This window comes from Lissotriton vulgaris, chromosome 2_1, assembly GCF_964263255.1.
Source record: "Lissotriton vulgaris chromosome 2_1, aLisVul1.2, whole genome shotgun sequence".
Lineage (NCBI taxonomy): Eukaryota > Metazoa > Chordata > Amphibia > Caudata > Salamandridae > Lissotriton > Lissotriton vulgaris.
The window spans coordinates 1,644,976,071-1,645,048,159 of NC_141687.1; positions in this window are offsets into that span (position 1 = coordinate 1,644,976,071).

Consider the following 72,089-nt stretch of genomic DNA (forward strand, 5'->3'; position numbering starts at 1 on the left):
GTTGAGATGCGGATGGATTTCTTATGGACGATAGCGATGCCTCCTCCTGTGTGGCCGGTACGGTCCTTGCGAATGATCTTATAGCCTTCCGGGATGGCAATGGTGATGTCTGGGGCTGAAGAGGCATTCATCCATGTTTCTGTTAGGAAGGCGACGTCCGGAGAGATGGTGTCGAGTAGATTCCAGAGGTCCATGGCGTGTCTGTGGACCGAGCGGGTGTTGAGCAGGAAGCATTGTAGGTGGTTGGGATCGGATATCTGTTGTGTGTTCGTAGATGAGGAGTTGTTCTTGGTGCCGTCGAACTTGCAGGAGTAGCAGGAAAAGGGTCCATGGGTGTGTCCAGGAGCGGCTTGGACGCAGATGGGGGAGCGGCCAGGGTTAAGGGGTAGGAGGGTGGTGGCATCGTAAGTAATGCGGGAGGGGTGGGCATTACGAGGACCAGGGGGTCTGGCGCTGGGCGCGGTCCAGGCGCGGACGGGCGTAGACGGGCTTACCTTTGGCGCACCTTCGGCACGAATGGGGCGCGATCGCTGCGCGATCGCTGCGCGTGAACGCTGCGCGCAAAAGCCACTGTCATAAGTGGATAGTTGAAGGGGAGGGGCGAGGCAGGCTCAGCTCGGAGGCGGGAGCGTGATTGGAGGGACGGGCTAGGACGTCACAGGAAGCAAATGGCTGCAACAACAACAAACACTTAACGCAGGGAGAGGTTGGGGCGAGCAGTGGGGCGCAATGATCAAAATATATATTTTATAAAAGAAATGGCTGACATAGAGTAGCGCTATGAGCACAGCACCTTAAGAGTGACAGGCGGCGCTATGAAATTGGGCACAGAGCAAACACAGAGCAGCCATCACAAAGCAGCAAAGCAGCGCTGAGGACAGAGCGAGTCAAATGCACAATGCGGCGCTATGGTAGTCCAGCTGAAGAATGCAGATATTACAAGCAGCGTGGGAGAAGCGCTGCGATACCCAGCAGGAGTACAGAGGGGAGCAACCGGATCTGCACGAGTCAGGACGGCAAGTACAATGGGCAGACGAGATAGATGCCCCGAACACCCACAGCAAGCGAGGTCAATAACCATCACTCCAGGGAGTGAGGAAGACCTTGTTGTGAATCTCAGTTCACGTAATATTACACCCATCAAACACCAAGTGCTAAATAAAGGCCTTGGATTCGTACCAACGAAAACTGGCGATGGTTTTCAGCTTCGAAGTGAAGTCGAAAAATTCTTCCGCAAGGTTCGACTTCATTTCTTCTTTGCAGATAGTAGACAAGAACTTGATCAACCAAGCACGGAAACTAATACGGGTCTCAAGACTAAATCGACTTTTGTTCCTCTTCTGCAACAAATACCATCCAAAGTGGGCACGTTTGAAAAAGCAGTGACACATGAAATCAACTCTCTCAATCTGTCGAAAACAGGCACCTTTCAAAACCTATCCAAAGCAGAGAGAGCAGCATTGGTAACTCTATCTAACAATAAAAATATCACCATCAAGCCGGCCGACAAAGGTGGTGCGATAGTTATCCAAGACACCACCGTATAACGTGCCGAATGTCTAAGACAACTCAGTGACACCAACTTTTACACTTTGTTGTCCACTGACCCTACCACCAGCCTCGAGACTGAAATTAAGACTCTAGTGGAAGAGGCGAGTGCGGAGGGTTGGATAACATCATACGAGGCCAAGTTTTTGGTCACGTCACATCCAGTCACTCCATATTTCTACGCACTGCCAAAGATTCACAAAGCAGCCAGGCCCCCCCCCAGGACGACCTATCATCTCGGGATTGGTTCACTTCTCGAGCCCCTTTCTTCTTTTGTAGATGTCTTTTTAAGACCTCTTGTAAAAATTATGCCCACCTATCTACAAGACACGAAGGATGTTCTCCGTCTCCTACCAGAGGTGGAGTTCAACACCGAGACTGACATACTTGTCAGTTTCGATGTTGAAGCATTGTATACTTGCATACCGCAAGAAGATACTCTACAGGCTGTGAGAGAACTTTTAGAAAACACCACTCATGAAAGCATTACACCCATCCATTTCATTATGGATCTGGCGAGGCTCGTGATGACCAAATTTTTTTTTCAATTTGAAGACTCGATTTATCTCCAGATATCGGGGACTTCCATGGGCGGCAAGCTTGGCGAATCTCTATGTCCATCTTTTTGAAACTGAGTATGTCCTCAACCACAACAATCTGTTTTACCATCATACGGAGTTGTGGAAGAGATACATCGATGATGTCCTTGTGGTGTGGCGTGGAGACAGTCCGTCGATACTGGCTTTCCAAAAGTGGCTAAACAATCAAAACCGCTATTTAAGATTCATAGTGGAATTTAGCCGCACGGAACTTCCATTTCTAGATCTTCTGATCATTCCGCAGGAAGGCCACCTCACCAGCACTCTATATCGGAAGCCGATGTCGAGAAACTCTCTGCTCAGGTTTGATAGTTATCATCCGCACTCCCTGAGAGAGAATTTACCCTTTGGACAATTTCTCAGGGTCCGGAGAAATTGTTCTGAAAGACCTGACTTTCAGGAACAAGCCAGTGTACTCTCAGCCAGGTTGGAACAACGACTCTATCCAAGGGCATTGATTAAGAAATCATACAAAAGGGCCTCCAACAATCATCGGGATGCCCTCCTGACAAGCCCAGTGGAGAAACCACCTCTTGATAGATTCTCGTTTGTCACCACTTTTAGCACGGTTCCAACATCAGTCCAGAAAATCATCCGGCATAACTGGCGCATACTAAATACTGCAGGTGATAATATTCCTACACCACTGTTTTCCTTTAAGAGGAGTTCAAATCTGAGAGATAAATTGGTGCACACCAGACCACGCTGTATTTCAAACGATCCGACAACTACACTGTGGAACCCTCCCCCTGTACAAGGACATCATCCTTGTGGGAATTGTTCGGTATGCTCACAGACCAAAAAAGCGCTTGTTGTGGATATTGGTACATCTCGTCCATGGGTGTTAAAACAAAATACGAATTGCAATAGCGAGAGGGTTATTTACCAAATCACTTGCCCCTGTGCCCTCCGATACATAGGCATGGCGACCAGGAAGGTCAAACTAAGGATACAGGAACACAAAAGCACCATCAGGCGCAACAAACAAGTGACCAGGATGACAAACCATTTCCTCACAAAGAAACACTGCGGAAGAAATGGAGTGGTTAGTTCTTGAACAACCATTTATACCCCCACATTTCAGCAACATTTCCCATTTTTTGTTCGCTAGAGAACAGAAATGGATTTTCAAACTTAAATGTGACACTAAAGGTTTGAATGATGACATCTCCTGGATCCAGATTTAGATCTACCATTTTACGGACCTGGGGTACTTATGAATACACTGTTGCATATACCTGTCATAACATTTAGATTAAACTTAATTATCGATATATTATGATGTTGATCCAATGTTCCGATTTTGTACTACCTCCCTGCACCTGGGGATCGTGCTTATATATACTTGCCTATATGTAATCTGACATTTGTTGTCCAAATAATGCCCATGTATAGACACACCTTTCTATACCTTTAGACCACTCTTGATGTCTAACACATACCGCAAATATTCGATACTGTGCCAAGGATACACGGTGTTCTCAGATTTTTGCTAGTTCACACATCGAGCTGCGGTGATTATTTCAAACATGGTCACTTCCTCCGTTCTGCCCATTGACAGGTTCATTATCTCCCTCAGAGACCCTCTGGTGCCATGAATGGTTATACCAGCGTTATACTCATGGCCCTCTAATATGGCCGTACCCACCATCGGTTTAGCGCCATACCTTTTCACAACAGTCTCGCTAAGTGTCCTTTGCTTTACAACCCCATCCAAGAATCACGGCTTGTAATTTACTCCCTTTACTATAGCATAATGAAAAACACCAATACACTCGTGATTGATATTCTCCATTGAGATTAAGTCTGTTCCGATAAAACCCGATACCTACAACATATCGGGCTAGAGACATTCTGTTTCCGGTTTTCATGCAGATCGAATGAATAAAGTGACATCTCTGCATGTTTCCTTTCAAGTCCGCCACTTGTTTTTCATACACACGATATTGGGCCAGAGGATACCGGAAATACTTAATCTGTTTCCGGTTCCTGGCCTTTCTATCATCTCCCACTTTGGTCCGCTACCTGCCGCGAAATCTTCAACAAAGATGACTAGAATGACGCAGTACCGGAAACATTGTCGAGGTTTCCGCTTTCATTCTGCCATATCAATTTGGCACAACATTCTAATAGCGACGCAACACCGGAAACACTTGGTTTGTTTCAGTTTTTCATTCTGGACCAATAGTCCATGTATACCGGGTTACAAGGTTTCCAGGAGAGCCTCCACTCCCCAACCAATCATTTGGGAGTCTGTTGTGATATGTCACTGAACCAATCAGTGTTAACATATTCCTGGATAACGTTAGTGATGTGGTTCTGTAAAGTATAGTCTTTCTTTTATCTCTTGTATTTTACTTACATTCTGCTGCACGCTCCATAATCCAACCAGCTGTCACGCTCTATTGTCTCACCAGCTGATTCCTCGCAGAGGAGTGTATCTTCGAACATGTTTATGTTCGAAGGTGCATCCCTCGTGAGGCGTCTTCCAGTTAGAGCCACAGCTGCTATCAGTTTGATTAAGCTGTTGGACTTTCTGGAAGGCGGTAGCACTCCTGTGTTAATGCTGATATTTACTTGGAATAAAACTACCTTTGGATTTTATCCTGCTTCTGCATCTCATCATTTCTGGATAAATACTCCTCTTTACATTTGGCGACGGGATTTATTTCAAAAAGAGGAAGAATTTCAGCATTTTCACCAAATCTTTGGAATGTTACATTGGTCAAAAGGATCTTATTTCAAAGATTAAATTGTTCTACTGCGCGCTTGTTAAAGGGAAACTTGTGATTATCCCTTACCTCTTCAAACGGAAGAAAACTGAAGAAATTTCACCCGACAGCGCATTTTTGAGTGTTTCCTTCATTTTTCACGGAGCCTGTGAGTTGGCAAGTCACGCGAGATTTGAACGTGATGACATCATCACGCATTGCATGTAACCATTTCTGAAGCCGATTTTGTAGGGTAAACGTAACACGCAACACGCTCATTTTTGTTATTTCAATTGAAAATCGTTGCGCAAGTGCCCATTTGAGATCACATCTCATTACTCAGAACTTGGACTACGAAATGGTATGTAAAAGTTTGAATTTACGTTTTGACAAGGGTTCATAAAGATAGAAGGAAGCATACATTCATCTTCTGGGGCATTTTAACGACACTCAGCATTTCAAAGACATTTAACATTTTAAAGACTACACATTCAGCATTTTAAAGACATTTATCATTTTATTTAAAGACTATTCAAAGACATTTAACATTTTAAAGACTACACATTCAGCATTTTAAAGACATTTATCATTTTTATTTAAAGACTACAAAGCTTAGTTAAAAGCTAAAAGGAAAGAGTACAAGAGTTGCATATTTACAAGCTATATTATTTCAGTAGAATTTATTTATTTATTTTAAAAAAATGGCTAATAATCAACAGGTAATTATTCTGAACAAATTCTTACCTGTTAATGGAAAACCTGTGGAACCGTGGAAAACTTGGTTTAGAAGCTTCGAGAACTATTTAGTGGCTATTGATGCAGAGGATTATGCTCCTAAAAGGAAGCTTGCTATTCTTTATAGTCACTTGGGGAGAGCCGGTAGAGAAGTTTACGATAACTTACCCCTTTCAATTCCACCTTCAGGAAGAGGCGAAGGCTGGAATGTTTACAGAGATGCAATTCAAAGACTTAATAGAAAATTCTTGGAACTTCCGAATGTCATTCTGGAGCGTTTTAATTTTAGAAAGAGAAAGCAAAACCCGGAGGAAAGCGTAGAAGATTTCATTTCAATTTTGAGAAACATGTCAGCTGATTGCAACTTTGGGGCTGATTTAGACATTTACATCAGGGATCAATTTGTTTATGGTTGTTGCCATAAAAAAATTCAAGAAAGGATATTAAGTTGCAGAGATCCAACATTGGCTGAAGTGGTTGATATGGCTAAAAGTATCGAGAGGAGCATTGTTTCTTCAAAAAGTATTATGGTTGAAAATGTTCCTAACTTTGTACAGAATGATGTTTCTGTTAATGCAGTTTCATTTAAGAATAGTTTTAGTAAACCTCAGCAGAGAGGTAACAATACATTTTGTTTCAGGTGTGGATCAAGAACACATCTCAGTAACAGTCCTATGTGTAATGCTCTAGGGAAGAAATGTACGAACTGTCAGAAGTTTGGTCATTTTAATAATGTGTGCAGGGCCAGGCCTACCGTACATGTTAGATCTGTGTCAACACTTGAGAATTTTGATCAACATGATCAACATGATATTCTTTCAGGGTTTGATGTGGTTCCCTTAGAATCTGATATGCAACATGTCAATATTAACACCTTAGAATTTCCTTCAAGTTCTAATGAGTCTCTGCAGGGAGGAATTGTTCAACTATAGAAACTTTAACTTGTTTGGGGGCATTTGAGGTACATAGGGTTTTAGTTGGAGCACACACTTTGTCTTATTGGGTGTCCACAAAATTTATACAAAGGGTTGTCAAGAACTTTTCGTTATAAGTAATATTTTGATGTTTGGAGATTAAGGGATTTATATGTGCCTTTTCATCTCTATCCTGCACTTGTTACTCTTTTTCTGTTTTCAACCTACCTTTACTCTGGTGTGACATAGTTGTTGTAATTTCCTTATGCCTTACGTGCAGCTCAGATTTCACCCTTTCACCTTTCTATTCCTTACTTTCCTTCCGCACGGTATCTGTGGAATATGTGCATGAAATTTACTTGGGCTTTGGTAGGCTTTAGGTGCATTATTGTAGTTTATGAAGGATTATGAAGACTTCAAAATGTCCAGTTTGTTTTGAGAAGAAGGGATGGTGGTGTAAAAGGGTTTTTGTGAAGGTTTTCAGGATTTAAAGCACTTTTTATGGGTAAAGCAGTTTATGGTTACAGCTAAAAGATTTCTTTGTTTCAAACCTGATCCTCCCTATGGTGTATGTTCACATTGTTCTGATGTAATAACATTCTGTTTGTTTGTACGTTTCACTTCTTACATCCTCGAGGGGAGTGTAATTTTCAATGATCAATCTAAAGGAACTCCATTACACATATCTGATTCTGCTCTTCATGAATGTTCATATTTTCCTTTAGGAGCCCCTTCAGACAATGTTTCGTGCAATGTTTGAGGGTACTGATTTGCATTCTACTTCTGTTAATATTCAGTTCAGCTCTTCCACTAATGAAATGTTTAAACCTCCTAGGACTCATTGTAATTGTTCCGTCCCTTCAAGGTTTAAAGATTTTTGTTTATATGTCTTAAGTTAACTTCATACTTTTTCAAATTTTTGTTAATGTTATAGGAAGGGAGAAGATGTAAAGTATAGTCTTTCTTTTATCTCTTGTATTTTACTTACATTCTGCTGCACGCTCCATAATCCAACCAGCTGTCACGCTCTATTGTCTCACCAGCTGATTCCTCGCAGAGGAGTGTATCTTCGAACATGTTTATGTTCGAAGGTGCATCCCTCGTGAGGCGTCTTCCAGTTAGAGCCACAGCTGCTATCAGTTTGATTAAGCTGTTGGACTTTCTGGAAGGCGGTAGCACTCCTGTGTTAATGCTGATATTTACTTGGAATAAAACTACCTTTGGATTTTATCCTGCTTCTGCATCTCATCATTTCTGGATAAATACTCCTCTTTACAGGTTCTCCCTCTGGTCCGCGACTGGCTCTTTTATTCGATACACACGCGTTGTTTCACCACCTTCCCCTCGGCTCAGAAGATAGAACCGAGGCAACGACGGACAGGTGGGTGATAGAACCGTGGCTCGTTTTTTTCCATTTCCTGGCTGTGAGCTCTAAACTCCTGCACTGAAGTTGCTTCAGTAGAGCTCCATTCTGCTAATACTTGAGTCTTGCTCTTATTTTTTGCCAACTGTTAAGCATTCTTTCCAGTTTTGCAGGTGACACTTCATTAACAACTGCTAAAGGATTTAGTGTCTCTCTGTTCTCTAACTAACTGCATATAAGTGTATACTATTGCTAATAGAGGTACACACAACTTTTTTGACTTTGTTAAGCCAAAGTACCTGACTCTAAATTCAAATGTTGCAAAATCGATGCATACTAATATAAGACGTTTCCAGCCTTGAGTGCTTTTTCAGCTGTTTTTTTGCCGTCACTTTGCTGCCTACTCAGAGTATCACTTATAGTTTTTTATGACACACTTTCTGGCGACCAATTCACATTCGTGATAAGAAAATTTCTTTTTTCATTCCTTTAATCTCCATGTTTAGAGCGTGGCCTCCTTTTAACCTGAGCGAGTGCCAGGCGAGGTGGGGCCTTCTCCATAAAATATATGGGTGAGTTAAAACTTATTATACTGTGGTAAACAACATGTTAACAATTGGTAAATATGTGAAAATGTTTCTACCTTGTTTGCATTTCCTTTTTTCCCTCAGGAGAGTGTCTGTCACATAAGAATGAGACTACCATAAAGAAAAATTCTTTCCACCGGTAGGTCTACATTGTTCATTATAAAAATTATTTTCACTAGTGGTATCCTTTAACCCACTATTGCAGTAGTGTATTCTTGAGGTCCTGATGAAAGCCTGTTGAGGCTGAAACATGTTGACCAATTAACATCTCCAAATGATAGTAATTCCTTCCATACTATCATCACTCTGCTTTTAATCATGCCATTGTGATGGTCACCCTTAATAAAGCTGTTCTTTGGCATCACAACAGGTATTTTTAATTTCTTCACTTTCTGAGCACTGCAACCCTTCACTACTTTCTTCCCTCTAACACTCTCTGTTGGCTGTCCGTCTCACTGGTGGATCTTTGTACTAGTATCCCTTGAAGAAACATTCAAGCAAGGATCTAGTGCAGAGGTCTTCAATCTGTGGGGCGTGACCCCCAGGGGGGTCGTGGAGTCCTGGGAAGGGGGTCGCAGATTCTGCCAGAGTGCAGATCCTGGCGCCGGGCTGATCGAGGGTGCTCAAGGCGGAGGCCGCCTAATTCACACCGAGGTGTGAAAAACATCAAAGCCTCGTTAACAAGTAAAGGTCTTTTAAAGACCTGTGATAGTACTCTGGTGTGCCTTTGTGCGTGTCCAAGCTGTTTCAGCCAGGCTGACATACACGAGCTGGGGGGGGGGGAGGGGGGGAGGAGGCTGTAGCCCTTTGAGTTCAATGGACTTAGCTGTGGGTTTATTTTTACTTTTAACGTTTTATATAGCGCTAGTTTAACCCGTAGGTATCAGAGCGCTTTACAAATACACAGTAAACAGCAGAAGGACATTACAATCATATCATTGGTTCAAGTCCCACGAGCCCTCATACCTGGCGCCTGTGCAGGAGAAATGTGGCTGAGAGTCTGTTCTTCGTGGTGAGATGTTTTCACAGCCGGCTGGCACCCCCCCCCCCCCCCCCCCCCAAGCAGGGAGGCACAGAGATGCCCTCCCATGAGAGAGGAAGACGAAGCAGAGAGATACTGCCCCCCATGAAATAGGCACAGACAAGGTGGGTGAATGAATGATGGGTGGATGGATGGATGAAAGGGTGGACGGATGAAGGATGTATGGATGGATGGATGAAAGGGTGGATGGCTGTATGGATGGATGGATGGATGGAAGGATGAAAGGGTGGACGGATGTGTGAAAAGGTGGGTGGATGAATGATGAGTGGATGGATGTGAAGATGAAAGGGTGGATGGATGAAGGATGGATGGATGTGTGAAAAGGTGGGTGGATGGAGGATGGATGGATGGATGAAAGGGTGGATGGAAGGATGAAAGGGTAGATGGATGAGGGATGGATGTATGGATGGATAAAAGGTTGCATGGATGAATGATGGATGGATGGATGTGTGAAAAGGTGGGGGATGAATGATGGATGGGTGGACGGATAGATGAAAGGGTGGGTGGATGAAGGATGGATGTATGGATGAAAGGGTGGATGGATATATGGATGGAATAATGAAAGGGTGGATGGATGACGGATGGATGTATGGATGAAAGGGTGGATGGATGAAGGATGGAAATATGGATGGATGGATGGATGGATGGATGGATGGATAAAAGGTTGCATGGATGAATGATGGATGGATGGATGTGTGAGAAGGTGGGTGGAAGAATGATGGGTGGATGGATGGACGGGTGGATAGGTAAAGGATGGATGTATGGATGGAAGGATGAAAGGGTGGATGGATGTATGGATGGATAAAAGGTTGCATGGATGAATGATGGATGGATGGATGTGTGAAACAGTTGGGGATAAATGATAGATGGGATGGGTGGATGGATGGATGAAAGGGTGGATGGATGAAGGATGGATGTATGGATGGAAGGATGAAAGGGTGGATGGATGGATGAAGGATGGATGGATGTATGGGTGGATGGATAAAAGGTTGCATGGATGAATGATGGATGGATGTGTGAAAAGGTGGGTGGAAGAATGATGGATGGATGGACGGGTGGATAGGTAAAGGATGGATGTATGTATGGATGGAAGGATGAAAGGGTGGATGCATGATGGATGTATGGATGGATAAAAGGTTGCATGGATGAATGATGAATGATGGATGGATGGATGTGTGAAAAGGTGGGTGTGTGGATGGATGGGTGGATAGGTAAAGGATGGATGTATGGATGGAAGGATGAAAGGGTGGATGGATGAAGGATGGAAGGATGTGTGGAAGTGTGGGTGGATGAATGATGGATGGATGTGATGAGGTCTAACAGGCGCATTTATGGTTGTCGATAGTTGTTTATGATGAGGAGTACCAGTTTCTAGAATCTTTTGTCGGAAGGGGGTCCTTACGCCTAAAAAGGTTTTACAAGGGGGTCTCGGCATCAAAAAGTTTGAAGACCTCTGATCTAGTGGATGCCAGTTAACATCTTCAAAAACCCAGATGATGAAGTTCCGCCCACGGGTGGGCTGATGGGTATTCTTCCTTGTGCTTTCCCTCTCTCCTTTGGGTTTGTTTATTTACTTTTTGACTTTACAATACTTTCGAGTGTTTAGTTTTTTTCCACAGTATTGTTAGAGACCCTTAGCATCCCCTTTAGTGTTGTGTCATAAAGATGATTAGACAAATATATTCGTTGCTTCAATCACTAACTATATTATATTGAAATTAGAAATCGGCTCTTATGTGACCTTATTTCAAATTGCGCGTTTTTTTAATACTCCAATATGGCGCTTAAATCTAAATTCGGATCTAAACAGTAAAACCAATCCAAAATGGGGGGTCCAATCGCCGGACGAGTTCGCTTGCGTGTAAAGACGATTAGGCATATGTATTTACTGCTCTAAATTATGTGCAGACGAAAACTAACAATAATATCATGAGACATTGTAAGCGGACGATAAATGTCATAATATTGATTCATCCAAAAAATATACATTAGCTATTTGGGAAATGGAACTACGAACTGGTTTCAGTTTTCTGTTATTTTGATATTTCTTTAAATATAGGCTTCTGCGAATGAAGAAATTCAATTATAAACATAGAGGGATGAGATTTTTGAGGTATATAGATACATAGAAAGTAAACCGAGGACGGCCAAGATGGCGCTGTTAAAATGCAGGTATAGTCCAGTTAAAATGCTAGGATACACCCAATTACCCACAGGTGAATGTAATTATATAATTAACTATTATATAAAAGGCGGCCCGGTTCTCTGTTGATTCACGCTACAACGGAAGCTGCCACGCGATGGAGCAGGCTTAAATCCTTTCCCAAGTGAGTAATACGCTGCTAGATTAATTTCACGAACTAGATGGGGTAGATGCCTTTCCCTGGTCAGAACACTTCTTTGTCCTCCCAATTTGATTTTATTTAATGCAATATGGGCACCTTGCTAGCTGTAAAAAAGGAGAAGGCGTTCTCGCCTGTTGCTCATATATTCAAGGGGATTGTGACTTCTAAATATGGTGGCCAAAACTGAAAAATCATAGTCCTGTAATGTGGCAGACATAGCAAGAGGGATTATTGGGGAGGAACATGTGAGAAACAATAAATGAAAACGAACGGTTTTAAAATACTTTATTATCCAATATGGCAGATACAGCCAAAGGGATTACAATGGGGAGGAATATGAGAATAACATTGAGGAAATGAATCAGTTCTGAATAGTTCACAATATAATAAAAGGCATCACTTTACGAATAAGATTCAAATTAAAAAGCCTGGGAAAGTGATTTAAATATAAAATTCAGAACATGCAGTTCTAGCTTTAATTAGATTTCACATTTACTCTCTGTAGTATACAACAATGATTTGATTTGCTTATAGTGATAGGATTCTTTCGCGTCATTCTTTTATTTCCACTCAGATTCTCAACCACACTGGGCTATCTGACCCGAGTGATCTTGATTACGAAACCGCAGTGCCTTTCATTAAAAAAGAGAAGGTATGTTATTAGCTTAAACTAATGTTACTGTTATAATGTAACTGTCTTTGATAATATGTTGTACAAACTTGACATTAAGGATATTTTTCCTCTATTAGATACCCAGTACTTATTTGACTGGACGGAAGAATACTTACATATACTTACACTTAGCCTCTTCGAGGCTATTGACGGAACCGTTCCGTCACGGCTCGCGGGTGAGCTGTGTTCATGACGTAACAGTTCCGTCACGGCCCGGCCGCCGCGCCTTCGCGGCGCGTTTAATTGAGTGGGCGGGCCGTGACGGAACCGTTCCGTCATGAGCACAGCTCACCCGCGAGCCGTGACAAACGGTTCTGTCACCCGCGGAGCTCACCCGCACGCCCCCCCCCCCTGCGACTGTTAGCGCTGCGGCGGAATAGCCGCCGCAGCGAAAGAGTTAAGAAGAATTCTCTTTATTTGGTAAGCTAACTTCTCGGCTTCAATTAATAATCTTGGATTTGAATTATATAGGCCCACAATTGAACTCTTAATATCGTTATAATAAATAGACCCACCACAAACCGGTTTAGATAATCAGCTTTATAGGCCCATAACTGGCTACTTGCCATTGCTAAATAACCACCCTTCCATTTGAAATTGTCTTGTAAGACAAAGTAGCAGAATTCAGTAGAATAAGATACCAAAGGATTTTTTTCTGACAAAGGTGCTCTTTGAACATGGAAATTTCAAGACAAATGTATTATAATTTTAGAAATGGTTTGCAAAACATGTGTAAGAAAAAACAGTTTAAAGTCCAACATCTGGACTTTTTCTTTTAATATGTAGAAATGTAATAACATGTGTTCTTAAACGGTATAATAGTGTATATATTGTATATATAATAATTGTGTGTATATATATATGTATTATTTGTAGCCCTGAAGAAGTCCGTGGAGGACGAAACGCTTTGGCTACAGTGCGTTGTGAAGAACTAAATAAAGATTGAACTTCTAAAAAAACATCCCCGATTCTGCTACTGAACGTTTTTCTATTGTGATTTATGAACTCTGATTATCACTGTATATATTTATATAAAAGAGCATTGAGTGTTGGATCAGTATTGCCAAAAAAAGTCTTCCTTCTTCAGTTTCAGCTTTCTCTTTGGCAGAGGTTCCTTCTTGATTCCGGGATTATCTAATTTTCTGTAGTCTGGGGTTCTGTACTTATACCCCTAAAAGTCTTTGTTCACTTTGTGCAGGAGGGCTCTGAGCCCGGTCTGAACCAGTTCTGGGTGTTCCTTGAGCACTTTGTTTTCCTGGCCTCTCCTTTCCTTTCAGAGAGAGGGGCAGGGTCGTCAGACGCCCAGCAGGGGGTGGAGCCAGCTTTGTGGAAGGCAGGCACAGCCATATTCAGGCCCAGGTGCTACCATCTCCCACCGCTCTAGATGCAGAAGGAGCTATTCAGCCCAGGGGTGGCCCACTCAGCCTCTGGGAGCCACCCAGCCCATGCCACTCAAAAACCAGACCGTCAATTCACAAACAGGCCAAGGCACATAGAAAGGTCAGACAAGAGAACAGCAACTTTCTAAAAGTGCTGTTCTCGAACACATGATTTAAAAAAACACCTTTCCTAAAAGATGTGTTATTAAATTCTGAGTTCAGGGATACCAGACTTTTATGTCCTATCTTGCTCCTATGGGAAGTTATGCGAGTAACCACTGTAGCCAGCATTCCCCATGATAGCCTATGGGCAAGATATCCTTACAATAGTGAAAAAAGAAAATGGCTGTAATTCACTACCAGAGCATGTCACCTGCACCAGTACATGCTCTACCTTTCACATACACTGCACCCTGCCCAGGGGGTACCTTTGGCCTGCCATAGGGGTGTCCAATGTGTACAGAAAGGGAAGGGTTAGGCCTGGTCAGTGGAGACACTGGCCAGGTTGACATGGCAGTTCACAGACTGCACACAGGCACTGCGGTGGCAGGCCTGAGACACCATTTTAGGGCTACTCATGTGGGTGGCACAATCAGTGCTGCAGGCCCACTAGTAGCATTTGTTATCACCAGCCCTGGCACACTCAGTGCACTCTACTGGGGACTTTTTGGTGACACAAATATGCCAATCATGGATAACCAATCACAATAACAATTTACACAGGGAGCACTTGCACTTTTCCCAAAGCATCTATACCAGCAAAAACGAAATCCAGCACAGCATAATAAATACAGGAGGTAGAGGCAAAAAGACAGGGGAAACCACGCCAAAGATGCCAGGACGAACACGTGTCCCCTCCAGCTGAAAGTGGGGAGAACTGCCCACCCTCTTGTTATGTTATGTTATGTTATTCTGAACTTATTAAGCGCACGGGCACCCAGGGGTTTCATGGCGCTTGGGAGTTCTCATCACTAATGCGGAAGAATCTGAACAGACCATCAGCGTTGGCGTGTTCTGTACCAGGGCGGTGTGCCACCGTAAAGTCCATTCCCTATAGGGAGATGGGCCACCTCAACAGTTTTGGGTTCTCACCCCTCATCTGCATCAACCATCTGAGGGGCCTGTGGTCTGTCTGAACCCGGGAGTGAGTTCCAAACAAGTAGGCCTCAGCTTCTTCAGAGCGCAGACCACAGCAAAAGCTTCCCTTTCAATTGCACTCCACCCCTGTTCCCTGGGGATTAGCCTCCTACTAATGAAAGCTACAGGTTGGTCCCAGCCCTCTTCATTGATCTGTGAGAGTACTGCTCCCACAGCATGCTCTGAAGCGTCTGTCTGTACTATAAACTCACTGGAGAAGTCAGGTGCCTTGATCTCCGGTGCTGTACACATGGCAGTTTTCAGGGCATCAAAAGCGGTTCAACAGGCTTCGGTCCAATTCACTCTCTTGGGCTGCTTCTTCGAAGTCAGCTCTGTCAAGGGGGCAACAATGGTGCCATACCCCTTGACAAATTGTCTGTAATACCTGGTGTGACCTAAAAAGGCTCTCACTGCTGTCTGGGTCTTGGGGGGCTCCCAAGCCAGAATGGTATCAATGTTTGCCTGTAGGGGGGCCACCTGGCCACTCCCCACCTGGTGTCCCAAATACACCACAGATCCCTGCCCTATCTGGCACTTTCTGGCCTTGTTAGTGAGAACTGCCTTTTGCAGAGCCTTCAACACTTCAGAGGTGTTGCAAGTGTTCCTCCCACGTGGAGCTGAACACATCAATGTCATCCAGGTATCGAGCGCTGAATTCCTCTAGCCCGGTCAGTACCTGGTTAACCAGTCTCTGGAAGGTGGCAGGGGCATTCTTCAACCCAAAGGGCATGACTCAAAACTGGAAGTGCCCCTCTGGCGTTGAAAATGCAGACCTCTCTTTGGCCCCCTCAGATAAGGCAATCTGCCAGTAACCAGAAGTTAAATCAAACGTACTGAGGTACTGGGCAGCTCCCAACCGATCCACAAGCTCATCAGCTCTGGGGATGGGGTGTGCGTCAGTCTTCGTGACTGCATTGAGCCCACGGTAGTCCACACAAAACCAGAGTTCTGGAGTGGCACCAGGCGCAGCAGCTTTTGGCACTAAGACCACCGGGATAGCCCAGGGGCTGCTGGAGGGCTCAATCACTCCTAGCGCCAACATCTTGGAAACCTCTTACTTGATGCTGGCCCTGACCTTGCCAGCTACCTTGTAAAATGTCTGTTTCACAGGTAAACTATCTCCAGTGTCCACATCATGGACGCACCAATTGGTGACTCCTGGGGTCAGGGATTACAGGTAGGCAAACTGACCCAACACTTGGCGACAGTCACTCTGCTGCTCTGGGGTCAGGGTGAGCAAGAGGACCACACCATCCACTGACCAGTCATGCTCCTTGGCTGCCAGGAGGTCAGGAAGAGGGTCACTTTCCTCCTTCATTCCAGCATCTGTAGCCAGGAGCATAGTCACTTCAGACCTCTCAAAGTGGGGTTTGAGGCGGTTCACATACAAGACTCTCAGGGGCTGCCTGGGAGTCTTCAAGTTAACCAGGTAGGTTACTTCGCTCTTGCGCTCCACCGCCTCATATGGCCCAGTCCACTTGACTTGGAGCCCACAAGGCTCCACTGGCACCATCACTCACACTTTCTGCCCAGGTTGAAATTCGACCAGAGTGGTATTCTGGTCGTACCATCTTTTCATTTCCTCCTGGCTAGCTTCAAGGTTGTCCTGTGTGAGCTTCCTGAAGTGTTGTGTCTGGTTGCTGAAGGCCAGCATGTAGCTGAACACATCCTGGGGTGTCTTCCCACAGGATTTCTCCCACCCCTCCTTCACCAGTGTGAGAGGTCCTCTAACAGGGTGGCCATACAGGAGTTCAAAGGGGCTGAACCCTAAGGACTTCTGAGGCACCTCCCTGTAGGCAAACAACAGGCATGGTAAAAAGACGTCCCACTTCCATCTCATGGGCTCCGCTAGGCCCATAATCATACCTTTCAGGGTGCGGTTGAACCTTTCAACCAACCCATTTCCTTGAGGGTGGTAAGGAGGGGTGAACTTATAAGTTACCCCACACTCCTCCCACAGAGACTTCATGTACCTAGAGATAAAGTTGGTAACCCGGTCGGAGACCACCTCTCTGGGGAACCCCCCACGGGAAAAGATCCCCACCAATGCACGGCCCACCACGGGTACCGTGATTGTCCTGCGAGGGACTGCTTCCGGGTACCGGAAGGCATGGTCCACCAAGATCAGGATGAGCCTGTTGCCTAAGGCTGTGTTGGGGTCCAGAGGCCCCACGATGTCGATGCCCACCCACTCAAAAGGGGTGCTCACCACAGGAAAGGGTTGGAGGGGTGCCTTGCACTTTTCTCCGCTCTTGCCACTGGCCTGACATGTTTGGCAAGATCTACAAAAGGTACAAACGTGCTTCTTCATCTGGGGCCAGTAGAAGAGGGTGACAAGCCTTTGGAAGGTCTTGTCCCAGATGTCCTGCGAGAGGCACGTCATGAGCCAGACCCATTAGGAAGTTCCTGAAGCGCTCGGGTAAAACCAGCACACGGGCTGCACTGGGCTCAGCGAACTTAGGCTCATTATAAAGTAATTCACCTTCCCAGTAAATGAGATGATCCTTGGACGCTCCACCTGCTGCCTGGTCTGCAGCCTGTTGCCGCACACCAATGAGGGAAGGGCATTCTTTCTGCGCCTTGCAGAATTCCTCCCTGGAGGGGCCACCTTCTTGCTGCCAATGGGTCAGCTCAGGTATCTCCCCCAGTTCTGCCACCTGTTCCCCGGTAGGCTCCAGGGCATCCCCCTCAGGTTCTGCTCCTTCCTAGGCTGTGGAAACAGCTGGGGCGGGTTTCCCACGCCCCCTGCCTCTTCCTCCCCTGGCAGGTCCCTGGGCCACTGTTTCAGGCTCCAGTTCTGCTGATTCACCATTCCTGGCTGCCATAGCCTGCGTGGTCACGTAGATCCACGCAGGCAAACCCAACATCTCCAGATGGGCTTGGTGCTCCACATCCTTCCTTGGAGAACTCTCCAGGTCCTTACCTAGCAGACAGTCTACAGGCAAGGCTTCACTGACAACAACTTCCAAGAAACCAGAGACCTCCCTCCACTCAAAGAGAACCAGCGCCACTTTGCAGAGGCGCACTGAGCTGCCACTACAGGGCGGAGTACATTGGGAATGACCTGCTCTTCAGACACCCACTGACACCTCACGGATGTCACCCTGGCTCCTGTGTCTCTCATAGCCTCTATCTCCCTCCCATTGATGATCACCTTCTGCCCGTATTTCTTAGTGTTCTGGGGCAGGAAGGTTTCCTGAACCATTTCTTGGTCTCCTAAAGAGACATGGGTCATAACTGCTAGTCCCTCCCCCCCACTAGAAATCAAATCCCCTTCCAAAGCTACACTTGCTAACCCTGGGGCTGGAGCACCAGTCGGTGCTGGGGATTTCTTAGGGCACCTATTGATCACATGTCCCACCTCATTGCATTGATAGCAGGTGGGGGGACCTCTGTTATCCTTTTTGACCCAAGTGGGCCATGGCTGTTTGGGTTTGGGGGATTGGGACTTCTTTCCCTGGGAACTAATTTGGGGCCCTTGTGAGAACTCCTTGTGGTTACCCTTGTCCCCCCACTCTTCTGCTGGGGACACTGCCCACCTTTGGCTGTGATACCCACAATTCCTCTGTGGACCCTGGTACTGATCCAGCGGGCCGCCTCCTTAGCAAGCTCAGTGGGGTCTGTCAGCTTGCTATCTAAAAGATGCTGGTGCAGCTCTGGAACACAAAGACTACTCAAGTGCTCCCAACTAATTAAATGCAACAACCCCTTATAATCAGTTACTTTGCTGCCCTTCATCCAACCTTCCAGTGCACGCAAGTACAAATTCACACACTCCATCCAAGTCTCCGACTCTCCCTTTTTAGTTCCTAAACTGCAGTCTGTACTGCTCTGGAGTAAGTCCATACCTGAAACATAAGGCCTCCTTAATGTTGGGGTAGTCTTGGTACTTGCTAACACTAAGGGCTCTAGAGCACTCCTCCCAGAAGCCTCAAAATGTTTCCACAGGCCCGCCCCCAATGCTGTTCAGGTACATCATTCATTCTCAATGCAATCTCATAGGAAGTAAACCAGGAATAAATATCCTCACTCCTATTGTAGTTCTGGACTAAATCCTTGGGAATATATACTTTACACCCGGGCACTGGCTGTGCGCTGCCACCATTTGAGCTGGAATCCACCTGCTTGGCCTTGATATCCAGCTCTCTCATGCTCACTTCATGAGCCAAAAGCAATTTCTTTTCCTCCAGGGCACGGGCATTTTTGCTCTCTTCCGCTGCCCTTTCTCTCTCCTCCGCTGCTCTTTCTCTCTCCATTTCCAATTGCTTAATTTTTAACCTCATGATTTCCAAGTCATGGTCTCTTACTCTCTGATTCTCTTCTAACTTTTCTGGGGTAAAACCCCGGCTAGAGTGGTGACTGCCAGCCCTGGAGTTTGGTCTGCCCACTGGCAAATCCGGGGGTTGAACCCCCCCCCCCTTCCACTTGCATAATTTCCTTCTTGGGCCTCCCACCAGGCCTTCAAGATGCTCTGCAGCTCTTCCTTCCTGAGGCTGCTCTTTATGGGGCACTCAAACTTGTTGCAGAATTGTCTAAGCTGTGTAACTTTGTGGGAATACAAATCTTCAATGACAAACTCCACACTGGGTGCCTTTCCCTTCACAGACATGATGCTTTGAAGAGTTGCTCAAAAATAGTATCAACCAAAAAACCTGTAGAATGCGGTGGCGTAGTGGTGTACATCACTAGTGAGTGAGTGAGTGAGTGTATGTGGTGATGTGTCGCCAGTGTTTCAGGCAGTGTGCCAAAAATATCGGCTTTGTAAAGTTGGACTAAACTACACATTCACTGTGGGTCTAGTACAAATAAAAGTTCAAATCCCACCGCTGCCACCAATGTTAGAACTGGGAGTCTCTAGTTGGCAGAGGTAGGTTCCACTGTCCAAATAGGGACCCTTGCTTCTAGTCAGGGTAAGGAGGAACCACTCCTAGATAACCTCTGCTCACCCTCTGGGTAGCTTGGCACGAGCAGTCAAGGCTTATCGAAGGCCATCTGTAAAGTGTTTGTACCAACACTCACAGTAACACAGTGAAAACACCACAATCCGATTCCACAAATGTTTAGAAACATAAAGGTATTTAATCTAAACTACACAAGACCAAAACGACAAAAATCCAACATACACAGTTCAAGATTATGGTTTCAAAAGAGTTCTTAAGGTTGCGTTACAATAATCACCAGTTGCGTCATGTTTTAGCCAACAGTACCTTTAGATGCGCCAAAAGTTCCAAGTGAAAAGCTGTAGCAGTGAAAAGCAAGTGATGTGTCACTCCTGAGACCCTGGGGAGGCGATGAGACAACCCCGCTCGATGTAGCGGGTGTGTTGCGGTGACTCTGGTCTGTACGTGGATTCCGGTGCTCATGTTTTCGTTGAAGCGGCTCGCAAAAGGGACGATGCGACGATCTTTGGGGCAGCGACAATCTCCGGTGCGGCGACGATGCGTGGCTCAGCTAAGATCTTCTACTCTCGCAGCCCCTCGATGTGATGGCTCTGTGACGACTCGCAGTGACGTGATGCGGTCCGCAAGCAAGTGGTCATACGATCTCACCCAGTGACGACAGGCTCTGCGACGATATTCGCAGCAATGGTAATCTTCCCACACCGGTCTGGTGCGTCCCGCAAACGTAGTATGTGACACTCTGGCAGCGGCAACAGGCGCTGCAACTATCTCGGCCTTCGTAGCGGCGGGAATTTCCTCGCACTGACTGGGATGCGCTCCGCAAGCGAGCGATGTGATAAACTTTGCAGAAAGTTCCTTCAATATTGTTTTCCAGCTTCCCAACACAGGTACAACTTCCAGCGGCACCACACTTGGGTCAAGCACTCCAGGAAGGACAGAACTCTCTCAGCAGAGTTCAGGGAAGCTGGAGGGTGAAGTCCTTTTGTTCCTGGGACTTCTGAACAGGGAGCCAGCTCTTCTTCAGGCCCTTGGAGATTCCTTAAAGCAAGGGGACACAGCACAAAGCAAAATCCTTCCTTTCTCCTTGGCAGCAAAGCAACAGCAGGTCAGTCCAGCAGAGCAACAGTGGGACAGTCTTCCTTCTTCAGTTTCAGCTTTCTCCTTGGCAGAGATTCCTTCTTGATTCCAGGATGATCTAATTTTCTGTAGTCTGGGGTCCTGTACTTATACCCCTAAACGTCTTTGTTCCCTTTGTGCAGGAGGGCTCTGAGATCGGTCTGAACCCGTTCTTGGTGTTCCTTGAGCACTTTGTTTTCCTGGCCTCTCCTTTGCTTTCAGAGAGAGGGGCAGGGTCGTCAGACGCCCAGCAGGGGGTGGAGCGAGCATTGTGGAAGACAGACACAGCCCTATTCAGGCCTAGGTGCTACCCCCTCCCACCACTCTAGATGCAGAAGGAGCTATTCAGCCCAGGGATGGCCCACTCACCCTCTGGGAGCCACCCAGCCCATGCCACTTACAAACCAGACAGTCAATTCACAAACAGGCCAAAACACACAGAAAGGTCAGTCAAGAGAACAACAACTTTCTAAAAGTGCTGTTCTCAAACACAGGATTTAAAGAACACCTTTCCTAAAAGATGTGTTATTAAATTCTGCGTTCAGGGAAATCAGACGTTTATGTCCTATCTTGCTTCTATAGGAAGATGTGCGGGTAGCCACTGTAGCCAGCATTCCCCATGATAGCCAATGGGCAAGATATCCTTACAATAGCGAAAAACGAAAATGGCTGTAATTCACTACCAGAGCATGTCACCTGCACTAGTACATGCTCTACCTTTCAGATACACTGCACCCTGCCCAGGGGGTACCCTGGGCCTTCCATAGGGGTGTCCAATGTGTACAGAAAGTGAAGGGTTAGGCCTGGTCAGTGGATACACTGGCCAGGTTGACATGGCAGTTCACAGACTGCACACAGGCACTGCAGTGGCAGGCCTGAGACGCCATTTTTGGGCTACTCGTGTGGGTGGCACAATCAGTGCGCAGGCCCACTGGTAGCATTTGTTATCACAGCACTGGAACACTCAGTGCACTTTACTGGGGACTTCTTGGTGACACAAATATGCCAATCATAGATAACCAATCACAATAATAATTTACACAGGGAGCACTTGCACTTTGACACTGATCAACAGTTGCAAAGTGCAGAAAAACATCTATACCAGCAAAAAACGAAATCCAGCACAGCATCAAAAATACAGGAGGTAGAGGCAAAAAGACAGGGGAAACCACGCCAAAGATGCCAGGCCAAACACTCCCCCAAACCTGTGCAATAGTATGGGCTATTAGACTTACCAGAGAAACCTCCTGAGGAGTTGTGACTGTAGCCTCTGAATATGTCTCTAGAACTTCAGCCTCTATTTGGACCCACGGGAGGGAAAGAAGCCACCAAAATTCCAGCGATTTGAAGGAGAGAGGCGCTCAGCAACTGCCAATTCGAGGAGGTGCAAGTAGCACCTTTTTTGATGGACTTGGACATCCTCTACTAATACTGATTGTGAGAGGAGGAAGCACAAAAGTTTTCCTTTATACCCCCTTGAGGTGGAGCACATGACCAGCGTGGTATATAGCTGCAAATTGGAATACAGCTGATCAAATTTACAGACTTGTGTATGAATGCACATTGATGACCCCGTCTGTTAAAGAGTTTTTTTGACAAGCTCCATCCGGGCTCGGAGTATTCTTTTTTCCTTTAGAAATCTAACTGAACAAGGGCTGTCTTTAGTCCACTTTTGTCCTGAAGAAGACCCTACGTGATGTAACTACAAACACACAAATACACGGTCGAAAGGGCGGCGTGACACTATCTCATGTCCAGGCTCACTATAGCTAACAATTTATGGAACTAGCATATGTTAGAGTGAAAGACCGGAAAAGGACAGAGAATTTATGTCTCTGAGGCGGAAAGCCGGAGGTTCTCACACTCTACCTTTTGAATACCAGCAGCGCTTCGCTACGCTTGATTAAAAAGCGTTTTTATGTTCATTTAACTTGCGGGGTATTTTACCTTTTGTTGATTCTAAAATTAGCGCTTACCCTCTGGAATTGTCTCCTCACCTCCCTCTGTTGTCTGGGCCACTCTCAGCTGAGTATCGACGCTGAGAGTTGGTCCCGGGGAGGCGAGGGCAGGACAGCGGCCATATTGGGTCGGGCTGCGCCGTGACGCGCTCCAGACAGCTTAAAAGGGGATGGGCCTCTCCGCGTTGCGGACGCGCCGGATGCCCGCCGGAGTCACGCCAGAGTCCAGCCCGTCTGCGCCCGTCTGCGCCCGTCCGCGCTAGGCCGGGCTCTGGGCTCTGGCATAATCTACTTGTGGTGAGCAAAGCAATCCTCTTCATCATGGTCTTAGCATATTCCTTTGATGAGCTATATGCATTACGTAATACCCCCAATACCAACTGTTCCATATACCCTTTCCCCCCTACCAAGTTTCGCTGTTCTCTCTGCAACTTCTCTTTAAAAAATCCAACTATGTGCAGATCCCCGTGTCACCACGGTAGACGAAATAGACAGGTAACCCCCAGGATAATCCCGCCCCGACCCCCACTAAGTTTTTGGAGTATAAACTGTAGATCCCTACCTCAACCTAGATACAATATACATGATTTTCTGGTTGAACATCAACCTGACCCGATATTCCTGACCAAGACTTGGCTCAGGGACTGCTCGGGTCCGGATATTGCAGATGCCATTCCTTCTAATTATGCTATTCTTCGCCAAGATAGAATTTCTAGCAGAGGGGGTGGACTTGCAATTATCTACAAGAATATATATACTTGTAAATTGGTCGACACCACCCAAAAAGACTGCGAGTCAGCTCTATTCCAACTGTTCATAACTCCTCAATTTACGCTGTCAGGTTTACTAGCATATCGTCCCCCTGGGACAGCCAGCTCATGGATAACTTCATTACCGGACCTATTAGCCCCAGTCTTGCTTAAAGCATCTAATTTTACTATTCTAGGAGACTTAAACATTCACCTGGATGATAATGAATGCTCTCACAGGAATCAGCTCCTCTCTACCCTGGAAGCTTTCGACCTCCAATTACTCAATACTGGTACCACACATGGTGCTGGACATTTACTTGACCCTATTTTATCTAATCTGCCCTTAGACTGTTCCCGTGAAGCTTTACAAATTACCTGGTCCGATCATCTAGCTCTCCCTTTCACCTTAGACATGGCTGATACAACAGCTAGATCTGCGACAGTAAAACTGGGGCTATCTCGGAATTGGGGGAAGGTTAGCATTCCAGAACTTAATAAATTACTGATAAAAACTCTCCCGTCTATTGACTCATCGGTTACTGCTCTTAATAGTGTTACTGGACTTTGGCTTACCAATGCTGTAGAACGGGCGTTACCAATGACGTCAAAGCCCACAGTCATACATCATCCTCCAGCCCCATGGTACTCGGAACAACTTAAGAGTCTTCGCTCACAATGTAAGATCTTGGAGCGTAAATGGAGAAAAGGCTACTCTCCTTCTCGTAAAATCATATACAAAGAAGCCTTAAAAAAGTACCATAACAGCTGCAAAACTGCTAAAGCAAACTACACTACAAAAACAGTGACTGATGCACAAAACTGCCCTAAGGTGTTATTCTCTGTTGTGAAGAAACTGACCGGTGTAAATTCCATCTGACCCCCCCCCCCCCCCCGGCTCTTGATGTCGTCCGATGTCAGTCCTTAGCAGATTATTTTATAAAGAAAGTGGATCTCATTTACGATCATTTTTCTCCATTTCCAGAGACCACTCTCACCCCTCCCAATACGGCCAAGGAATTAGTGAATACCACCACTGATGCTATTATTACTACCTGGCAGCCTCTAGACGCCACTTCTTTTGTGTCCTGTTTAAACAGTGTGCGATCCGGTTCCCCACGGGATGTGCTCCCGGCCAAAATCTTAAAACAATTGGATCCCCTTACCCATCCCACTTTCATTAAACTACTAAACACCTCTTTGAGCGAGGCCCAGGTCCCCCAACCTTGGAAACACGCCATGGTGGTACCTTTACTAAAAAAATCAGGTGCCGATTCTTCAAACCCCGCCAACTTTCGCCCGATATCCTTGCTGCCAATCTTTTCTAAGATATTGGAGAGACACATTAATTTCCAGCTTTCTAAACTGGTCGAAAGCACCGCCTTTCTCCATCCTTCTCAGTCGGGTTTCCGGCCTAGGCACTCTACTGAGACAGCACTCCTGGGGGTAACGGAGAGTCTGAGGCACGGTGTCGACCAAGGTAACACCATGGCGCTCATCCTGTTGGACTTGAGCGCAGCGTTCGACACCGTGTCACATTCCATTCTTATTGACTCTCTGAAATCTCTAGGAGTGGGTGGCCAAGCCTTGGCATGGCTGGTGTCTTTCCTCAATGACCGAAGTTTTCAAGTGTTCTCTCCTAAAGCAGCTTCCACCATCTGTCCATCTGCTCGCGGTGTCCCTCAAGGCTCAATCCTTAGTCCTTTATTATTTAATATTTACGTTAAACCCTTGGCATCCATTGTTGAACAGGCTGGACTTACCCTGTTTTCTTACGCGGATGACACCCAGATCGTCTTCTCCCTATCAGGAAGAGACGAGAACAACATCTCCGCACTCAAGTCAGGCCTCACTCTTGTGGCCGACTGGATGCGGAGAAACTGTCTCAAACTGAATGGGGAGAAGACCGAGGTGGTCATTCTGGGCCGGAATAAACATCTCTGGGGTCCCGGCCACTGGCCCATTGAATTGGGTACTGCGCCAACACCTTCCACCGCTGTTCGCAACCTGGGTGTCATCATAGATGACAGATTATCTATGAGACAACAGGCCACTAAGGTTGCGGCCATCTGTTTTTCAACGCTGCGGTGGCTCCATAAGATCCTGTGATTGCTTCCACTCTCTTCCCGCAGAACCGTAGTCCAGGCGCTTGTAACTTCTCGCCTGGACTATGGCAACATTCTTTATCTGGGCGCAGATAAAGCCACCCTACAGGTGCTACAAGGTAGTGCAAAACGCAGCTGCGCGCCTGCTAAAAAACATCCCTAGACGCTCTTCAGCCAAGGCCGCCTTACGTGACCTTCACTGGCTGAGCATCCCTGAACGTATCAAATTCAAGGCACTTTGTTATATGTTCAAGGTTAAGCAAGGCAGTGCCCCAGCCTACCTCCAAAGGCTGGTCACACCCTATAGACCCCTACGGCCGCTAAGGTCATCAGACATGGGAAACTTCACCATGCCAAGATGGAAGCTGACAAAAATGGGAGGTCGTTCCTTCGCTACCTTGGGACCCAAATATTGGAACTCACTCCCATTGACTCTAAAATTAGAGACCAATCTGTTTCGCTTCCGCAAGGCTTTAAAGACATTGCTCTTTTCTCAACGTGCCGAATAGCTTGCCGTTGGCTCAGTTAGGTGAAGCTGCCTCCTTCTTCTTCAGTCTATCCCTAGCGCCGGGAAACCCACTGTGGGTAGCTGTGCGCGATACAAGCTTATATAAATAAAATAAAAAAAATATTGTTTTGTTTGTTTTTGAATTTGAAAGGTCACTCATTTCACCTTGTCACCACAGTCATCCATTGAATTGTCTGAGTATTTTTTTTTTGTAAGACAGCTCGTATCTATTTTCTGTGAAAAGTGCTCACAAAATTAAAAAACAGAAAAATCAGAAAAAATAAGTAATACATTTATATATTTTTGATAAATTGTGGTACATTCATGATTGTTTAGTATTTAGTACAATTCAATAGTGACTGTGAAGGAATGTTTTGGTTCTCACCTGAAACCCAATGGTGCTTACCCAACGGAACCAACTGTAGATTTGTAATTACATATCCAGGTTCCGAGGGATACAGGGTGACCTCAATGATCCCTAATGGTATCAAATGTATTGTAGCGGTGCCTTTGATCTGTTCGGTATCCCAGGCCACGCTGAGCACCTTGATTGTGGAAACAGCCAGACGAGCATCCTCTTCCTCTCCTGATCCTTCCACAAATCTGCTGAACAATTATTTTCTTAATTGATGCCTGGGCCTTGTCTTGTGACACAAACATGAAGGTGTAATTACCCATTTCTGCAAGGAAAGAATCCCCGAAGATACCCTCTTGGTGGACAGAACCCGTCTCCAAAGAGGCCAAGTCTTGTAGTTTTGGATCCACTTTGATTAAAAAGGATCAGTGCTGGCGGTGGAAATCGCAGATTCCCGTTTCCTGGGAAAATAATGGCCATTTAGGCACATTCAAACCGGCTATTGGGGTACATTAACTCTCTGGCCTCTTCTGCCATACTAAAATCTTTGTATTGGGCCCTGTCATGTCAAGCAGTTTATACTGACCAGCAAGCCATGGTCTGTCTAGTCACTTCTTGGGGTTCTTTGTGAACTTGCTGAGGAAAGTAGCCATTCTTTTGTCTATTTCTGGTATGGCTGTGCAGTACGTATTGTGAGGTCCTGTTGTTATGGAACTTTCTGTTATGTCAAATTCTATATTGTTGTTGGGAGTCAAATGTTCTCTTACCGGTCAGTTGTTTCCTAACCAGTGGAGAGAAGTCCGTTGTTATCTATACTTCAAAATAACTAAAAGGAATTTCACTTACTTAAAGTGTCCGGATGACTATCTTCTTCACAACAGAATTTGGCAACGATCCTGGTCAGGAAAACGAAGTTTGCTTGACACTGAGTTGGATCTTAAGAACCACACAGCCAGCGGCCTGTTTGTGAAAAGAATCAATTGCTTGGAAAAAGAGAAGAGCAGATAGCATTCGTGCACTGAAGGCGTTCCGGACTGTGTGTCCTTTGGGGTTTTCCCAAAATCCAAGGTGCAAGCCACAGTGACGTATGGAATAAACGTCCTCATCCCTGTTGCCTTTACACGTCTTGATTAGTACGTCACAGTGCGTCCTATGTGCATTTCAGCCATCTTGGATTACTTTGCCCACGTTCTTCAGGTCAACAGGCAACCTATGCCTGATGAGTACAAGAAAGCCATTTGTAGGTTAGAAGCTAGGTACACCAAAGAAGAGAACCTAGTTATGAATAGTTACAAATTCTATACCCAATACCAAAACCAACACGAATCAGTAGACTAATTCATAGCTAGGTTGAGGGAAATGTCCATTAAGTGTAAGTTTGGATTAATGAAAGATGAACTGATTAGGGATCAGTTAATTGTCCAATGTAACATCAAGAAGATACAAGAACGGCTTTGGGCCGCGAAAGATCCCTCTTTGAAAATTGATTTAGCCAAGGTAGGGAGGGTTGTATGAGAGTTGGAAAAAAGAAACCACACCCATGACATAGCTGAAGTATCAGAGAGTGGTGCATGTGAAGAAAATAAACTTGGGGAAGAATACGTGGGAGGAGTAGCTGTGGGTAAGAGTAAGGAAAAGTTTGTGAAGAAACCAGTTCACACTAAGCAAAATTCTAGGTATTGTAGTAGATGTGGGAGTAATGTGCATTCGTCTGACTCTAAATTTTGTTTAGAAGCTAAACAAGAGTGCTTGAAGTGTCGACAGGTGGGGCACTGTGCTAGGGTGTGCAAAACAAGTCCTGCACCTAGGTAGCCTGTGTCCGAGAGGTAGATGGTGAGTACTGTGGACCAGTCATTAAGATCCTCATTGTTGTTGATGAGGTGGAACAGGATGAGGATGACAGAAGGAAGAATCGACCCAAATCTTTATTTATAGTGGATAAACGCAAGGTTTGTTTAATGGTTGACACTGGGTCTAAGTACACCATAAGTCCCGAGAGTTTGAGAAAGATTGGATGTCAGAAAAATGATTGCCCAAGGATATTTCTCTGGGTGGATATCAGGGAGAATCCATTGATATACTTGGATATTTTGAAACAAGCATCAAGTTTTCTGGTAGAGATTTTTGGCAAAATCTATGTAACGGAACAGGAACCCCACCATACTGGGCTGGGTGCATCAGTATGATCTTCGTATCATCATTAATCCCACTCAAGTCTTGGTTGTTCAGGATGAAGGAGTTGGACATCTTAAGAGGGGCGGATGCAGTTTTAGGAGAGAAATTGGGGCAACTTAAAGGTTCTGTGCACCGTATGCTTTTAAAGGAAAATGATATGCTTGTGCAACATAAGGCGAGGAGAGTGCCTATTGTGAGGGAGGAGGTGAAAAAATGTATAAAGGAGATGTTAGAAGCAGGTGTGATTGAACCGGTGGAGGCATCGCCTTGGGTGTCTCCTGTGGTGATCACAAAGAAGGCTGATGAGAAGTTGAGATTGTGTGTGGACTTGAGGTCCTTAAACCAGTGTGTGGTGGTTGACACATTTCCCCTATCGAACATCAGCGAGTTAGTGACCTCTTTCAAAGATGCGAAGTTCTTTTTGAAACGGGGCCTATAGAGTGCTTACCACCAGATAAGTCTGCACAAAGATTCTAAACCTCTCACGGTGTTCATCACCTCATAGAGAACATTGCAGTTCCCACATTAACCCTTCGGATTATCTTCAGCTGCCTGTGTTTTTCAGCGTTAGGTGACTGAAATCTTCAAAGGGATCAGTAATGCTGTTTATTTCCAGATGACATTTAGATTTTTGGAAACTCGATTAAAGAACATAACAAGGACTTCAAATCAGTGTTGCAAAAATTGGTGGAAGTTGGTTTGACTCTCCGAAAGGACAAATGTCCGTTTATGGTGAAACAAATTGAATATTTGGGGTACACCATATCTGCTGCGGGGGTTCAACATAAAAAATGTTTGTGTTCTGCCATTAACTTAGCGCCACCTCCATCAGATAAAGATCAATTAAGATCCTTCATGGGCTTAATTGAATATTATTCCAGATTTGTAAAAAACTCTTCTGATAAGACTGTGTGTTTGAGAAGTTTGCTCACAAAAAGAGTACGTTTTGCGTGGGGTGAGCAACAGCAAAAATGCTTTAACAACATTAAAAGGGAGATAAGCAAGGCTAATGTTTTAACACCGTTTGATGTAAGGCTAATGTTTTAACACCGTTTAATGTAAGGCTAATGTTTTATGGTGTAAATCTTTTATTAGGTTTTTCAAACAAACAAGTTCCATCAGATTGGGCTGGAGGACAGCCCTCATGCACTGTACTGCATTTGTTAGCAAGTTGCTGTATAAAATAAGGAGCGTATACAAACAGAACAACACCCACACTATGTGGGAAACTGAAGCCACCCTCCCCTCCCCTCCCCTTTCCCCCCTCCCACCCCGTTCCTTGTCCACCAAACAAAAAGAAAATACGTCTCCCTGGGAGTCAGAGATCCGCAACAGGCGGAGGTACCCTGGGCAGGTGACTTCCCTAAATTCGGAGGCCAGAAGGGACAGAAAGGGTTGCCACAACTTTACAAACTTTGAACTCCTCCCTGCCATCGTCCATGTCAATTTCTCCAACCCCAAAACATATCATAGCCGGTGCAGGCAGCCTGTAAGAGTAGAGATATGGGTGGTGTACCTGTGTGCTAAAACATTTTGCACTGCCGAACGCAGCGCCATCGCCATCAGCCGGCCTCGGCGGGATCTAAGTGGGAAGGTCTCCGGGTTTGGGAGACCCAAGAGAACATAGGCCGGGAAGCGTGGTATCTGTGTATCTAGGTGCGTGTCTATCTCGTCTAAGATCTGAGTCCAGTACCCCTGAATGTGCACGCAGTCCAAAAACAAGTGTACCAACGTGCCCACCTCCCGGTATCCTTGCCAGCAAGTGACATCTTGAGAGGGGTCTATGGAGTGGAGTCTTTCGGGGGTATAATACCAATAAGAGACAAGCTTGGTGAGAGTTTCTGTCAAACCCATGTGGTAAGCCGATTGACGTGCCCTGTAATAACTCCTTCCCATTCCTTGTGAGTAAATGTTCTGCCCAAGTCTCTCTCCTACCTCACGCGGCTAGCGCTATACGGATGTGTATTGCGGGTGAGGAGCATTTCATAGAGGTCGGATGTGAGTTTCTGGTCGGATGTGCGGGTGACTAACCACTTTTTGTATGTAGTTAGGAGCCTCTTGACACCCGGCTGCATCTCAGGGTGGAGGAAATAGTGTCAGATCTTACCATAGCGGAATCTCTCGGACTCGGAGAGTCCATGGTCTATTTTCAGCTGGTGGAACGGTATAATTCCACTCAAGTCAAATAAATGGCCTGCCGAGTGGCAGCCCAAGGACCGCCATCTGGTGGCGAACATCGCGACCTTCCACGGTTGGAAATCAGGGTTTTCAAACAGCGGAGTAAGAGCGCAAGGGTAAGGTAGTGAGGTTGTGTTTTAGATTGGTGTGGTCCCATGTGTCTAGGATGGCCTGAGTGATGTGGAACACATACAGGGATGTCGGCCTGCGATTCTTGTTTAGGAAGTGGATACCCTGCAGCGATTTGGCAGCTATTGCCTGGTCTTGGAAGAGCCTGTGTTTCTCCGACTCCAGGCGGTTCCACTCCACCAAGTAGCGAAATTGGGCCGCCTAGAAATAATGGAGGAGGTCGGGGATGCCAAGTCCCCCAGCCTCAGGAGGAAGCATCGTCAAGGCTTGCTTCATGCGAGGTTTGCGGCCGTTCTAAATAAAGCGTGCAAGTTCAGATTGGGTCTGTTTAATCTAGCCAACGGGAGGTCGGAGAGGCAAGGTGTGAAATTTATATATAGAATTTGAGGCACAACGGTCATCTTGATCGCAGCTATTTTACTAAGCCAGGAAAGTGGATAGTGCCTCCACTGGCCCAGTTCTTTGCGAATCTTTTGACGCTAGTTGGTGTAGTAGATGTGCACTATATCTGCCATGGAGGAAGTCAGTTGGATCCCTAGGTATTGGATCGCTTTGGTTGCCCACTGTATGGGGTGGGGCGCTTGAAGGTATGCACGGGTGTGGGGCATGAGGGTGAGATCAAGCGCTACTGATTTGGCCATATTCACCTTGAACCCCGACGCCAATGCAAAGGATTCCAACTCTGCTAAGCATACCGGTAGTGTGCTGAGAGGGTCCGCTATAGAGATTAGGACATCGTCAGCGTACAAGCTGACTGTGTGAGTGTAACCCCCGAACCGGATTCCGGAGATCCCAGGGTGAGTGCAGAGGCGGTGTGCCAGTAGCTCCATGTAGAGGGCAAAGAGGAGCGGCGACAGGGGGCATCCTTGATGTGTGCCCCTCTCAATGGGGAAACAAGAGGATGTGTGGCCGTTTACACATACCGTCGCTGAGGGGAATTTGTAGCAGTTGAGGATGAGCGAACGGAATTTCTCCCCCACTCCTGCTCGGGTCAAAACCTGTTCCAAATATGGCCTGTATACCCGGTCGAAGGCCTTTTCGGCGTCGACGGTAAGAAACATATATTCCCCTCGCTACCAGGAAGCTTTTTCAATAAGATGGAGTACCCATTTAGTGTTGTCCCTTGTTTGACATTGGGAAATTAATCCTGCCTGGTCCGTATCGATGAGTTCGGGCATATAGGGCAAAAGGCGTGCTGCTAGTATTCCAGTATAGAGCTTGAGATCAACATTGAGGAGGGAGATGGGCCGATACGCTCCACACACCGTGCTGTCCTTTCCCGGGTTCGGGATGAGCACTATGGAGGCCTCGAGCATTTCTGTCGGGATCACGCCAGGGTCTGCAAACAAGTTAAAAAGCGTAGTTAGCACGGGGGCCAGGATTGTGCAAATTGTTTTGTAGAAATTAGCGTAAAAGCCATATGGTCCTGGGGCTTTGGCGAGTTTGAGTCGCTAGATTGCTGCAATGACCTCTTCAATCCTGATGTCGCGATCTAAATGATCTGCCTGAGCCTTCGTCTGGCTGGGCAATCTATCAGGAGCTAGGTAGTTGGCGCCATCCTCAAGGGCGAGGTGGGAGCCGGAGTAAAGATGGGCATAGAAGTCCCAGAATGTCTCAGCAAGAGGAGACTCGCCTACCATCGACCCGTTGGATATCCCTCACCCATTGTTTTTGGCGAGTCTCTCTCAACGTCTGAGCGAGAAGACGGCCACATCTGTCTCTGTCTTGATCTAAGGGGGCTAGCTGTTGTCGCATAGCTTTAAGTTGACGCCAAACCCGAGGCGCTCCCGTTCGCTAATGGATCCGCTCCAATTCTCTAGTTTTCTGGGAAAGGTAGTCCCTCTTGCGCTTACGTTCTACATTCTCCGCGGTCGATATAGCTATTCGTTCCCCTCGGATAGCTGCCTTCAGCGCCACCCATTGCGTGGAAAGTGAAGTGTCAGTGTTCGCATTATGAGCGAGATAATTTTTTATGGATTGCTGTATCTGCTCTACCACTGCGATGCGATGGAGGGTTTCCAGGATGCGCCAGACCCTTGGGAAGCTCTGTGTGGGGGCAGGGGGGGGCGGGGGGGAGTGTGAGAGTAACCATGACGGGTGAGTGGTCCGACAGAGAGGCCACCCCTATTTCTATGTTCTCAACCAATGCGTGTATGGGAGTGGAAGCCAGCAGATAGTCCAACCGAGCGTATGTTTTGTGCACATTGGAGTAGTAGGAGAATTCGCAGCTGTGGGGATGCGCGCAGCGCCATAGGTCATGGAGATCTAGGTCCCGAAGTCTGGTTAGGCCTGTCACGGAGAGTACACCTGTCGGATTAGTACGCTTGCAAGATCCGTCTGCTATGTTGATTAAGACTAAGTTTAAATCACCCCCTTGGAGGAGCCTACGCTCTGTTGTAGAAGTTGCATTGGTGAGTGCTGTGTGCAAGAACTGCTCCTGACCTTCATTGGGGCAATATATGGAGCCAATAGTGAATGCAAGGCCGCCTAGGGGGAATCGGTAAGCAAGGAGCCGCCCTTTGATTTCAGCTTCTTTGTGGAGAATGTCCCAGCGGAATCGCTGCGCAACCAAGATAGCCACCCCCCCTGATTTAGTGGGACCAGAGGAAAACAATTGGGACGGGAATCAGGGTGATTTGAGACGGTGACAGTCTCTCACCAGTAAATGTGTTTCCTAAAGGAGAAATATATCCGCACCTGTACGTTCTAGGCAGGATAGTACCACCTTACGCTTAACAGGGTTGTTGAGACCCCGCACATTCAGGGTGAGTATCTTAAGCGTGTTAGGGGTCATACAGGGAAAGTTGGGAAGTGTGCTCTAGGTGGGGACCAGCACCCCCAACATTGTAAATGCATGGCAGTTGTCGAACAGGAGGGCCCGGTGCGGGCGAGAACGCGCATCGGATAAACTGTGGACAAGGAACCCCAAAATCCCACAAAAACAATAGCCCCTAAAGATTGAGAAAAGAACACATTAACTCGTAGTCCATCATCCATCGGTCATTGGAAGTAAGTCATCTTGGGGGAAACTTTTTGGTCACAGGTGGCCCCCTTCCCGCCAACAGCCCAGGGCACAGTATGAGTCCATCAAACTGGACAGTTGGAGCCGTATAGGTCATTCAGGTTGGGATTTAGCCAATTCCGCCGAGAGGGTCTCAAGAGGTGACCTCTGGCACTGTGAAATTTCCACAGGAGGAGGCTTTTTGGGTCGGCGTCTCCGGCCCTGTTGGCGCCATCGGGGCATAGCATCATCTGTGTCCACTTTAGGGCCTCCCTCTCTGCTTTCTTCCGCAGGGGGCTTTACACCGAGCAGCCGACAGACCTCTGACAGGTAGCGTCGCTGATGCAATTTGTTGTCTATGTGGAACACCACCGGGAATGGATGCCCAAAGCTATAAGAGTTATTGCATTGTCGAAGGTGTGTTGTGATAAGTTTGAAGGCTCTCCTTTTCTGTAGAGTGAGTGCTGCCAAATCCTGGTATAGAACAGGAGTCTGGCCACAAAACAACGGGGTGAATTTGATGCGCTTTTTGGAGGATGTCTTCTTTAGTATGGTAGTCCTGAACCCAAACCAGTATATTGGGCGATGGGGCCGTCGTAGCCCGCGGAGGGCCCACTCTGTGTGCTCGGTCCAGGCGGAGGCCCGCTTCTAGGGGTCTGCCCAGAATATGATTGAAAAGTTCCCTGGTGTATTTGAAGAGGTCGCTTGTGTCTTCATCCGCCTTCACACCTCGAATCCAAATGTGGTGACGGGATCGGTTCTCCAGGTCCTCGAGGTGTGACTGCAGGTCTACTTGCTGATCATGAATCCTAAGGACCTCCTGCTGAAGCGCTGCCAGTTCCGCATCTCTCCCATCGCTCTTGTCTTCCAGCTCAGCAACCCTTTCACCAATACCGTCCATTTCTTTGTGGACATCTTTAATCTCTGCTTTTAGGTCTTGTTTGAGCGATTGTATATCCTGCCGCAATGCGGCAAACATAGATTCCAGGAAGGCCTTGGTGATCGGTTCCCTGTCATCGCCCCTCGCGGATGTGGGGTGCTCAATTCCCGTCGCCATGTTGCTAGCGTGCTGATCGGCCTGCACCTTAGCGAATAATTCCTTCAGAGTTCTGTCTTTATGCCCCCAGGAGGAGGACATATCGTGCTACAGTCAAAGTCCGGGTGAAGCACCATCCAGACCTGCGCGGCTGCCTACCTCTCAGTCGGGCTACCCGCTGGCGTGCAAGATGGTTGAACAGCAATGCTACTCAAGGGTGGACAAAGATGCGGAGACACACCACAAAGCTCCAGGCACTGCAGGCCTCTCAGCGCTCCCCTCTCACCTTTACATGGTCAACCTCACCTCTGCTGCTGTGGCCAGCCCCCTGTATCTGTAGTTACTGCCTCTAGTGCTGCTAGCCTCTGTAATGACCGGTCACCTCTCGGCGTGTTGCTCTTCCTATCACTGTGGTGTCGGGAGGAGCCGGGGCGGAGAAATATGGCTTATGAAGGGCAACCAGCGAAGATCGTAATGCTCACCCCCAGCACGCCGTCACCAGGTCAATTCCTGCCTCCACACTGTGCTACCAGGAGCCCCGTGATCCGTGGCTGCCCGCAGCCCCGCCCAGCTCTCTCCTCCACTGTCCTCCCCCGCTGCATGAGTGTACTTCAATGCGGTCACTTGCCTGATGCTGTTGGCACGGGAGAGTCCCAGCTAGGCCACCTTTCCGTGCTGTGAGCCGTGTTACCGGTCTCACTCCAGTGGGAGCAACAGGTCCGCAGGCTCTGGCGCTAGAATAGGGCCCGTCAAAGTCCCAGGGCCCTCAACCAGCACCGAGTCCGCCTAGGTCTTTTTGTGTCGCCCCAAGATGAAGGGCGTATGCAGCTCCCCTCCGACCCCCGTTAGGACGCCCGGAGTCCAGGGGCAGTTTCAACCCCGTTCAGCACTTGTCTTCACTGGGCTCCCCCGCAGCTCTGTGACTCTACAAAGGGACTTACCTGTCGGGAGGGTCTCGGCTGAGCCACAGGACCCTCAACGAGCCCTGGATCCGCTGCTAGGCACTTTAAAATGGTGGCTGTGGTCCCCTGTGTAGCAATCTTCGCCGGGCCCGTTCTCCTCCACTCCTGGGGGAGCAGAGATTCCACCGCTGCAGAGCGCTCTGCAGCAAAGGTCCTGGGGATATGTCCGCGATCTGGGGCCCTCCTGCTGACACTTGACTTGTGTGGGCCTTCAGTGAATTGGTTTGCCGGCCCCAGTCCGCCCCGCTGGGGTCACCTCCACTCAGACGGCCGGCCGCCACCCAACCTTGTGAACCCGTCCAATGCTGCTGCGCACCGAGGGCAGTGCTACAGACCGCCCTACAGGGGCAGCCCCCAGGTCCGAAAGCACCATGGCGGCAGGGCCACGGCACTACCACCCGGCCCTCATCCAGCCTCGAGCCCTTCTAGGCCCCGCAAGGTCGTCTCAAAATGGCAGGCGGGTACAGCTCAACTCCGGCCCCCACTTCTCTGCCCCCCCCCCCCCGGTGCAGGTCTGAGCCATGGCGGCGGGGAATCGCCGAGCCAGGCCGCACCTCCAGCCAGCCCCCCAGGATTCGCCGCTCAGTCGTCCCGCCTCCGATCCTCGCTGCTGGGCACCTCAGAGCCGCACCTTGCGACCTCGTGGTCCGGCTCCGCCTCCAGCTGCTCACCAAGCACCACAGGGAGACACGATCCAGCGGTCCGCCACACACAGGGTCCCCGTGAGATCCGCTCCTAAGCCAGCCCTGGTGCTTGGGCAAGCTGTAGCTGTAAACGGCCAAAAGCCGGTGCTATGGTGGGCCGTCGGCGGGAGCGACAGTGCAACACGTCTGCTCATGCCGCCATCTTGGCCACGCCCCCCAAGGCTAATGTTTTAACACAGTTTGATGAAAAACGTAAATCCATAATTACCATAGATGCTAGCGCTACAGGGATGGGTGTGATTGTGTCCCAGAGAAATATGGGGGGTTAGAGAACTGTAGCTTTTGCCTGTGGACTCTTACCATCTCAGAACAAAATTATTCTGTCATTGAAAGGGAAGCACTGGCAGTGTCTTGGGGTGTGGAATATTTCCGCGCATATGTGTGGGGTACTAAGTTTTTACTCCGCACTGACCATAAGCCCTTATTGAAGATTTGGTCTCCAGGAAGTACTGGGAAGGGCAAGATTAGCAAAAATAGCTGCAAAACTTCAATTGTATCACTATGAAATTGAACACATACATGGTTGGAAAAACACCCAGGTGGATTGCTTACCTAGGTGGATTGCTTACCCAGGCCTGTGGACTGGAAAGTAGTCTATGGTCCTGCTGTGCTAGATGCTGATGAAGACATTGCTGTAGCTTCAGTGATCAATAAAGTAAAAAAGAAACAGTGAATGTGTATAGAACCCTATTAAAGAAAAAGGAAAGAGGCGTTCCCCTTGTGATAAACTGCAAGGTGGCTCCTGCTCAGTTTGTGACCACTCTTGTAGCAACCTAATAATTAGTAATGAGTTGCTTCATAGGCTAACACGTGTTTGCCCACACCGTAACAGGGGTTGCCTACCCCTTGCATGTGTGCCTGCATATATTATGAGGATAACACATGTTAGCCTATGAAACGACTAATTTCTTTAAGAGGGTTCTATACCCATTCACTGTTTCTTTTTCACTTTATTGGTCCTGAAGAAGCACCAGGGATCGTTATGACCCTTTTTTGAGGGCACGAAACATGTCGACCGAGAGTTACTGAGGCACATCATTGCCTCACCCTCACTCATCATACGGCGTGACCAAAAATGATTTCTGCTAAAGCGACCCTTTGGGGGACCCGTAGGGCATTGCAGTTCCGGCCCGACGAGGAGCAACGCCTGATGATGAAGCATGACATCCCTTGGGATGTGTGAGGGTATCAAGAGACAAGACTTGTGCTTGCCTCTAGATTGTGGGGTTTAGACCTAGGTCTTTCCCTGTTCTCCTCCCTACTTTTTCTGTGGGCAACTATTGTGCCCACTCTGGAATAGGTACCTACCTTTTGGTATGAGGCGATAGTATGACCTGTGTACATATTTGAATTGGATTAGACGATATCTTGTGGGGATAGTTGCGCCGCAAGGGCTAGCTAGGGCTTCAGTTCAATCCTCATCCGTGTCGCCTCCCACGCTGCAAGTGTTGTGTTGAGTGTGGTTTGATTATGGGTGGTCAGTGTTTGGTAGATTTACCAGATTTTGTGAGTGCCAAGGTCGCCCATCAGTAAGCATCCATTGCCACCACAATGAGGAACTGCTCCAGGAATGTAATGTTGCTGGTGATACCCAGCTCGTGCCAGTTGCTTGGCCACTGCCAAGCATACCACTTAGTTTCCAAGATTGCCCGAAAGCCTATGCTGCCTGCATCATCCTGGAACAAGGCTATCTACCTGGCTGTCAACCAGCCCTCACTCCATATCACTCGCCCATTAAAGTGTGCCAGGAATGTGTCTCAAATAACCAGTCCCTGCTTGACCCCAGCCCCAAGCCTGATGTGGTGGTGTTTCTGCGTGAGCCCAGCTGTTAGCTATGTTCGGCACCTGGCAAAGACCCGGCTCGCGGGAATAACTCTGGCTACCAAGTTAAGCTTACCAATCAGCCTCTGCAGTTGGCGGAAGGTTGCCTTCTCTTTACCTTGTCCTCAGGGAGTCTGGACATTCCTGCCACCGAGTCTAGCTCAATCCCTAAGAATGTGAGTTTGGTTGTGGGGCCCACCGTTTTCTCTGACGTTAAGGGTACTCCGAAGTACCTAGCTAGATCTTGGAACTCAGTCAGTGTGTCCCCACACTCTGCCAACCTGGCCGGACCCACAAACAGGAAGTCATCGAGGTAGTGCAGCTTGTCTCCTATGGGGTGGCAGTCACGTAAGGCCCACTCTAAGAAGGTGCTAAATTGTTCAAAGTATGCACAGGACACAGAGCATCCCATTAGCTTTGCCATATAAAAGTAGGTTGCCCCTTCCCATTGGAAACCTAACAAATGGAAGCTTGCTGGGTGAACCGGGAGGAGGCAGAACGCTGACTCAATGTCCGCTTTTGCCATAAGGGCACCCTGACCCTTTGCCCTTCCTAAGTGAATGGCATCGTCCACCGTTGCATAACCCACTGAATATGACTTGCCCGTCGTTAACCGACTTGCCCTCAGGGAATGATAGGTGGTGAATAAGCCTGAATTAACCTTTCTCCTTCTTAGGTACTACCCCCAAAGGCGAGATCACTAATCCCTATGGCAAACGGAGTGGCAGGGGGCCCTCAATCCTTCCTAGTGTCTTTCCCTTTTCTTTTTTTTTGTCAACCACATCCAGGTGACCCAGGGCTGATTTAAAGATTTTTACACTGCCTTTGGGTAGGGGGTCCTCAAATGGGATTACAAATCCCTCCTCAAAACCACTCACTACCAGGTCAACATCCCTCTTGTTGTAATATCCTTTGGCTAGCCTCCTGAGCTGGTTTCTGTTGATGGGGATCTGGCAAACCGGCAACGGCTCCTTTCTTTATTTCCCCCCACACCCCCGGGTCTGTGCTAGTGCTTCTTCTTCTTCTCTTTATTCTTTCCTTGCTACTGGTTGCACCTTCAACCTGCCGTTGGATGTCCCCCCCCACAAACTGAACATATGTGTTGGAATTTGCAAGAGGCTGCCCATGTGCACTTCTTGGATTCGTATTTCCAGAAGATGGGTGCCGGTCCGCTGGTGAGTGACGGATTACATCTGTTGTGTATGTTTGGGCCTATGGAATGACCTGCTTCTACCCTTAAAGGGGGCATTCTGAAAGGGCTGCTCGCCCTTCCATGTCCTGACCACCTTTGCTGCCAAAATGATGTGGATTAACCCAGAAACGTCCCCCTCATTCCATTCCATTTCGGGATGTGTCTGCATTTTAGTCTAAAACCTTTATCATATTCCAGCCATGCATCCCCTGGGAATAGCCTATGTGCCCTGTTTATATTGGCTTCATACATCCAGAGGTCCGCTGCACTGTGTGGACATTTTTCTACAATAATGCAAGCCATAATCTTGAATGCATACAACCAGTTGTTGAAATTCTTTTCTTTCTTCTCCCTACTCCTTTCCCTCCTATCTTCTTCTTCTTCTTTTTTATCGCATATGGTCAGGTATAGCCTGTCCAACTGTATCTCTGATAATGAGAAGATGTCAATAAATACCTTCCTCCATATCCTTTCTTTTACTGCTAAGGGGATGAGGCTTGCCTACCTGGTAGCCCTAGTGGTCATTGATGGTTGCCCCGGTAATGGCCTTGCATATGCCTCAGGGGCTTGACCAGCTTGTGTCGGGTTGCTCGCCCCCACGCTGCTATAGGGGACCCTAGTCCCCCACTTATCCCCTGTGTACCCTGGCTGCCTATTCGCACGGGTCTGCTGGCCAGAGTGCAGGTTCAGAGTGCAGGTTCAGAGTGCAGGTGCAGAGTGCAGGTGCAGAGTGCATATCCAGAGTGCAGATCCACAGTGCAGATCCAGAGTGCAGATCCAGAGTGCAGATTCAGAGTGCAGAGTGCAGATTCAGAGTGCAGAGTGCAGATTCAGAGTGCAGAGTGCCGATTGTGTGGGTGGCTCTGTATGTGTGTGTGTGTGACTCTGTGTGGGTGTAAATGCAATAGGTCATGCATTTGCGAGCGATTAAGCTATTGGCATTCTAAATGACAATGCCATTTATTTAACGCTTACGCTATTGGCAATGTAAATGACAATGCCATTTATTTATGATAAAAAAAAAACACCCAAAAAAAATGTCATGAGCAATGCCAATAGCTCTACCTTTAATAATGCCGAGACCATTGCATTGTAAATGCTTGCTTATGCTACTGCTGGGATATTTTTGACAAAAAAGAAAATGTAACCAACATCATTTGCAACGCCAATAGGTCAAATTTGACTAATGCAAGACCTGTTACATTGCAAATACTTGTTAACTTGGCTACCAAGTTTCCCAGGCCCATGCATAACCAATTGGGCCAGTCCCCTTTCTTTCTTAGAATGCTGGGACTTGTAGTTTTAGTTAACCCAGATTAAAACTTTCAGAATTCTAAGAATAAAATGGTACTGGACTAACTAATCATGCATGGATTTCGGAAACATAGAAGCTGTATTCTTTTTTTGGGATTCTTTTTTTTATTGATTTTGATGAAATTAAAGAAAACACCAACCAGTCATCACGATACCATGAAAATCCAGGATTACATATAAGAGTTTGCGCTACCCAGTTTACAGACACTAATAAATGCAAAACAACATGAATGTGAGCGTTCCCCTTGTGACTAAACCACACACCCCAACCATTTCCACCAGACCCTACGATATTTCCTGGGACACCCACGAGTCTCATGCATAACTTTCTCTTACGTGGCGCACCAGTCCACCATCTTCCAACACTCGGGGGTTCAGGGTGTTTCCAGGAGGCCGCTATATCACTTTTGGCAACCACTATTGCTGTAGTGAAGAACAACTTCTCATTCCGAGACCCATCCAACCCATCCGTGATGCCCAGGATCGTGTGCTTTGGGTCATGGAGAACCTCCCACCCCAAAACCTCGGTGAGTTCTTCCTCGATTTCCCCCCAGAACCGCCTCAAGCGGGTGCATGCCCATACCATGTGGAGGAAATCCGCTGGGTCGTGGCCACACCTAGTACAGGCAGAGGTCGGGCTAAATCCCGCTCGGTGAAGGTGCACCGGGGTGAGTTATGCAGCGTGTAGGTAGTAGAGATGTACCAAGCAGCTGTATTTTTAAGGCTCATTAAGAGCTGAAAGAGTGATTGTTGGACACCCTGCCAGGCCACTTGGTGTCCTGCCTGGCAACTTCAATCCCCTATTGTTTATCCCGTGGGTTGGTCAAGTGTGGGGCATACCACAGTGCCTCCCTGAGGAATAGGTGCCACGACATTTGTCTACCCTAGTTCATCCTTCCTTCTCCTCTAAAGAAACCAAAATGTACAGAGAAGTGGGAATGCACATGTGTGTTGCTTCCACGGAGAGTGCGCGGTTTTTGACTTCGCGGCACTGGATAATGACCACCAACACCACCAACGACAGATCCAAACCTGATCCACCCACTCCAGCTGAACCAGCCCTGCCCTGCCTGCCTAATTCTGTGTGCTGCCCCAGAGACTGAGGACAGAGCAGGGAAGCGGGAGGAGGCCGGTTGGGGGTGGTGAGGTGGTAGGGTTGCAGGGGAAGGAAAATAAGCTGGCAGTTGGAGAGTGGGGGGATGGTGGATTTGGAAGGATCAGGGGGTAGAGCAGAGAAGAGAGGAAGAAGTGGAATCAGAAGGGTAGAGGAGTAATGTGTATGCAGGAGAGCAGGGGAAGAGTATAAAAGAGCAGGAAGAGGACGTGTGAATAGGTAAGATGGAGGAGAGAGATGAGAGCAGAAGGAGAGAAGTAAAGTGTAAGCAGAGGGACGAGTCAGAAAAGAGCAGGGAGGTGGAGAAGGGAGAAGTGAGTAGAAATTAAGTGTGAAAGGCTGAGGAGCAGATTAGGGAGAAGTGAGGAGAGTGAATAAAAGAAAGGATTGCAGGGAGCGTAGAAGTGCTGGGGAGAGTCGGGAGTAACAGTGCTAGGAGAAGGAGAGAAGAGGCCTTCGGAAAGGTAGTAACAAGCAACAGGGAGGAGTTGCAAAGGGGTGCAGCAGAAGAGATAGGAATGGGCCGAGGGATAGAGAGCAGTGCCAGAGAGGGATACATTAAGGTCGAGAGAGGTGGTAAACCAGGTAGAATAAGGGCAAAACTGTTGAAGGAGGCGGGGTGGTGATAAGGGCTGTTGGATAGTTAGTTAAACATGGTTATGGCTGAGGATGAAAAGGAGTAGGATCGTCAGGGGAGGACGGGAGTGGAGAGAAAGAGTAAATGAGAAAGGAACCAGAAGGACTGAGAGCAGAAGGAGGTAAAAAAAAGTGGGGAAGAAGCTGTAGTTGTATTTATATAGCGCTTACTACCCCTGACGAGGCGTTGAAGGGAGAGCAGGGACAGGAGTAAGGCAGGGAGGCGAGACCCCAGTATGAGAGCAGTAAGAGGCTGCATAGCGCTGCTCTGCCGGGCTGGAGGAAACGAGGCGCACAGGTGTTTTACCATGAAGAATCACCCATGGCTCTGCCAGTGCACCTCATGTGTGACATTCAAGACTCGGTTCCATTCACTGTTTCGCCAGTGTGCCTTCATCCTACCCTGCAGCACTCACTACTCATCAGTTAGCCAAGACTCTCTCATAACACTGTATCTGCATCTCAACCGTGCAAATCCTACATTGAGGTTCACCTACAGCTCTGGCAATGCACCTCAAACCTTACCTGATGCACCCTCTGCTGCTCCTGCTCTCCAGCACAGACGCCTTTGCTGGCTCACCCCAAATATGACATAGAGCACAACCTGCTATTCAAGACTGGGGCCCTCACATAGCTCGGTCGGTGGACTTCAGCCCTGTCCTTCAGCACAACCTTGGGACCTACTTGCAGCCCTCTCAGTGCACCTCATGCCAGATGCCGAGAGCCCTCCTGCTGTTCTTTCATTGATTCTCTGGCACAGCTCTGCTGGTGCTCCTCAGTCCTGCCCTGTAGCGCACACTGCTAATCCTGAATGGAGACTCGCCCAGAGTTCAGTCAGTGGCCGCTCGAATCCCCAGAGTACTATCCAGTGGCTGAGATTAATCCAAGCATTCCACTATTCCATCATTTATTTGTTATTGTCTTCCGTGTGATGCCCTAAGTGCGACATATATGCCCAGGTTTAGGATTCCATGCTCAATGGAGCACAGGAATCAAGCTACACCACACTGATGAGGCCTAAATAAGTCGAACTAGTCTGGGGTTGCTCAAGTTCACATCTAGAGGTGACCTCTTCTGACAGTTCGTGCTGGATTGTTACTACTGTGCAGGACCAAGGTTGCTTTCACATGGCTAGTCCCTGTCTAGAGTGGCACAGCGGGCAAAAAAACAATAGCCTGCGGTGCAGCCCTTTGTAATTCCCAGGGACTGTGGCTAATTCTAGCATTCCACCTATCACATGTATGTTTCCTGCTGCTACTCCTGAACCTCCGCGTACACAGCTCTGCCAGTGCACCTTGATCCTGCCTTACTAGCCCTCCTGCTAATTTTGCACTGAGACTGTCCTACTCTTCTGCCAGTGCACCCCAGGCCTGCCCTGCAACACACCCTACTAATCTGCTCAGAGACCTGCCTGCAGCTCTGTTTGTACATCAATCCAGTCTTACAGCACTACCTGTTATTCTTGGACGAATACACACAGCTCTGACGGTGCACCTCAATCGTGGCCCGCCTTATACCAAGCTGCCTTGGAGTGAGAGCCTTCAACATCCTGGCCAGTGCACTTCAGTCTTGACCCTGACAGCTCTGAGGGTAAGATAAGGTAACATTTTATTGTATGATTAATAAAAATCTTACAATTAAAACAATATTTAATACACACCCTTTAAAACATAGCAGATAAATTTAAAATTCTGAATAATCTTATTCCAACAATTTCCTCAAATAGTACTAAAAATAAGTTATAAACATCAATTCAGACCATCATTTTTTGAAGCCCTATTAGCAAAAACGTAATATGAATAGTAGCAATTATAATTTCATTACTTATGTGCAAATTCATTTGTATAGTGCAAACTTTGTCTTTATCTATTACCAAATTTCATATTTTCTCAGCACAATTCACTGACATCCAATTTCTTTTTAGCAAGTATCAAAAATGTGGTGAAATTAGCGTTCATTATAATGTCCATTGGTCTAAAACAAACTACCATAGTATGTCTACATGTACGAACACCTCTATCAATGAAGAAGTTTTTCAGATATCGCTTTCTTTCAGCCGCCATTCATGCACATATACAGACCAAATGGATAATATTTTCTTCCCATGAATTGCATAATCTGCAGGGAGTCGGCATAGATGGTCTCAACCAAGGCATTGCATGTTTTAAGCCTGGCAAGTTGCCGAATCTTGCTTTCATAAATACATTTTTGGTTTGCACTGTCCATGCTGTTTCTAGTTATGGTTGAACTTTAAATGTTGTGTATTCATTTACTATCATCTATGCATGTGATAGCTCAATAAGCAATTCTTTGTCTTTCAGAAGTGATAGATGTTTTACTGATTTGTTAATTATCTTCTTAAAAACTTGTGGGGTTAGAGCCATTTCCCAGATATCATGAATTGACAATTCTGTTTCAAAGCCATATGAAGATATTTATAAAAAGACGACTTTTGATTCCGTTGAATCTCTTGCCACAGAAGACAGCACATTGAATTATTAATATTGGTTTTTATTTGTTACCATGTCCTTACAATTTTTTGGTTGTAGAAGCCAAATTCCAGCCTGATCTGAGCAGGCGATGCATTCGATGCAAGACGAAACAAATATTTTAAAAAATGTGTGACAACTTTATTTCATAATGTAGAATCCATACCACAGAGGACTTCACTTCCATAAGTGAGGCTAGGGAGAAGTTTAGCTTTTATTACTTTTAGTAAAGGGAGATAAGAAGGACCTCCCAAGGCGCAGAGCTCTTTGTTAGAACTGAGAGTGGGCGTCGGTCTTCAACTATAGGCCTTCTGGTATTGCAGCAATACCTGCCACACTCAGCCCTGTTAGAGCGCCTCAAGGCTAACTTGCAAACAAAACAAGTGATGGACCGAATGTGGATCAATGTCACACATTCACCCCAGTCCAAAGATCTGGGCCCAAATCCATCGTTTTTTTGCACTCCACACCACCCTGGGTTAGACAATGGCGATATGCAAATCAGCTCTGACCCTGTGCCCCATGGGAACAGTCCAGTCCGAACTACAAAAGCCATATCCTTCCCAGAACGGAATCAAGCATCCGAGGACCGGACCGGTTTCGAGGTAACACCTCTCATCAGCCCGGCTAGCTTGACTCCAGTGGTGTGGAGTGCCTGGGACCCACGTCTGAGCATCCCCAGCGCACTTAGGGCGGAATTTGCAAACAAAACAAGTGATGGACCGAATGTGGATCAATGTCACACATTCACCCCAGTCCAAAGATCTGGGCCCAAATCCATCGTTTTTTTGCACTCCGCACCACCCTGGGTTAGACAATGGCGATATGCAAATCAGCTCTGACCCTGTGCCCCATGGGAACAGTCCAGTCCGAACTACAAAAGCCATGTTCTTCCCAGAACGGAATCAAGCATCCGAGGACCGGACCGGTTTCGAGGTAACACCTCTCATCAGCCCGGCTAGCTTGACTCCAGTGGTGTGGAGTGCCTGGGACCCACGTCTGAGCATCCCCAGCGCACTTAGGGCGGAATTTGCAAACAAAACAAGTGATGGACCGAATGTGGATCAATGTCACACATTCACCCCAGTCCAAAGATCTGGGCCCAAATCCATCGTTTTTTTGCACTCCACACCACCCTGGGTTAGACAATGGCGATATGCAAATTAGCTCTGACCCTGTGCCCCATGGGAACAGTCCAGTCCAAACTACAAAAGCCATGTCCTTCCCAGAACGGAATCAAGCATCCGAGGACCGGACCGGTTTCGAGGTAACACCTCTCATCAGCCCGGCTAGCTTGACTCCAGTGGTGTGGAGTGCCTGGGACCCACGTCTGAGCATCCCCAGCGCACTTAGGGCGGAATTTGCAAACAAAACAAGTGATGGACCGAATGTAGATCAATGTCACACATTCACCCCAGTCCAAAGATCTGGGCCCAAATCCATCGTTTTTTTGCACTCCACACCACCCTGGGTTAGACAATGGCGATATGCAAATCAGCTCTGACCCTGTGCCCCATGGGAACAGTCCAGTCCGAACTACAAAAGCCATGTCCTTCCCAGAACGGAATCAAGCATCCGAGGACCGGACCGGTTTCGAGGTAACACCTCTCATCAGCCGGCTAGCTTGACTCCAGTGGTGTGGACTGCCTGGGACCCACGTCTGAGCATCCCCAGCGCACTTAGGGCGGAATTTGCAAACAAAACAAGTGATGGAACGAATGTGGATCAATGTCACACATTCACCCCAGTCCAAAGATCTGGGCCCAAATCCATCGTTTTTTTGCACTCCACACCACCCTGGGTTAGACAATGGCGATATGCAAATCAGCTCTGACCCTGTGCCCCATGGGAACAGATCTTTGGACTGGGGTGAATGTGTGACATTGATCCACATTCTGTCCATCACCTGTTTTGTTTGCAATTGCCGCCATAAGTGCGCTGGGGATGCTCAGACGTGGGTCCCAGGCACTCCACACCACTGGAGTCAAGCTAGCCGGGCTGATGAGAGGTGTTACCTCGAAACCGGTCCGGTCCTCGGATGCTTGATTCCGTTCTGGGAAGGACATGGCTTTTGTAGTTCGGACTGGACTGTTCCCATGGGGCACAGGGTCAGAGCTGATTTGCATATCGCCATTGTCTAACCCAGGGTGGTGTGGAGTGCAAAAAAACGATGGATTTGGGCCCAGATCTTTGGACTAGGGTGAATGTGTGACATTGATCCACATTCTGTCCATCACCTGTTTTGTTTGCAATTGCCGCCATAAGTGCGCTGGGGATGCTCAGACGTGGGTCCCAGGCACTCCACACCACTGGAGTCAAGCTAGCCGGGCTGATGAGAGGTGTTACCTTGAAACCGGTCCGGTCCTCGGATGCTTGATTCTGTTCTGGGAAGGACATGGCTTTTGTAGTTCGGACTGGACTGTTCCCATGGGGCACAGGGTCAGAGCTGATTTGCATATCGCCATTGTCTAACCCAGGGTGGTGTGGAGTGCAAAAAAACGATGGATTTGGGCCCAGATCTTTGGACTGGGGTGAATGTGTGACATTGATCCACATTCTGTCCATCACCTGTTTTGTTTGCAATTGCCGCCATAAGTGCGCTGGGGATGCTCAGACGTGGGTCCCAGGTACTCCACACCACTGGAGTCAAGCTAGCCGGGCTGATGAGAGGTGTTACCTCGAAACCGGTCCGGTCCTCGGATGCTTGATTCCGTTCTGGGAAGGACATGGCTTTTGTAGTTCGGACTGGACTGTTCCCATGGGGCACAGGGTCAGAGCTGATTTGCATATCGCCATTGTCTAACCCAGGGTGGTGTGGAGTGCAAAAAAAGCGATGGATTTGGGCCCAGATCTTTGGACTGGGGTGAATGTGTGACATTGATCCACATTCTGTCCATCACCTGTTTTGTTTGCAATTGCCGCCATAAGTGCGCTGGGGATGCTCAGACGTGGGTCCCAGGCACTCCACACCACTGGAGTCAAGCTAGCCGAGCGGATGAGAGGTGTTACCTCGAAACCGGTCCGGTCCTCGGATGCTTGATTCCGTTCTGGGAAGGACATGGCTTTTGTAGTTCGGACTGGACTGTTCCCATGGGGCACAGGGTCAGAGCTGATTTGCATATCGCCATTGTCTAACCCAGGGTGGTGTGGAGTGCAAAAAAACGATGGATTTGGGCCCAGATCTTTGGACTGGGGTGAATGTGTGACATTGATCCACATTCTGTCCATCACCTGTTTTGTTTGCAATTGCCGCCATAAGTGCGCTGGGGATGCTCTGACGTGGGTCCCAGGCCCTCCACACCACTGGAGTCAAGCTAGCCGGGCTGATGAGAGGTGTTACCTCGAAACCGGTCCGGTCCTCGGATGCTTGATTCCGTTATGGGAAGGACATGGCTTTTGTAGTTCGGACTGGACTGTTCCCATGGGGCACAGGGTCAGAGCTGATTTGCATATCGCCATTGTCTAACCCAGGTTGGTGTGGAGTGCAAAAAAACGATGGATTTGGGCCCAGATCTTTGGACTGGGGTGAATGTGTGACATTGATCCACATTCTGTCCATCACCTGTTTTGTTTGCAATTGCCGCCATAAGTGCGCTGGGGATGCTCAGACGTGGGTCCCAGGCACTCCACACCACTGGAGTCAAGCTAGCCGGGCTGATGAGAGGTGTTACCTCGAAACCGGTCCGGTCCTCGGATGCTTGATTCCGTTCTGGGAAGGACATGTCTTTTGTAGTTCGGACTGGACTGTTCCCATGGGGCACAGAGTCAGAGCTGATTTGCATATCGCCATTGTCTAACCCAGGGTGGTGTGGAGTGCAAAAAAACGATGGATTTGGGCCCAGATCTTTGGACTGGGGTGAATGTGTGACATTGATCCACATTCTGTCCATCACCTGTTTTGTTTGCAATTGCCGCCATAAGTGCGCTGGGGATGATCAGACGTGGGTCCCAGGTACTCCACACCACTGGAGTCAAGCTAGCCGGGCTGATGAGAGGTGTTACCTCGAAACCGGTCCGGTCCTCGGATGCTTGATTCCGTTCTGGGAAGGACATGGCTTTTGTAGTTCGGACTGGACTGTTCCCATGGGGCACAGGGTCAGAGCTGATTTGCATATCGCCATTGTCTAACCCAGGGTGGTGTGGAGTGCAAAAAAACGATGGATTTGGGCCCAGATCTTTGGACTGGGTGAATGTGTGACATTGATCCACATTCTGTCCATCACCTGTTTTGTTTTCAAGGCTAACTTGCAGCACCCTCTGCCATCCCAACATTTGCTTCCACTCGCCCAGTTTGCGGTCGGCTCTGGTTATTAGTGCAGTGATGTCACAACAATGATCATCTGAATCTGAAGTATGCTCCCTGACACCAAAGCAAAACTAGAACAGGAGAAAGGGCTACTTCAGTCGCGAACCTCACTTGTGATTGGCTAGTTTTTAGGTCTCGTAGAGAGACCTGTTGCAGTCAAACCAGAGAGCTGAGGATTTGTAGAAGTGCACGTGCTCGTGAACGCGCTTCTATCCCCCTGCCTTGCTCTTCAAAGGCTCCCCTTACCATTTGCTCCTGCCTTCCCGCCCACTGCTTCACACTTCACGGCCGCCAGGCCCTGACTCGCATTTCTGCCCAGCAGCTTTAAAGGGATCTGCTTCCCCGCCCACTGCTTCACACTTCACGGCCTGGTGGGCGTGACTCGCATTTTTTGGAACGGGGTTGTTTTTAAAACAAAGAATAGCTTACAGTATAGAATGCAAACAGTAAACGTCTTTGGTCTTCCTTTTAAAACGTTATTCAGAAAAGTTATGACAGAAAAAGGTATTTGCCTTTGGAGGAGCGGCTTCAGTCTACAGGCTCTGCTTATTATCACAACGACGCTTTATTGGTATTTCATTGAAGTCACCCTCCCTGTAATTGAGGCACCAGACGTCTAAAATCCTAGGTCTGAGGCTGCGCCATGTGCCTCAATACGTCGCATTAGCTGCCACATATTTCCTTCCCCCTTCGTTTCCATTTCGTGCCGCAGCTTTGTTTTACCGCTGTGTGCGCCTTATCCTAACGTGAACGCCCGTATACATCCTACATAGGGAATGCGGACTCTACGTGTGCCGTCACGTGCTGGCTGTATGTTGGGTGTGTGTTTTTTTCTACCCAGCGAATATCTTTTCTGTCACAAGCTTGTCTTACTAATTAAATAACGCCATTGTGTCTTGGCACTGTCCGCCTGCCAACTAGATCTTGCAGAAGCCAAGAGCTGCTTTCTCTTGTGAAAGGCGGACATTCTACGCTTACTTAGCTGTCGAACTGCCGATTTCACGATGCAAACTAATATTTTTACTTTCATCACTATTATTGGTTTTCAGAATACAAATGAACTTCAGATTTTAAGGTATCAAACGTAATGAGGTCGAATTCGAAAGGAAAGAAGTGTAGGCACACAGGTGTGTTGTTTATGGCAGATAAATATGAAATAATCCACTGCTTCTGACCTTTTAGACTGAACTACTGTTGTAGAACCTTAAGTCAGTGGTACTAGTTAAACTCTTTATTGTTATTTTCATTTTTTGGTTGGCAGAAAACTGTCAGTTGGGAAATTCATTTCTGCTCCTTTCACTGGTTACAGATAGATTCCACTGTGGGGAGGGGGCTCTATCGCTCTCCTGTGGAATATTTTTTTTTTCACAACAAATTTTATTGCATTTCTTGTCATCATACAGCACAATGGGCAACATATACATAGACATTTTTTAATTAAGTAATATTGCATTACAGATTTGTTATAACTAAACTATAACAGTGTAATCTGCTGCGATGTTACTTGTCTGTATCTTACAAAGTTACCCCCAGAAAATATCCATGTTCCCTTGAGTGGTGTTTCACGAGATAGATCACCCTACAGGGTTGTATGTCTGTACTTCGGTATCTATGGTATTGGCAATTAACGTTGAATGTTCTAGGATAAGTCAGCGGGAATCAGCACACTGCTGCCATATTTTCATGTGTTTCTGCAGACATCTGCATGCTTGTAAGACTGATATTACTAGCCCCATACAGAAATCCATCTTCTTTTCTATGCCCTTACCGCGGGGGTGGTGGGAATCGGTCTTCAATAATCTGGCTATGTCCAGTTTAGCGAGTGTTAGGCCCAGCCATAGGAGATGGCGCTTATACCTATTACCGCGAATCTCTGCGACGATATGAAGCAGTGTTAACCTAGCGGACTTAAGGAGCTCCCATCCTAGAACCTCTGAGAGGCACGTGATTACCCCGACCAGAATTTATCTTTGGCTGTGCATGTGTACACTGTGTGTTTGAAGGTGTCCTCATCTTTCCGGAACGACAAGGATATAGGAGATTCTATCGTTCCAGCTCTCCGTAACCTATATCATGTGTAATAGGCCCTGTGGAAATATTTTAATTGAATCAGTCTTAGACATGATGAGATGGCTTCCCCTCGAGAGGACTCCAGAGCTTCAGTCCAGTCATCAGTATATAGGGGCCTATATAGGTCTGCCATGAGGTCTTCAGAGCCTCGAGTGTGGTGTTGCTAGTGTAATGAGAGACTGATATATTTTTGCTACGTAGATTTCTTCACTATCTTCCCATGGAGTGCCGACTATCGGTGGTACATGCAATCATTACATTGCATATGAACTATGTTAATAGCCTTTTGACCGGGGCTCCTGATTAATTGATCGCCAGACTTCAGCTTATCCAGAATGCGGCGGCAAGAATTATCAGAAACATCCCAGTAAGACACAGCATTGCCCATCATCTGGTAAGTCTTCACTGGCTGCCCGTGAAGAAAAGAGTGTTGTTCAAATCGATGGTTCTGGTGCACAGAGGCCTTCATGACACATGCCTGAAGTATCTCAGGATCAGGATCCAGAGATATTCACAAACTAGAACCCTGAGATCCAAAAGTCAAAATCTCCTTAAAATCCCGAGATTCTCGAAAGCCAGAATGGGCGACCGTGCTTTGTCGGTGTGCGCACCCTCCGTGTGGAACTCCATGCCGATGGAACTCAGGGGGATAGAAAAGGAATCTCTTTTTAGGAAAGCTCTAAAAACATGGCTGTTTCGACTGAACCAACTGCCATGCTAGTTTCTGGGTTGTGGGTGTTTGTTAGTCTATCGCTGGCTTGGGAAAATGTGCTGTGACACTATCGTTGGAGGTAGCTGTGCGCAATATAAATGTTCTAAAAAAAAAAAAAAAACTTGTGGTCGCCCAAGTCACCCATTAAGAGCTTACCCCCAATGGATTAAAGTCTGAAAGCGACTCAATTAAGGTTATGTAGGGCGTTACAGTGTGACAAAATTGTAGATATCTATAAAACTGGAAGTGGGGCATTAAATATTTATCTCTCAGATCTTGAAATGATTTGAGTGTGAGGCCACGCATTACATCCTCAATGGTGGGGATTCCCTATCTGATCCCACCCTCAAAAACCCTGGAGATCCGCCAGGTGGGGCTGCAGTCTGTTCCGCCGTAGTGGTGTCTCGCGCATGATACGACCCCACCAGCCCATCCAGCGGAGAGATTGCCACCACATAAGTATCACTACTCTAGTGGCAGGCCTGGATGTCCCACATACTGTATATGTAAGAGATTAATGTTGGTTCATCAAGCAGCCATCGGTCAATGGCACAGGCTGGGTCATTGCTGGATCCATACCACCAATCATTCAGCACCTGCACATGTGATGCTGCATGGTAAGATTGGACATCTGCAGCCATAATAGCACCTCAGTATGTGGACTGGAAGCAAGTACGCAGCAACACTCAAGATGTCCCACCACCCTACAGGAACTCTTTTAGTATGGCATTAATTAGGCGTAACCAAGATAGTGGAACCAGAAAGGGGTGGTTCTGTAGATGATAAAGCATTTGTGGAAGGGACATCATCTTGAATATGACGGATCTCCGGTAGAGGGATAATGGCAATCCCATCTAGGATCGTATACCTGTCCGAACCTTTTCGATTGCGATACCTGACGGCTAGGGTGGTCGACCTCGAATCTGGGGAACTAGGTTTGAGTCTTGGCAATTGCATTGAACATCCTGTGATTCTGGGTAAATCACTTAATCTCCGGGTGCCTAACAAAAAAGTGAATGTGTCCTCATTTTTATTTTACAGAGTTTTATATAGCGCAAACTTGACCCGAATCGGGTATTAGAGCGCTTTACATAGCACCAACTGCATGAGGACACATTAGGCACCCGGAGATTAAGTGATTTGCCCAAAATCACAGGATGTTCAATGTCAATGCCGAGACTCGAACCCAGTTCCCCAGATTCAAGGTCGACCACCCTAGCCGTCAAGCCAACTCCTCTCCTCTGAATACAGAAGCAAAAATACTGGCCAAAATTCTCACAAGCAGACTAATACTACACATGCCTGACCTTGTCCATCTGGACCAGCCACCCTTTATGCCCCTTCGTTCCACCCGTCACAAAATCAGAAGGGTCCATAATGTGATAGCAGCAGTGGACCAACGGGGCACGCCAGCTGCCTTGTTGTTGGCAAACATAGACCAGGCCTTTGACTCTCATGTAATGCAGTTGGTGCTATGTAAAGCACTCTGATACCCGATTCGGGTCAAGTTTGCGCTATATAAAACTCTGTAAAATTAAAACAAATACAATTTAGATGGATATTGGGCGGTAGGGGGGCATGCTGTTCGGGGAGGGGGGTCTGTCTGGTTTAGGGAAGACCACTATCTCTGTGTGCCCTCAGTCTGAGGGTAGTTAAGTTATCTTGACTTCTTCTTGAATGACCTTGAGAAGGTGGGGTCCCAACTGGGGTGTATAGTCCTTGTAGAATTCACTGGCATACCCATAAGGGCCGGACGCCCTGTCAGTTTGCAGCTCTGACACCTCTGTTCTTCCAGAGTGGTAGATGTATCTAAGGCCTTCCGCGTGTCATCTGACAATGCTCTCAGAGATATATCGTCGAAAAAATTCTCGATCAAAGGTGGGCTGATGGTTTCTTAGAAAACTGCAAAACTGCTTGCTATTTAGGCCAGATCCTTAAGTACTGCTTCTTGCGTGCCGCACACTGCAGGGAGATGGACGGGCGTCATGACTTGTTTGCAGAGACGATATAGGAGTTTCCCCGACTTATCCCCCATTGGTAAATCCTGCTCTGAGATGTTAACCACACACATTGTGCCTCTTCCATTAATTCTTGATACTGTTGTTGGGTTAGACAGAGCTCTCTACGTGTCTCTTGTGCTCCATCAACCTGTCCCTGTTTTTCGAACATTATGATACGGGATTCCAATTGTAATAGGCTATGTTTACTGTGCGTACGTTCTGCTTTGCAATAATTAATGTCTGCCCCATGAATAGTGGGTTTCATGGCCTCCCAAAGTATTTCCGGAGAGGGCTCTGTCTCAGTGTTAAGGGTAAGATAGTCCGTCAGTGCTTTATAAATGTCGGTTCTATAGACCTGGTCCTGAAGGTGCCATGGAGAGAGCCTCCACTGAAATGGGCCCCTGTCTTGGGCCCATCAAAAACTGTACTGCAATCGAAGATTGGTCCTCCAACCACCGGGGCAAGATTATGGCTTTTTTTATTCTCTGGATATAGCGGTCTGGGATAAAGATGTAATCTATCCTGGAGAATGGATTGCGGACTGAGGAGTAATATGTGTATCCTGTATCATTTAGGTGATGAACCCATCAAGTATCGATCCAGCCAACCAAATCAATTAGGGATTTCAGCTGCAATCCTTGTGGGTTCTCTATAGCCCTAGAGGTTCGCCATCGGTCACTGGACACGTTCATTATATCATTCCGATCGCCTCCCATAACCACATTCCCTTCAGGTAGGAGCCCCCAGATATCTACTAGGTGATCAATAAAGCTTTGGCTGAGAGGGGGAGGGGCGTAGAAGCTACCAATCACTATTTTCTCTCCTTATATAACCCAGTGAATCAGGATGCACTTTCCCTTTATGGATAGACATCCATAAATGAGTGAATATAAATTGTATTCTGCAGTGTATTAGGATTGCCACTTCCCTAGAGCCTCTCATGAAACATGCATGGAAGACATGTGCATAGCCAAACTGGGCCAGACAGGGAGGCTTGGTGCCCATGAGGTGCATCTTTTAGGAGTCTAACTCAATATTGGTTCATGAGAGAGAGAGGGAAATTTCCCTTGGTAAGAGCTTTTTTCATCTTTCACAAATGGGTGTTTTTCACTATTTCAGGCACGCACATACAGGCTAATATCCAGTTTTTTGACTTGCAGAATAATCTTACTCGTAATCGAAACGTAGATCCGACTAAGACGGAGAGTATTGTTCCATCTAATAGCAGGTGAACCACCACACCATATTTATAGTACCTTCGACACTTTCTTCGTGTCTATACTACCACACTTGATATTTGCATTGCAGACACACCGCACTACGGCTTTACACAAGCATTTTTTGCAGTTCGACTTTCTCGTGTGAGGCATTGGCACTAAGGATTTAATTCACGTTTTTTCCACTTTTGCATGAGCACATGAACATGATCAGATCACCGGTAGAATGTGGTACCATTAGATTTCATTCCTTAATATTATTGTTTTTGAGGGAGTTTCCTCAGTTCATATACAAAATAAAAGTGAATTTATTTGCTGGTTTACAGAGGCGCCCCTGACAAAGGGACCTCTATGTCCCGAAATGCATTGGGCTGATTTTCTACATGTCTGCTAAATTCTGCAAAAGATATATATTTTCTATGTTCACAACAGATGTTGTATATTGTTCATGGATCTTTGAAAAAATGGGTGGAGCCTTAATCCACGCAAATATATGTTCACACACGATTTGCATTATAATTTCATGTATAAATATACTTTCTAATGCTGTGAGGTAAACACAGATACAAGTAAAAAACATTTGTTGGTCAAATTTTTATTCCAAAGTTTTTGATTCAATTGGTTAATTGTTAGAATACTCTTGGCATTATTGCCATAGGAACAGTGCTACCCACACAGGGATTCCTTCCTGTCTTAACATCTTTAATGGCAGGAACACTTATGAGCGAAACCACTTCCTTGTTAGACTCCACCACCCCATCCACATTTTGAACGGTATCCATCATCAACTCCATACTATCCACATCCAAATTGGATTGCATAATCATGCCTGGCCCCTTCACCACACTATTCATACTCCTTGAAGACATTTTTGATTTACTCCCAAAAAGTGCCTTGTACACTTTAGCATAATGTCCCTTTTTCTTACAATTCCCACAAAATGCATCCCCACAGGACAATTAGCAGTATTTCCCAAATTATTCTTGTTGCTGCATCTGTAACACTCTACTGACACCTTTCTTTTAATCTCTTTCTTCCATGTCCTCCTAGACTTATCTTCTACTTCTACTGTGTGCACACGTGCTTACAGCCATTTGCTCCATAAAAGATGTTGTAGCTTCTTTACTACTCTCCACTTCTATAGCTATTTTTAAGAGTTACATTTTCCATAGTTAGTAACTTCTCTTGCATAATGTTGCTATTTGATTTTTCCACTAGTTGATCCTGGACAATCTCTTCAAATATTTTGTAATTGCAAGTCGCAGTTAACGCTCTCAAGTCACTCGCAAAACTTTCTACGTACTCATTGGTAAGCCGATGTCTCATATCAAACTAAGGACATTCCATTATGACTTTTTTTCCTTAAACCAGAAAGCCAGCATTTTGATTGCGGACACATACTCGTCAACTGCATCACGTCCCCCAACACAGTTGATAGAGGCAAATGCTTTAATACCTTTCTGCCCTCAGTCCCAATAGAATGATGCAAAATAGCTTCCAAAGACTCTTCAATGTCCTCCATCCACTGTTACCAGTCAATGGGTGGTGACCCAGTAAAAGGTAAGAATCCAGGTGGAGGTATCACATGTTGTTGCATTATGGTTCCAAACAGAAACCCCAATTAACCAACTGGGTGAATATCAAAAAAGTAACACCCACACACTGTAATGCTGAAGGACTATCCCAAAAAACACAACATATGATGTTGCAGCCAACCAGGTGTGATCCACACTTCACCAAGGTGCAAATCACTGACAATCACTGACAATTAGCTTAAATGAAGATGTTGCCGTCTTCAGGATCCACACTTTAACAAAGGTGTGCACATTCCTGAGAATTTGATCACCAGTAATGACCTTCCACATACTAGCAGCAGCGACTCACCAGTGATAATCTTCCACACAGTAGCAGCAGCGGCTGGTTCCAGATAAATATCTGATTTCGTGATTACAAAAGGTGAAATACCAGTTGTGAAATCCAAGATGAATGCAGGCCGCAGTTTGTTGAAGTAAGCAAAAAGTTTATTCCTTAACCCTTTCCATGCTCATGACGAGCTCAGCTCGTCATGATGCACGGTTGAGCTGTGCTGATGACGAGCTGAGCTCGTCATGATTAATAGGTATGACGAAAAGTCAGCATAGGAGGGGAAAACACCTAGCAGCCAAGGTGTTAAAAAGGAGATCTCATCCAACATCAACAGCAGCTGGCATCAACTGCCAAAAACTTCTGAAAATCATAAGTTGAACCCTCAGACACTTCGATTTGTCACACATGAAACAGGGAAGACAATCTCGCATCAAGCACTCCACCTGCTGTCCATACCCGGCCACCAATAACTCATGCACAATCTCTCTTTGGTTTTAGTTATGCCAAAACGAGTCTCCTCTGCTAATTCAATCAGCTCCTTTCTAAGACTATCTGGTGGAACTAATCTAGTTCCTAGAGGCAACAGGCCATTCTTGACACTCAATTCCTCTTGCAGACACAAAAAAGGTTTTGTGATTTCAGATCCTAAATTTCTATTCTTCCATCCTTTTTAGGTCTCGACTTAAAGCATTGCTTTTAGCAATGCATGTTGTCGAGAATTATAGTAGGCAATCTAAGCTCTGAAACCATCGCGGATTTTGGACAGTGCGTGTTGATTACTAGTGCGGAGCGCGTGTCCACATCAAAGCCTCTGCCTCACTTCTCCCCCCTAATTGCTTTCACTTTCACGGCCGCGAGGCCGTGAGCTACTTCAAAGGGATCTGCTCCCCGGCCCCCCTGCTTCACTACAAAGGAAAGCGCATTTCCCAGCACGAGCATTTCCCGGCCGCTTGCATTTCCCGTACTGGTTTTACCTTTGTAAGCAGTCTTTGCTGCTGTTTTTTCTTTGTTGTTTTACTGTGACCTTTTTCCATCCAAGTACAGTTTTCTTTTATTTATTTTTTTATTTTTGAAAACCTTTATTTCACAAGAGCACACAGCTATTCAGCCTAACATCCCGGAGGCAAGGCAGCATAGTAAGCAGAGCATAATAGTGCAAATCAGTTACGTCAGGAAATTATAGGTTTATTTTATGATTTTATAACAACAAAAAGAAAAAGAGACGCCAACTGGCGCCGAAAATTGGCAATGGGATGGAGAGTGCAGCAAGGAGTAGAAGCCGGGAGGAGAAAGAGAACAGCGGCTCAGAAATACAGAAGAATGGAGGATGATAGGAGGGGGGAAGAAAAACAGGATCAATCAGTTATCGTAAACAGTCGGTGTCATAGGTCACAGCGACAAATGTTCATCCAATGAAACAGGCTCAGGTGGCAGACACAAATCCCCTCGGTAAGAGTTCCAGGCACCCCACACCTTGTTCCATTTGTTAGGTTTACCCCTGGCAACATAGACAGTCTTCTCCCGGAACATACACCAATCCATGTTGGCTTTCCATTATACCACAAGGGGTGCCGTAGTGGCGCCCCACCTCTGAGCAATGTCTCTCTTGGCCACCATATTGCCTAGGGTCACCCACTGGGTCTGGGCCGTGTTGTGATCTGTCGGCTCCCAAATGTTGAGAAGACACCTACGAGCTTCCGCCGCAATCCCCACTCCCGACACTTCACTCATGACCCTGTGAATTCTTCTCCAGTAGGACTCTATAGCTGGGCATTCCCACTAGATGTGCAAGAAGGTGGCGAGGGCGCCACAGCCTCGACGACAGAGTCCGGCGGGCGAGTAACCCATGTGTATAAGGCGGGGACCAGTGACGTATACCCTGTGTAGGATTTTAAATTGGACCAGTCGGAGCCGAGAGGAGATGGCAACCTCCTTAGGGGAGGACACTGCACTCTGCCAGTCCTCCTCGTCGATTTCCAGGCCGTCCGCCACCCACTGGTCACGCAACCCAAGGAGAAGGTCAGTGCGGACATTAATTCGTTTTTTGTAAGACAGTGAGATAGCACTGTCGGGCATATGGCCGTCCAGCACTCTGTCCTCCAGCGGTGAGCTCTCCGGGACATCCTCCCCGGGGGTCATAGCAGAAATCAAGGCATGTCTCAGCTGGGCATATCGGAAGAACTCCGAGGCACCCAGCTGGTACTCAGTCTGTAACTGGGGGAAGGTCTTGATAGTCCCTTTGGAAATCATGTCTCCCACTCTAGAGATGCCAATGAGGTCCCATTTGTCGAAGCCCTTGGTGTGCCATAGTCTGCCCAACATGTCCTATTCATACAGAGGAGTGAAGCTGGTCAGTATGCCCTGCCATCCCTGCACCTTAGTGATCGTACGCCAAATAGAGACTGCCGTCCTCGTGGGACCAGACATACGCCGATCAAGAGATCTGGAGTACAGGGCGCGGTAATAGTTACCACCACTCATGAGCCACCTGTCCATGGCGTATCCGGGGCTATTCACCGGGCCATAAAACCCGTGATTGAGGGCTGCAAGCTGGGAGGCCCAGTAATACCTACGAACATCCGGCAGTGCTATGCCCCCGTCGTACCACGGGAGCGTAAGCTTCGTGATCGCCACCCGGGGGCGGCCATCCCAAAGCAGGGCCCGCTGAAGACCCTCAATTTCCCGGAAATATCGGGCCGGTACCGGGTCTTGGGTGTTTTGTAAGGCATACAGGAACCTGGGCAAGGACATCATTTTAAACAGGGCCGCTCGGCCAAGCGGGGAGAGCGGGAGCTTACGCCAACCCTCCACGTCGCGTCGAAGACGCTGTAGTGGGGGGAGTAAGTTCTGGTCGTACCGAACCTTCGGGTTCCCAGAGATGTAGATCCCTAGGTACTTGAAGCCCTGCTTGGCCACCTGAATGTTGCAGCCTCTGGGGAGGCGCGGTGTCTCCCCTTTCAAAACGTAGAGGGAGGACTTGGCCCAGTTGATAATCAGGCCAGAGTATCTCCCAAAGTGTCTAAGAACGTCACAGGCAACAATGAGAGACTTGTACGGGGATGTCAGATATAGGAGGATGTCGTCTGCGTACAGGGAGATACGGTCCTCGAAGTCAGGTGCCCAGGTGATGCCATGGAGGTCGGGGTGGAAACGCAGTGTGGCCGCTAGAGGCTCGAGAGCCAAAGCAAAAAGGAGAGGCGACAAGGGGCAGCCCTGCCTGGTACCTCTGTGAAGGACAAAGGACGTCGATAGACGACCGTTCACTGATACATTAGCCATTGGGCTAGCGTAAAGAAGTTTTACCCAGCTGAGAAAGACCGGACCAAAGCCAAGCTTAGCTAACACTGCCCAGAGGTAGTTCCACTCGATGGAGTCAAAGGCCATGGTGGCATCGAGGGACGCCAGCACTGCTGGCTCCGCAAGAGTGTGCACCCTGGCCAGGGCGCCGTGGAGCCGTCTCAAATTGAGGGCAGTGTTGCGGTGCGGAATAAAGCCCGACTGGTCCGGGTGCACCAAGTCGCCAATGACCCCAACCAGTCGGTTGGCAAGCAATTTGGCGAGGACCTTGGGTTCGGTGTTCAGGAGGGAAATAGGCCGATACGACCGACACATATCCCTTGGTTTACCGTCTTTGTGGATGACCACAATAGTGGCCATCCTCTGGTCAAGGGGAAGAATGCCGACGTCTCGCGCCTCCAGGAACATAGTACGGAGGTGCGGGGAAACCACATCCGGTCGTATCTTGTAGAGCTCAGCCGGGATGCCGTTGGGACCCGGCGCCTTGCCAGACCTCAAGGAGCGGATCGCGAGGGCAATCTCATCAGCAGATATGTCTCTGTCCAGATCATCGCGATCCGCCTCAGAGAGACAGGGAAGATCCATGGTCGAGAGAAGTTCTGCCGAGTCGGCCTCGGAGCAGTCAGAAGTGGAGGTGTAAACTCCCCTGAAGTAGTCGGCAAAGGACTCGGCAATGGCGGAAGGGTCAGTGACAGGGGTCCCGTCTGCCCCCAAGATCTCAGGTACCACCCGACTGGCCAACTCCCTCCTGTCCAACCAGGCCAACAGCTTGCCGGCCTTGTCTCCCACATCGTAGATACGGCCCTGCTGTTCCCTAGCCAAGGTCTGGGCGGCATTCGTAGCGAGATCTCGGTATTCCAATTGCTTTAGGGAGAGCGCATGGAGGAGGTCTGGGGTAGGTTCGGGGTCCAGCTGGGCGTCGAGGTTTAAGATCTCTTCCTCGATACAAAGTAGATCGGCATCTCTATTCCTACGGGCCTCCGCTATTAAGGTAAATGCCTCACCCCTTAGGACGGTCTTGAATGCCTCCCACAGGGTCGGTCTAGGGAGCCAGAGCAGACCGAATTGAAGTCACCCCCAACAATCAGCAAGCCGTCAGGCAGAGCTAAAATGGCGCCACCAAGGTCCTGGAACGTACTGGTCTGTAGGCCAGGCGGGACGTAAACTGAAAGTAGGATGAGGGCCCTCCCCTCCCACCGCCCAGCCACCGCTGCGTAGCGCCCTCTATCATCTATCGTGGTGACGTCAATCTCCAGCGGAAGGGACGTCCGGACAAGGACGCTCGCCCCCCGAGAGCCCGAAGAGAACCCTGAGTGTGCCACCATCTTGTACCCTTTGCGATTGAGCGCTTTACAGGAGTTCCCAATCAAGTGTGTTTCCTGTAGAAAAACCACATCAGGCATGTGACGCTTGAGCATTTGAAGCACAATCCCCCGTTTGATTCGGTCACCCAACCCGTTGACATTCCAACTGATCACTTTTAATTTCTTACCCCCCCATCATCGTGACTCCCCCCCCCCAGCCCGACCCGAAAAACCCTTGCAGAATCAAAAGTGCAACAATATACACTACCCATTGCCGAAAGAAAGAAAACAAGATCACACTAAGAGACACTTGAACTTGTCCCAAAACACCCCCCACCCTGCACCCCTGCATCAGACTAAGAAGCCCCCCCAACCAGCAGTGTGCCTGTTGCCCCATTAACTAGTCTACAAAAAGCCCCAAAAGGAGTAAGGATTCCCTGCGGACACCTCCCGCCGCCCCCCATGAAACGACAGGAGATCTAATTACTATTACACTGGAAAAATGGACGATAGTCACATATTGCAGGACCACCAACCGCCAATGTTCTCGTAGTAGAGCCAGTTCTCACAAATCAGCGCCACCAGCAGCGCCCCCTTCGCTGTCCTCCCGGCCGTCGCTACGCTGTGGCAGGGTGTCTAGCCTTTTGCTTACGTTGTCCGGAAAGTCAAAAACAGAGCACGGCCTTCGTGCTCAATCCGAAGCTTGGCCGGGAACATCATCGAATACTTGAGTCCCATGTCCCTCAGTCGCCGTTTCACTCCCGCGTAGCTCTGGCGTTGTCTCTGCACCGCCCTGGTAAAGTCAGGATAGAAGTGCACCTCAGAGTTCTGGTACTGCAGCGGTCCATGCCTCCTAGACGCCTGTAAGATTGCGTCCCGATCCCTGAAGTTGAGGAACCTGGCAATGATAGGTCTAGGTGCCACGCCCGACTTCGGCGGGCCCCCCCGGTACCCGATGTGCTCGTTCCGCCGAGAAGAATTTGCTCAACCCGGGGGGAGTAAGATGGTTTTGTATCAGGTCCTCAACGAACAGGTCTGCCGATGCCTCTTCCGACCCTTCCGGAACGCCAATAATGCGGACATTCTGTCGCCTGGCACGACCTTCATAGTCGTCCAGTCTCCTGGAGAATTGGTCAGAAGTGAGCCGTAGAGTCCGGACCTCGGTTTGCAGGTCCGAGACGTCGGTGGTGAGGCTCGAAGTTTTTAAGTCCAACGATTTCACCCGATCGTTGGTTTTACCCAGGTCGGCTCTGATAAGGGTGAGATCCACTGCCAACGTGTCCACTTTGTGGGTCAAAACCTCGTGTTGCTTCTGTATTTCGGCTCGTATGCCCGAGATGGCCCCCATAATGTCACTGAGGGTGGGCTCGGACCCCTCTGGCGAGCCCGAAGAGGAGAAGTCTTTAGTGGAGGCCCCCGGTGCAGGCGAAGTGCACAGCTGGGCATATCTATCAATTCTGTTCTGCTGCACTTGGGACTTGCCACGAACGCCTTTGTTCGATGTCTTGTCCGGGTCGCCCTTGCCCGCCATGTTGGGTCCGGTGAGGCTGTGGGGCCACCACACCCAGCTCAGAGCCTTAGGTGCGCCGAGCCGAGGTTGTAGGACAGATGTGGAGTCCAATCTAGTGACAGGAGACACAGCAGTATCGAAGACTCCGCCAGTGGGGATCACCACCCAGCACTACGCATCCCAGCCATGCGGAGTGGCGGAGACCGAGGAGACAATGGCGCTTCCTTGGCAAGGGGCATCACACGACGTAGCTCAGCGTAGGAACCTCCGATTCGGAAGCGGAAGGCAGGCTCCGCATCAGTGACCCGTCAGCAGTCGGAATCCACCTACGTGGAACAGGATTTCAAGCAGGATTATTGCGGAGGGTCGGAGGGTCCGCGGAGCTCCGAGCTTACGCGGCCATCTTGCTTGCCCGCGAAGCTCCTCCTCCCCAAGTACAGTTTTCTTGCTTTCAACTGTCCACATCAATGCCTATACACGCGTTTCCGTTTCTCTATGGTTCGTTTTCCTGTAATAAACTAATTTAGCCGTTATTTGAGCAGAGGTTGGTGTGTTGGTTTCGAAGCTGTCATTTCTAGCATTGTAGTCTGTGTACGTTATGAATGCATTTTTGTTTCATTAGTAGCCTGTTTACCCGTAGCATGTACGAAGCTCTTGACTCCAATTAACCCCTTCGATGCTCATGACTAGCTCAGCTCGTCATGAGGCACAGTTGAGCTGTGCTGATGACGATCTGAGCTCGTCATGAACAATGGAAATTCTGTGAACGCAGCACCGGGGGAGAATACCTCTAGCAGCCAAGGTGTTAACCACCCACTTTCACCTCAGAAATGTTCCCGCGCTCTCCCGCGTTTTTTTTCTGAAATGCGCCTCGTGCCGACTTAAACGCTTCATAACTACCCCCTCGCAGAGCACCCTGTTCTCGGGCTGCCTCTTCCTGCCCTCATGAGGATACTTCAATCTACTCTTAAATCCGAGTGCACTAATGCGTTCTACCCGAAGCTTGTTTCCCTTGTTTTTCTGCCCTTCTGCCCCTATTAGACTCGTTTTTTGTGCCCTTCTGCCCTCAGATTTGTTGGAACCATTCACAAATGGGTTAGCTTATTGTCTGATTTGGTGGTTACCTGTAATGCAAACTTGAACTGACGGTATTATCGGTCCAAACAGCTACCAATCTGGCCATAGTGAATGGTGGTATACCTGAACCTTGCCAGAATGTAGGGTGTGGAATATGTACCTAAGCTCAAAATATATGTTGCAAAGACAACTGCTGTAACATTAGATGTGGTGGGACACTCCCAAAACAGAGAAAAGGTTTTTGCTCCGAATGTTGGCATCGCCTCAATCGAGCTCAAATTGTGTTGTCTATCAGGAGGCTGGGGTCCACTTCCTGGATGACAGGATCAAATGTGCACCCCAAAGATTATGATGTTCAGTCTGGTATAAAGCACAGTCCAAACTTACCACAACGTCCTTGGTGAAATGCCAAACACGGAAACTGCTTGTGGCATTCCTTGGATAAAATACGTATAGATGTAATTTGTAAAGATGGGGCGTGACGTAGTATGCAGCCATCTAAAAAAATATTTTCTTACACAAGAAGTAATTTGAAGACATGTTTTACTCCCTTGCCTAATAGGAACAGGCACTTAATCAGCTACAAAAACCAAGATGGCGGACATTACCGTTAAAAGCTGGATAAGAAGGCAGCTGGATAAGAAAGCACCGGGTCTTTAGAAGAAAAGGTTTATTGCTCCGATTTAGAGTGTACCTAGTAATAGAAATGCTACGTTTTCCCAAGGACAGTGTTGAAGTGAAAAGCGGACTTCTGTGCCCATGTAATGTGGCCTCTGTACAGACATGCATGCATGTTTTTTCTGTGCTTTCTTGAAAGGACCTTGGAGCACGTTTATTAATTAGGCCAGATTACGAACAGTGGGTCACTTAATTTATGCGAGCCTTTATAATAAACCTACTGGTGCAGAAAAAAATAAAATGTAAACGCTTGGCAGGAAAGGCTTGCGGCCGCGAAATGAAAGTAAAAAAAACGCGGTCGCGGGATCGGCTTCGGTTTGCATTTAGTTTTTCTGGTGGGGTAACAGAAGTAAAACAAGCAACAGGATGGGATTTGTTAAGCAGCAATGTAGAGCGAGATGGGGGCGATGGCCAGCAAACACATGCAATCTTATGTTGTGCTGCAACTAAGTGAACAAGTCGGATGGGGTGGGGGGCGGGGGAGAAGGAGAGTGAGCAGCCTTTGATGAGCGAGTGGGGAGGGCGGGAGGGGGGAGGAGAAACGAGAGACACGGCCTGGCGGCCGTGAAAGTGAAAGCTCCGAAAGCCTTTGATGCAGCAGTGGGCGGTGAAGCTGCTGGCGAGGGGAGGTGCTGACGGCTGGGGAGGGGGAGGTGAAATGCGAGTAAGGCTGTGTGCGGGGAGAGAGAGGGGAGGTGCTGGCGGCACCAAGCTGGGGAACAGATAGCGATGGCTGGAGATTTGATGCTGTGCACGCGCATTTTAACTCATTGCGCTTGCGCATTGAGCTAAGAGCGCACATGCACTGCATCAAATCGCCAGTCTGGTTGAACTCTGGGAAAGCCCCTATACTCTTGCCAGCTCGAATGCGCAAGCGCATCGGCAGGCGAGACCTAAAAAGGTCTGCATAGAAGTGCTCTGATGGTGGCAGTGTGTGCCCACTTAAAGCTGTACATTGCATGTGGGAGCTGCAAGTTTGTGGCGTGCCTGTCTCTTGGCAACACTCCTATCCTCTGCTGTTTGTAGGCCGAGCCCAGCCTGAACCCTCATTTTAAAATAAAGCGTCCACGCATATGCATGGTATAACAGATCGATATGGAAGTACATCCAGGTGTGAAAGCTTGTAACCCCGGTCTCCATGTAATTCTATGGATGGACTGCGTCCTCCTTGTGATGCATGGAAACCTAGGAAGGTCAACGGAGCTTTGCAAATGTGCCTCCATTAATTGTACATATTTTCGGGAAACTGGCACCGGTGGAGACCATAGTGACATTGCAACTGCCAATAGAAATATGGGGCACAAAAATAAGAGAGGGCAGAAAGAAAGGGCAACCAATAGTCTGAAGTGTTCACAGAATGAATGAAATGGCTTGGGTTGAGGGAAAGGGCATCGACAGACAAAGGGTACAGACAGACCGCAGAATCTCAGAGATGCAGACGGAGCACAGACACAAAGGACACAGATAGACGGGCAGGAGGACCACAGACAGTAACCACATAATGCAGAAGAAAGATGGAGCAAAGAAAGAGAAACAAAGAAGTAGGACAAGCACAGACGGGAACTCCTAAGAGATGTGAAGGACACATAGGTGCACAGAGGAACAGAATGGAACATAGAAAGAGAATGGAGAATAAAGGAACCTAATGTAGGCAGCCGGCACAGTAGGGAATAGGGACCCATCCACCCTACCTCCCCCCCCCCCCCCCCCCCCCCCCCCCCGTTCCCATCAGTCCGCGAGTGAACTGCAGCAAGGAAATCAAATGATCACATTTTGCCTCATGACTTCAGAGTCCATAGCTGGTCATGATTTCAGATTGCTTGTGTGTTACATATCCATCTTTCAGTGTGCTTTTATGTAACGTTTTAAATTCAGTACCTTATGCATAGTATTTTAAGTGACACTTGATCCTGGATTGAAGGAAGCAAGAAGTTATGGCACGTTTCAGAAATAAACTATTTTTTGCGTAGTGGTGTAGTTTGGAAACTGCATTTGTAACACCTTGGAATTAATTGCCATTAAACTTCCCTTTTATAAAAAAAAAACATCCAGTAAACATTCCTAGCATCTCACCAACCTAGACTTCTAGGGGAGTACTTTAGTTAATTAAAGTTGATTGTTTTGCCTGCTGCATTCAGGTAAATAAAACAGTTTTAAAGCCTCACCACTAACGATCTGTCAAACACAGCATAGAAAGCAGGGAACTCCTGCCCTACCTACTAGGAAACTGGCATCTGATCCTCCAGACACAAGCTGCACGGGGAGCCTTGACCTGCAACAGAGGGGGGGAGGGCAGAGGGGGGGGGGGAGTCCAGGTACCTTTGATTTGTTGCACTCCAACGCGTCCTTCGTTTTCAGCCACTTGTATGGTGCATTCTAGGACTTCTAGGCACATTCTTCACCGTTTGAATGTCGAGATCCGCTGTAAATCTGTGGGCCTGTGTTGTTTTGCCCGGAGAAGCAGCCTGTTGAAAGGAAGTGGACTCTTCGGATGAAACTCCTCGAATTTAGGAATTACCGTTGGAGTTGGGTGTGGTGTTTCCACTTCTCCAGTAAAACCTCTATATATAAGCAGATCCTCTATGCCCAGATCCTAACCCCGCAGTAACGCTTGGATGGGGGGGGGGGGGGGGGGCAGAGGGGGAGGGGGGGAGGATGAAGGCTGTCCAAAGATGTCAGTCAGAAAAGTCACAGCCATTTGGCGGCTATGTCATGGGGTTATTATGCCACAACCACATCCGCAACAGCAGTGCTTAATTTGTAAAATATTAAGTGCCAGGGCTCTGGCCAGGAGGCTACTGCAGCTTGCACCACCCATTGCCCTTGTCATCGCTGCCAAAACAACTACTAACCTTCTCACTCGCATGTAAATGCAACAGTTCAGATTAATTCAGGTCCCCAAAGCTAAAGGAATGGCTGGGTAGGTAGGTGTTAGCAAGTTTAATGTATATTGTAGTCCTGAACTACTGTTGTTCTGCTCATGTCTAAATTACATGAGTAGCGCCACCATGTGGTAGACTGTTCTAAGTCTGCTATTGACAATTAGGTGCAGGTGCCAAGCATTGGAAACCAATTAAGTGACGGTGCTGAGCACCAGTAAGCACCGGCTCAAATTAAGCACTGTGCAACAGGCATAACAAATGTATTTGAGCATTTTTTCAAACATTGGAAGGTCATACAACAACCCCGCCACCTCCCTGCATCTTTAACCTTCGCTTCATTCTGCCATTACTGGGGGGGCCACGTCCCCATAACAAATACTCCCAGCTACAGGCCTATATATGAGCAACACCTGTTAAGCTACCACTCCACAGCGACCAAGATATGGGAAGGGCTTTGCCCTTGTTTCGTCTTTGGAGTGTGCATCCAATCTTACATAGGTGCTATACCATAGCATCTCTGCCTGGGGTTTTAGCCATGCCTGTCCATCCTGTGGACTCTCATGAAACACTTGCTGTGTTACTTGCTTCAGTCCTGGTACATGTGGCCCAGGAAAGATGAGTGGATGTTAACAGCTGGCCGCTTAGCCTGTATTGGCTTTCTGGGAGTGTACAGGAACAGTTGGCAGAACAAATGGCAGATTTAGGACAACCTCTTTTAACTTGGCGATGCCAGGGAGGGTTTCTCCTTTCCATTCCCGGGACCCTCCTAGATAGTCAGGTTCGAGCCAGAGTAGGAGGGACCCCCAGTTTTGACCCTGTCAGGTAGGGCAGTGGCCGAGGAGCTGATAACAGGCTTGTCTGGTTGCAGCTGGGTCCTGCCATGCTGAAAAAGGCGATCCTGAGTAATTTTACCATAAGGCAGGGATGAAGTGCCTGAAAAGGAGGTGAGGGAACTGTGAGAAAATAGTTAGGGCTGGGTGGGAGATTGAGACCCCCTTGGATCTTCATGGGAGGAGGGAGGCCCCTGTGTCCAAGTGAGGTGATGGAAAATCCATAGGCAGTAGTGTCTCCCTTTTGATGGTTCAGAGCTGCTGGGGCTATGGGTGTGAAAGAATGTGTGCTCCCCTGAGCCATTGTGATAGTTTTGTGTAATCCAACTTTCAAGGTACCTGCTAAGGTGGCTGTGGCTGCCCCCTCTACACTACGGTGGGGTGTAATGAGGACAAGAGCATACTGTGGTAAGACTTCTCTACTTTCACCGGGAAGGCAAGCTTACTTCTCCCAATAATGAACCAGCTTGGGGCACAGATGTACCAAGGCATGACTTAAGTACCTAGTTATGTCAGTGGCTGGGGTTCAATGTCAATGGTTGGTATTTTGTGACTTGCCCTCCTGCTCGTTTTTCTGCCACTGGCACTTCAACTCAGGGTGTGAGCCTGCCTCGTGGGTGGGCGACACTGAAGCCCTGTACTGGGTTCGGCCTGGAGCTGCAGCATGTCTACAAAGACCGGTTCCTGAATCACAACATCGGTAGTAAGATCACCAGATGACTCCACGTCACCAAGAATCCTCCATCCTGCGATTTTAGTTCCCAGATGTTTATTTTCGGCCGTGCTGGTTCACTGTAGTGAACCAAGACCACAACTCCCAGAAGGCATTACGATGTTAAATGAAAACGAGGGCTTGGGCACCGTGTCCCATGTGACGCGAGTCCCCTGGTTACCTTACAGGGAAGTTGCAACTGAGGATACAACCTTGCTGAACATGACAACACGATATAAGAGGCTGCTTTGTGATAGTGAGCAGAGCGGGCTGTACCTTGACAAGTGTCAGTAGTGGTTTTGAGTTGGCTTCTGGTACTTTTAGGGCTGAATTTACGTCAGAAAAAACAAGTGTGGTAAAAAAATGAACTGGCTGTGTGAAGTCACATGGGCAACGTGGCCTCTAGAAGTTGACTAATGAAGCCAAAGGTCGGGGAGGAGGAGTTGTTACAAAATATGTTTTCATGGAAAAATCTCATCCAACGTGGAGACCGAACAGTGAACCGAGTCAAAGGCTAAGGTTATTTCTGAGAAAGCTATTTATTATTTGCTGCTTCGAACTACCAAAAGTCTGATTGTAAGTGCTTGGGGCCAGGAGTAAGCATAGTGCCTAGTAGCTGGCACTAGGTGCCTGACTGGCAAGCATGGAGGGAGGAAGCAGGGGAGGGTAGAAAGGAGCAGATCACCAAAACCGTGCTTACAGCACAACCTGAGTGCCCACTGAGCAAATCCAGAAAAAACGCTTATACTGCTGAGGATTCTCTGGAAACAAAAGACATACCGATTAAAACAAAGCAATCTTTCTATCACTGATGTCAATAAACAGGCATCCAACTGCAAGGGTTCTGCAGGCCTTACCTTAGGTCAGAGGTCTTCAAACTTGTGGATGCCGAGACCCCTCTGTCAACATTTTCAAGCGTAAGGACCCCCTCCTGACAAACATTTCTAAACCTCTAGGTTATGAGGAAGGTGAGGACCAAATTATGCGACAGGCTTTACTAAATTGTGTGAGTAGAAAATGTAAATAATGTTCTGTGATGCTGCGTATTTTGGGGTAGCATTGCTTTATTATTTAGAATTTTTTTTAAACACAGTAATACTGAGGAAAGATTTTACCCCATCAGTACCAGTTTATAACCAAAATACAGCAATTAACATCAGAAAGATGTCTAGTCAACCTCTGTGAAGGGCCTCCCAATCCGCAGGAATACGCGCTGCCACATTAGAAGCTCACCTGGCCATGGCCGGGAGCAGCAAGGGTGCATTCAAACCGTGGTGGTCTTGTGCAGAGTTAAGCAGTTTACCCTTGCCCCTTTCCTCTCACCCCTCTCTTCTCTCCTCTCCCAACCCCGGATCCCTCTCTCACATTGCAGGCAGATGGTTGTTAGCCCCGGGACACCTTTTGGTAACAGTAGCGCACTACAAATGTAAATAATAGGCAGAAGCAGGGGATCCACTAGACCCGAACTTCGGGGAGGGGGGGGCGGGGTTAACACTCCCAGCCAGGGCTTGTCCAAGCACTGGTCGCACACGGTGCAACAGTCTTTCCACCTTCTCCATGAATTCCCTCACTACCACTCACCAACAATACACCTCATCTCTCTATAGCACCTGTCTGACAAACATTTCATTTTTTTATAGCGCTACTCATAGTTTACTCACACTCAGTTCTGTGATGTGCATGGTACATCTTCTTTGTACCAGGCACTTTAACCTTCTGCACTGTGTGGGTGACAAGAGTGCCCATGTGACTGCACGGTGAGCAATGCAACAGTGTGAGAGTATGGTAAAAGGAGTGACTGCAGGGTGAGTGAGGTGACCATATGAATTTGGGTTCGGCTGTAAGTGCAGAGTGGGACGAATTAGTGCATGGTTAGTGATGGCCTTGTTTGAGTGAGCTACAGATTGAGCAGTAAGGGGGGGACAGGTGAGTGGTGTGTCACATGAGTGCAGGGTGAGAATTGTGCTCGTGTGACTGCATGGTGAGGTACAGAGTGAACAATGCAAGCGAATTTTTAGTGCAGAGTGATCAGTGTGAGTGCAGGGTGATCGCTGGGAGTGCAGGGTGAACGTGAAAGTGAAGGCGAGAATGAGAAGTGAGTAGTTTGAAAGCAGGGTGCAATCCCAGAAACTTGAAGCGTAGGGTTTCAGAT